This window comes from Lolium rigidum, chromosome 6 (assembly GCF_022539505.1).
Source record: "Lolium rigidum isolate FL_2022 chromosome 6, APGP_CSIRO_Lrig_0.1, whole genome shotgun sequence".
In the NCBI taxonomy this organism is placed as follows: Eukaryota; Viridiplantae; Streptophyta; class Magnoliopsida; order Poales; family Poaceae; genus Lolium; species Lolium rigidum.
In genome coordinates, this window is record NC_061513.1 from 89,918,781 (window position 1) to 89,990,869 (window position 72,089).

General features: G+C 43.5%; 2 protein-coding genes and 1 non-coding gene across 5 annotated transcripts in view; 1 reads left to right on the forward strand and 2 right to left on the reverse strand.

Annotated features, from left to right (window-relative positions):
- Positions 1-21,654: 21,654 nt before the first annotated feature.
- On the reverse strand, positions 21,655-33,944 carry LOC124665245 (probable LRR receptor-like serine/threonine-protein kinase At1g06840). Of its 2 annotated transcripts, none has more exons than XM_047202666.1 (21): positions 33,612-33,944; positions 32,565-32,717; positions 32,092-32,239; positions 31,186-31,257; positions 30,884-30,955; positions 30,170-30,313; positions 30,006-30,077; positions 29,824-29,895; positions 29,381-29,431; positions 26,652-26,720; positions 26,362-26,430; positions 26,224-26,295; positions 25,511-25,597; positions 25,363-25,431; positions 24,659-25,149; positions 23,908-24,060; positions 23,429-23,715; positions 23,155-23,206; positions 22,697-22,947; positions 22,402-22,536; positions 21,655-22,276 (listed from the first exon to the last, which is right to left on the reverse strand). In XM_047202666.1, the coding sequence occupies exons 2-21, from the start codon at positions 32,662-32,664 to the stop codon at positions 21,923-21,925; spliced, it is 2,820 nt and encodes a 939-aa protein (XP_047058622.1). In that variant the 5' UTR covers positions 32,665-32,717; positions 33,612-33,944; the 3' UTR covers positions 21,655-21,922. The 2 variants fall into 2 exon arrangements, with proteins under 2 accessions (XP_047058622.1, XP_047058621.1); XM_047202665.1 differs by having other exon boundaries at positions 29,381-29,455.
- A 5,144-nt stretch (positions 33,945-39,088) lies between these two features.
- Positions 39,089-39,227, reverse strand: LOC124668799. Its single transcript, XR_006991880.1, has one exon. It is a non-coding gene; the product is annotated as a small nucleolar RNA Z247 (small nucleolar RNA).
- A 31,252-nt stretch (positions 39,228-70,479) lies between these two features.
- Positions 70,480-72,089, forward strand: part of LOC124661820 (uncharacterized protein At1g10890-like) — a 3,100-nt gene continuing 1,490 nt past the window's right edge. The window contains exons 1-2 of one of the 2 annotated variants that reach the window (XM_047199702.1): positions 70,480-70,547; positions 71,593-71,778. In XM_047199702.1, coding sequence (XP_047055658.1) covers positions 70,492-70,547; positions 71,593-71,778 — 242 coding nt within the window. In that variant the 5' untranslated portion in view covers positions 70,480-70,491. The remainder of the gene's footprint in view (positions 70,548-71,592; positions 71,779-72,089) is intronic. The other variant, XM_047199703.1, reaches the window with a different exon arrangement.

The following is a 72,089-nucleotide window of genomic DNA, read 5'->3' on the forward strand; positions in this document are numbered from 1 at the left end:
GAACCATGGTTCAGAGACAAACCATAATGGATTCCAGGAAGAATCTGGACAAGGGATATATTCAATTATATCCAGTAAGATCAATACGGAGTTCGAGAAAAGTCGTAGTCTGCACATGACAGATCCACACTCCGAAACGTGAGAGAGATCAAACTTCGAGGGCGAAGTTTAGTTTAAGGGGTAGAGACTGTAATATCCCAGTATTTGGGGTTACAAAAAATAGAGGAAACAGATGTGTGCATTGCATTCATGCATAGAAAATCCAGGAAATTTTCGCGCTTTTATTTAAAACTATCAAAGTGTACTTTGATTACATCAAACGCCACTCGCGTAAATGGGTGGTTATAAAGGTGGGATTAGGTATTCGGAAAGTATGAGTTGAGGCATATGGATCAAGAGTGGGATATTGTCCATCCCGATGACGGATAGATATACTCTGGGCCCTCTCGGTGGAATATCATCTGATTAGCTTGCAAGCATATGAATGCCTCATAAGAGATGACATGCCACGGTACGAGTAAAGAGTACTTGTTGGAGACGAGGTTGAACAAGGTATGGAGATACCGATGATCAAACCTCGGACAAGTAAAATATCGCGTGACAAAGGGAATCGGTATCGTATGTAAATGGTTCAATCGATCACTAAGTTATCATTGAATATGTGGGAGCCATTATGGATCTCCAGATCCCGCTATTGGTTATTGGTCGGAGAGGAGTCTCGACCATGTCTACATAGTTCACGAACCGTAGGGTGACACACTTAAGGTTTGATGTCGTTTTAAGGAGATATGGAATATGGAATGGAGTTTGAATGTTTGTTCAGAGTCTCGGATGGGATCCAGGACATCACGAGGAGGTCCGGAATGGTACGGAGAATAATATTCATATATAGGAAGTCACTTTCCAAGTTTGAAAATGATCCGGTGCATTTATGGAAGGCGCTAGAATGTTCTAGAACTTTACGGAAGAAATCACCATGGAAGGTGGAGTCCCGGTTGGACTCCACCAACCCTAACCAGCCAACCAAGTGGGAGGGTGGAGTCCATGGTGGATTCCACCTCCTTGGCCGGCCAACAAGGGGGGAAGGGGAGAGTCCATGTCTGTAATATCCCAATATTTGGGGTTACAAAAATAGAGGAAACAGATGTGTGCATTGCATTCATGCATAGAAAATCCGGGGAATTTTCGCGCTTTTGTTTAAAAATATCAAAGTGATCGAGATTTCTCTTGCATCAGTGGAATTGAGTTAGTCATCGATGTGAGTGAGACAAATTTCGACATAACCTTTGTGAATTCATGTGTTTTCGGGAGAACAAATTTGAATTCAAATTAAATATGGATACTATGAATTCAAATAAGAATTTGAATTCTAAACAATTATATAACATACAAAGTAACAACAAATATAAATAAGAATCAAATATTACTAATAAGAATTCACATAAGTATTATTACAACACTTATTGAAATATTACAAGTTACATAAGAAATATGAGATTACAAAATGGAACTAAAAGAAATTCTAAATCTAATCTAAATCTTCTCAACATTTCTTATTCTTCTTTTCCTGCAATAAGAAAAATAATAATAGACAAAGAAATGTTGTGTTAAGGTTAAAATGTTTGTCTCCGAATTTTGGGAGACATTTTAGTTTTGGAAACTAGCTAATGGGAGGCAAGAACTAGTCTTGATTCCCAAATGGTGATTAGAGGGAATTCTTTCTTAGGCAACATCATGAATAAATGGATCATGTAAAGGGACAGATGGGTCATTCGGATCATGAGGAAATAAATCAAGTAGGCAACCAGGGACAAAGAGCAACACTGAAGTGATCCATTACTATAGGCAACAAGGCAGCAATGTTTTTCCCTCTAATCTAGCTAGAGTCCATTAAATCCCACAAATTAATTCAAATGAATCATCTTTGACATGGAATGGTCAATATGATTCTAGCTAATTATTTGGAGCCACTTGTTAATTAAGCAAAGACTTAATTAATAAAGCCAGTCTAGATCGGAGATTACGGCTCGCAGGAATAATGCAAAGCTTACATGCCAATAGATCAGTAGGCACAATACAGTTGGCAGCCACAAATAAAATTCAGTCTAAGATAATTACAAGATAGCCGTGCAGTGTACTTGACGGCAAGGAACAGCCAACCCAGGATAAGATCAAACAGTTACGGGTTGCACAAGGAGTAGAAGAAATGCAAATTGTCCTCTTCCACTAAAAAGTAGAGCACACACAAGCAGCACAGTCAACACATGCAGCGGCATGCGTTGTCGGTATTACAGCCAACAGCCCAATGGTATAAAAGCAAAGCAGCAGCCCAGCCGTACCTAATGATACATACACCAGCAACCCAATTCCTGCAGCTCATCTAACACGCAAGCACACTATCCAGCAAAAGCAGCACATCACCCAAATCCCCACAAGAGCCAGGATATCAAGGATATCACATCAGTTCTTAGCAACTCATCTAGCAGCCATTAAGTCATCAGATACTAGCAAGAATATGTACTGATCCATTAGAAAAACACAAGGACAACCACTAAGAACCACAGCTAGATCTTAGGAAATAGATCAAGCAGCGGGGAGGTGGAGGATAACCCCAAGGAGGAGAAGAACACCAGGACCAGCAGCAAAACCAGACCAACATCAGGCAAAGCTACAGGTTGGAGAAGGAGAGAGGTATACCAAAATCAGAGAGCATATTATTTGGATCCATTCCTAAATAGCATCATATCATCCAAATCAAATAGTTTATCAAACATAAATTGTTTGTGATGATTTTAACATCATTTGATCATAGTTATGATCCAAGCCAGATAAATCACTCCACAGAACTGCCAGCAACACCAATCATGCTAAATGTATATTTCTTCTGTGCACACTCCCAGGAGGTACCACAGAGTGGGTTTAAGCAGATGGCACATGGGCAAATTTTGCAAGTAATATAATAGGCATGGACCAAATTATAAATCATCAGTTTAAGTTGTGAGAAGTAATTCTCTCAGCTCTGAATAGAAGTGCTATTCACTATCATCACAGAGAATTTTAAAGACCACAAATACTATCTGTTCATATCATCAATTATGCCTCAGCCTTTGCATCATTGGCTGGATCAAGCATAGCTTTGTTCATATCAAGTAAATTGCCAAGTCATGCATCAAGTAAATGATGCCTCCTTTCAGTAAAAGCAACACCATCAGTGCATATGCCTGGATGAGTCACTCATCCAAACATGGGCATCACTGATAGATAGCAACCAGTAGGGCAACCAGTTACTAATCAATTTAATTCATGAAGTTACTTAGGGTCTAGGAGTTACTGTCCAGTTCTGTAAGCAGTTAGTAATACATAACAAGCTCTAGGAATTTACTTTGGGGTCCAAGAAATTAATCCGAGGCCAACAAAGTAGTACCCTAGTAGCAGCCATGCCATCATGAATCAGAATACAAGCTCACAAGTTAACCTTCCACATAATTCAGTAACACCATCATGGCTCAATTAGTGTATCCAGTTCATCAAATGGATGAACCAGGACAGCTACAAACAAATATCATGCCAGCAGCACAAGTCTCTAATCATGGACAGTAATATAAATATAAAGCACAAATCAACAGAGACATAGTTACACATGTTGTGATGATCCACTCATCCAAGTTAAGGTCTTGGTTCAAGCACAGGGCACTAGATTATCCAACAGTAGTATCATAAACTGCTCACCATTGACATACATCAACTAGTTCAAATAACCGCAAGTTCTTGGCCGACAAATTCATAGCCATAGAGGATACCGAGAGATAGGGAGAGAGGGGAATAGCTTACAGTGGTGTAGACGAATAGAGGAAGAGGCCGACGCCGGGGTTGCATCCACGGCACCGTCCGGCCGGCGTCGAGGAGGAAGTAATCGCAATAGCACCACACGACAGCATCACCAGTACAGCACCAAGGAACCAGCAGCACCATGCCACCACCACCAGCACATCACCACAATAGCAAGGTCACGAGACAGCGGATCGAGACATCGGGATTGCAGCTACGTTACCGTTTCTGCAATCATCGGAGAGGAGGCGGTCGAGCACAAGCTCGTGAAGGGGCGCAATTGATGCAGAGGGCCATAGGGAGGCGTAGCGGCACGCGGCATCATGCGCGACCGAGCCGAAGCTACTGCTAGGGTTAGCAGTTGGCGGTGCCATGAGGAAGCAGAAGGAGCTGAGGTAACGGAGGACTTCGTGGCGGGGTCGCGCCGACATACGACGAAGATGTGAGCAGCCGGCGGCGGTCAAATCGACCGGCCACCGCGAGGGTTCCCAGGGTCGTGGGCGAGCGACCTAGGCCACAAAAATCAGATCGAACCGGAGGGAGTTGTAGAGCTAGTCGAGGCGATCTAGAACCCATAACGCCGGTGCTGGAGAGGGCCGGAGGCGGCAAGGAGAAATCGGCAGCGGCCGGCATCAACTGAAACTGTAGGGGGATAGGGTTTCTTGGTGGAGCGCGTGAGGGCTGAGCGAGCTTCGAGATGGCGGGCAAACAAGTGGGGAGAATGGAGAGGCGGACCAGCACCATGTGGCGGCGGCTCCGGAGACGGCGGCGACCAGCCGGAATCATCCCGGCGGGGGCACAAACAGCAGGTCGCGCGAGCGGGGAACGAAAGGGACTGGGCTGTCCTCGCGTGAGAGTTGGTCTCGTATGCGTGCGTCCTGGCGTGAGAGTTAGCCCTCATACCTGTACCGATGTGCGTATATGACAATACTGTATACGTAGGGTGTGCTAGTGGCCCAATCAATTTAACTAGTTTATTAGTATATCAATTTGAGCTACTAAGCTAATTAGACCAGCCCAAAGAACTAATCTACTAAAGTACTTGTGCGTCTAGTTTTACAAAATTAATATTAGAGCAAGATAATATGTTCCCAAATTACAAACCATTATTTAAATAAGGAAGATAAGTTTTTATTTAAATATCTAAAAAAAATGTTGTAAACCTTAACCAAGTCTCAATTTAATGTTAAATTTTCAAGAAATCAAAGCTTAATTACACACATGCATATTCTACTAAAATTATACAAGCCAAATGCAAATGAAGATGTTCATTTTATGTCTTCATTCTAATAAATCTTAGGTGACCAAGTAGTATCAAAGAATTGTGAACCATAGTTTGTACTTTCATAGTCATCACCTAGATCACCATCCCTTGGTGTAACACAACTAGTGTCAATCATAGTCACAACCATGTGGGGTAATTACAATGTACTTTATTTTGAATGATCATGCTCAAGTTAGGCATATGAAAGTACTTAAAGAACCTCCACTTGTTAGTTTATGTTACCTCTCAAACCTTCCTAGAGATCAATTGAGAATAATAGTAAACCTTAAGGCAATTGTATCTTATTGAAACTAATCCTTATTCATTAAAATGTTTATTCTTTTGAAGTAAATAAAGAGTAGTCATCAACCCTACCTAATAGGATCTATAAACCCTAGCTAGCTAGCACCAGTAAGATATAACCAACCATGGTAGCAACCATTTATAATCAATTGCTTAATATAACCTTGCTTAACTAAAACCATACAAACTCTAGATACTGATGAAGCCAACTTTGTTGTAATCCATCAACTCCTTACTCTAGAAACTCATTAGAACCATAGGAAACCATAGAACCGCACAAACCCAATTGTCATATTTGTTCTTTATTAAAGAATATGTTCTTCAAAAGTTATTCTTTTGAATAATATAACAAGTAACCATTAATCATGTCATATAGTACTAAGACCAACCATTGTTCATTACATGTTAGGATTATACCAAATCTTATCGTTGTGTGCTATTAATATTATTGTTATGATGTATTGCACTACTTGTTTATGATACCAAGTAATCAACCCTTAATAAGAACCTTGTTTGCAAACCATCTCTAAAAGTGAAACACACCTTAAACTAATCATTATAACTCACTAATCCTAATCATCGGGGTTAGGTCACGCTCAGAGCGATTGCATCTCATACTTAGGCATTATTGCATCCTTGCCAATCTTTTAAACATCGTCCTTACCGGACGATGATGCTATTTCAGAATTTGGAGTTATTGCGTATCGAAGACCTTGCCTGCATAATCTTGCGAGTCAAGAAAGGCAAGTTCATCACTTGCTCATGTCATTTGAGTATCTTTATCAAATTACTTGCAAAGTACTATGATTATCACTATTGCATAAAAACCAAAACCACTATTTTCATAACTATGAATATGACTATGTGGTGGGCAATGGAACCATGGATTGTGTTGATATGGTGGAGGTTCCATTGCAAGGGTTTATATCCATCTAGGATTAAACAACAAATATCGTCCAGCGATTCTTGTGCCGTAATACCCGTGTTAACCATAAGATCTGGAGTGGAACGGAATAGTCAATTGTATTTCCACCTCTTGTACATCAACGGATGCGCTTTACCGTAGACCCTTGATCCAAGAGAGGACAAGTGGTACCCTTGATCCAAGAGAGGACAAGTGGTAGGGTGGGGGTCCCGATGAAGTCCCCACGGTTATTGCGGTCTATGATGGGTTGCAGCTGCCGGCGAAGGAGTTCATGGTAGAGACCTGAATTGTTGTCGTGGTCGGGGGCCGTCCTTAATTGGTATAAGAGCACCGGCGAGGACCCAGGGTCGGAGTTTGCAGCAAAGGGTGGGTGTATGAGGTAGCGGAGGAATATGATTGGCTATGACCTTATACCGGGCCTCACACCATAGGAAGTGTGGACGGGGAAATTGCCCGGTTGGCACCAAGGTTAAGATCTCTTATGGGTAAAGCAACACACCTCTGCAGAGTGTAACGAATCGTGACCTGTCACTCCCTGTTCCGGGATATGGAACTCGCGAACGCGGCCGGAAAGGAGCTCCATGAAGTTCTAGTAAACCGGTGAAGGCCGACGGACATAGTTCTTCCGAATAAAAGCAACCTTTTGAAGAAATGGTTATGAAAACCCGCATTGGTATTAGACTTTCTCGGTCTAATGCCGTAGCTAGTGCATTAAACACCTCTTTCCTATAATGAACTTGTTGAGTACGCTCGTACTCATCCCACTCTTAAATCCCCTGCTTAGATATGGAGGCATCGAAGGAGGATCTACAGTGCAACTCGAAGACCAAGGAGTCAACAACTACTTCAAGGGACAGGAACCGTTAGAAGAGTCAAACACCACATCCAATAAGGATAAAACCTAGCTTAGCAATAGAAAGGAACTAGTTTCCTAAACCTAGCTCCTATTTAGCTAGAATCTATTCATAGCCTCTATAGCTAGTTAAATACTCTACAAATAGAGTTCGTGATAGGACTAGACTACGAGACGTTCTTCTGGAGTTTATTTGCAGTTTTACCTCATTGTAAAGTAGGAGGCTGTGATGATCTTATGTAACAGAGTCTGTATGTAATTCTATAGACATGCCTTGGACCCGCATATGTTTCTGTTGTACCACTCTGAGTGATATAATACGAGTGGAACGGTGTTTCATTGGTGTTATATCAGACTTGCATACTACACCATGCAGTGGTATGCCGGGTCACCACAATGTCCCTCTAGGTTTCGTCCATAAGGCAGTTTTTGAATTGGGGTCTTATTCGAAGACTTTGGGCAAACCCTTGGGGTTCCACCTATATAATGAGGAGGAGAGGGAGGGGCTGCCCATGGCTTGGCCGCACCACCTAGGGCACCCCTGGTCGGCGCCCTAGCCACCCCCTCTCTCCAAACCCTAGCACACCTCCCTCCCCCACCTCTCTCCCGTAGTGCTTACGGCGAAGCCCTGCCGGAGATCTCCACCACCACCGACACCACGCCGTCGTGTTGTCGGGATTCTGAGGAGGATCTACTACTTCCGCTGCCCGCTGGAACGGGGAGAAGGACGTCGTCATCAACACCGAACGTGTGACCGAGTACGGAGGTGCTGCTCGACTGTGGCACCGTCAAGATCTTCTACGCGCTTTTGAAAGCGGCAAGTGATCGACTACAGCAACAATGAGATCTAATCTCGTAGGCTTTGGAAATCTTCAAGGGTTAGTCTCATGATCTTCTCGTTGCTACCATCTTCTAGATTGCATCTTGGCTTGTTATTCGTTCTTGCGGTAGGAATTTTTTTGTTTTCTATGCTACGAATCCCATCAGGAACAGGAGAGACAGTTGTATCGGCATCATCATCGTCTCGTCCGCTAAGACTCGATTCCGCCATCGTTATCAGCTCTTCATTAATCCTCCTGCGACGCATGGATTTAACATGTGCATCGTCTTCAGGGACTTCCTCATCCAGAGCATTGCTATCCTCAAAAATGTTCTGATCATCTTCAGTTTCTTCAGAAACATCATCACCTTCTGGAGCTACTCCACTTTCGGGTGTAGGTGGATAGCATTGAGCAACAGTAGAAGCCTGTCGAAAAGATAGGGTAAACAACTTTAGATTCAGAAGCAAAAATAACATCAGATACAAAAACAAACAAAAATTACCTCAGAAGGAAGGTGTTTAAGGTCAAGAGGAGGGCGAGCCGAAGTCATAACAATGTTGTCCTTCTGGCTGAGGCAAGTCAGGCGCCGCACCTCATCTCGAAGATCCTCTTCGGATAGATCTGTTGGGCAGATCCTCGACTTATCCGTCATGCTATTGAACCTGTGACATCACCGGCTGCACCCGACGCTTCAGTAACACTGAGACTACTTCAGTGCCGCACATCATCTGACCTCCTGCGTTTTTTAGGCCAGGACCTTGTCATACAGTTGATTAGCTAGAGCACTTTCTTCGGCAGTCCAAGTGTTTTGCTAGGACTTCTTCGGCACGGCAGCAAGGACATCTTCGAATGGTGGCAGATTGTAGCGTCGTCGTGATGCTGAGATATCCCGGAGATAAAACCACTTCTATCGCCATCCCTGAACAGACTCCTTCACCAGATAGTTGAAGTAGTTGACCTCCTTCCTAACAACGAAGCCGATGCCACCGACGACAGGAGGGCCGTCATTGCCATTGTGGCATTTGACGTAGAAAATCTTCCTCCACAAGCCCCAGTGAGGGTCAATGACGAGGAAGGCCTCACATAAAGTGATGAAGATCGAGAGATGGAGAATGGAATTGGGAGTCAGCTGCCAAAGCTGCATCCTGTAGAAGAAAAGGAGAGAACGGAGAAATTCGTGGGCAGGAAGAGAAAGCCCGCGAAACATGAAAGAAGCAAACATGACAGTAAAGCCTTTTAGAGGACTTGGGCGAGAGGCAGAACCTGGATGAATAAAATCGGATTCGGCAGATGAGATGAGGCCAAGCGTCCTCATCTTGTTCTCCTCGCGCTTGGAGATGGTGGAAGCACACCAGTCAAGACCGACCTTGGCCGCGCTTGCAGTAGCGCTGGAGCCAGTGGTTCCCTTCTTCTTGCCCATGGTCGCTGAACTCGTGAAGGCAGAGGCAATGGCAAGGAGGAGGCAAGGAAGAAGATGAGCAGTATGGAGGCGTAAAAAGTGAATACAGGGAAAAGTCTCCTATTTTATAACAGTGAATGACTGGAGATCATGGCCATTACTTTGACAATCGTGGGAAGATGGGCGAGGATCCAGTCATACATGTGTCCAGAAGGAAAGGTAAAACTGGCGGCCCATTACTCCCACTACGCACGAAAATTGAGGAGGCACCTCGGTCAATGCACAAAGACTAGTCATTTCTCAACTAACCGCGCAGAAGTAGGGTGGGCCCGTTAGGTCACGTCCTGTCAATCAAACCGCCACATTAGTGATGTCATTGATGATGTCACAGAAAGTATCGACTCATTGTGAAGCACCCGAAGAAAATTCAAATGTCGTGTTGCTTGACTTAAGTCTACGCACAGTTGCAAGCATCCGTCCCTAGAGTCGGGGGCTACTTCCATCGGGAGCGCTGGACGCGCACCCGATAAAAGACTAAGGACTCGAAGATTTCAAATCATTTCCAGAATCAAGCCCGGGGACTTGATTCTGAGTAGAGTAACGTTGTTTTGTCATTGGCAGTTAACCAGTATTGATTTATCGAGTAAAACTGGGCACGTTACTCAGAATCCTTTACATACTATCAATAGGCATGGCCTAATTCGAAGATATTGAAGACCCGATATATAAAAGTTATCGATGACCACGACAGTTTACAGAAGATAGCGGCAGCGAAAGAAGCATTCGAGTAGTACAACTTGAGTCTACGTACGGTTGCAAGCACCCGCCCATAGACTCGGGGGATACTCCCATCGGGAGCGCTGGACGCGCACCCAATACAAAAGACGTTTATGTTTCAAAGAATTCAAGATCTTCCGGCAATTGTGAATGTTCGACAGAAGACAATTTTAGTCCCTGCCCGAAGCTTCTTCGGCCAGACACTCGGGGGCTACTGATGTGGGCATCACCCTTCGGGTAACTAGTATTACACTACCTCCTACGGCCCGGCCAGGGGCCCATGAAGATCATCCACCTACCGAGGTGGGCCGGTATGTCGGTTCCAAAGAAGGATTCGTGAAGAACAAGGCAAGAAGACGAAGAAAACAAGGAAAGTTTAGACATAGAACTCTTTGTAACCTAGTCGTACCCGGACATACCTCTCGAGACCCGGGTCACAATATAAGGGCCAGGAGAGGGCCTACCGAGGGACACACAATCAACTTAGCCATAACCACCATAAGCCTAGAGCTAGGTCATACGAAATCTTAGCTTCTCGACGAGATCATAGTCGAAGCCTTCGGCTACCCCATTGTTACCCAATATTCTCGATAATCAAGATCAGACAAGCAGGAAGTAAGGGTTTTACCTCACCGAGGGCCCCGAACCTAGGTAAATCTCTCTCCCCGTTTGTTTGGTATCCGATGTATCGTGTTAGCCTGCAGGATTCCGTCAACCCTAAGCCCCAAAAGGTGGGCATTGTCGAGGAGTACCCTCGATAATTGGCGCCATCTGTGGGGAACCTGTCGGTACAAGGCACGTCATCGGCAGCTAGGGTTCACCCAAAAACCACATTGAAGTCCAACTCAAAAACTTACCAAATTGGGAAACCTAGATCAAGAGGGATTCCTCCCTTTCCTTCTCATGTGGCCGGCCATGATTGTGGAGTCCACCATGGACTCCATCTTCTCACTTGGTGGTTCGGCTAGGGCTGGAGGGACTCCACATTCCATAGTGATTTATTCCGGATGATTCTAGAACTTTCTAGAACCTTCCATAAATTCACCGGACCACTCCCATACTTGGAATGTGACTTCCTATATATGAATCTTATTCTCCGAACCATTCTGTATCTTCTCGTGATGTCCTGGATCCCATCCAAGGCTCCGAACAATATTCGAACTCCATTCCATATTCTATATCTACTTAAAACGACATCGAACCTTAAGTGTGTCACCCTACGGTTCGTGAACTATGCAGACATGATTGAGACACTTCTTCGATAAATAACCAATAACGGGACCTGGAGAACATAATGGCTCCCACATATTCAACGATGACCTCGTGATCGAAAGAACCATTATATTACGATACTGATTCCCTTTGTTGCGCGATATTTTACTTATCCGAAGTTTGATCGTCGGTATCTCTATACCTAGTTCAACCTCCTTACCGATAAGTACTCTTTACTAGTACCGTGATACGACATCCCTTGTGAGCCAGTCACATGCTTGCAAGCTAATTGGATGACATTCCACCGAGAGGGCCCAGAGTATATCTATCCGTCATTTGGATGGACAAACCTTCAACCTATACTTTTCGAACACTTAATGCCACCTTTATAACTACCCATTTACGAAGTAGTGTTTGATGTCATCAAAGCATACATCCGATGTAGGTGATTAACATGGTCCCGTAGTCGAAGAATTAGGTTACTATGTATCTTAAAGCTTGAAGAAAAACAAACTTAATGATTTGATAATATGCTACGCTTACTATGGGTGTATGTCCATCACATCATTTACCTAATGATATGATATTGTTATTAATAACATCGAATGTTCATGATCATGAAACTATGATCATCTACTAATCAACAAACTAGTTTAACAAGAGGCTTGCTAGTTGCTAGGGACTCTTTTATGTTTACAAAACACAAGTATTATTGTTTCCGGTTAATACAATTATAGCATGGGATGCGAACATTTATTATAAACACAAAGATATAATAATAACCATTTTATTATTGCCTCTTGGGCATATCTCCAACACGGTTATATGTCCGGCGCGCCCCAAATAGCTTTGGTGAACACTTTGGGGCCTCCGACTAGAGATGCTCTTATAGCAACTTGAAGAGAACCCTCCAAATAGTGTTCGGAAACCAGGGGCGGACCAAGAGTAGGCCGTGGCATACTCAAGGGACCAACCGTGCATATGACTTGCCTTAGTGCCTCCCGTCGGCGTAAATTCTCGGCAGTGATCGTGACGTCAAACTAAGGACGAGGAAAACTTGCGCTGAAATCATAACCTCATATCTATTTTTTTCGTGAAAATGTAAAAAAGCTTTGAGTTTCGATGCACTGATACGAAAATAGTTCATATATGTACATGCCCAAAGAAGAACAGACACCACACCATACAACTCAACCCAAAGAAACTATCCTAGGGAAACAACCCAGGCCCCCGTGATCTTGCCTCGAGTTTGATTGTGTGAAGCAGGGTTGCCACAAAGGGTTGCGTCGTCGAAGAAGACCGTGTCGCGATGCTTCCAGTTCCACCACGTTGGGAGCTTGACGAAGTTCCCTTGTGCATCGCGGGCGTGGATCAAAACGTCCTTGCCCACCATCCCGTGAAGTCGTTATCGGCACTAGGTGGAGTGGCAGTGGATCGGATCCAACACATCACCTCGTACCATATTGTCCTAGCAAAGGGACAATACATGAGGATGTGTCCCATTGTCTCCATCGACTGATCACAAATCGGGCAGCTCGTAGGGTGGGGTAGCCCGTGGCTTGCAAGCTGCTCTGTCGTCCAACACATGTCCTAACACGCTAGCTAGATGAAGAACTTCACCCCGGGAGCCTACAACTTCCTTCAAGATCTTGACACAAGCGATTCTTTAAAGAGGATGTTGTAGCAAGATTTAGAATAGTATTGGGCACAAGTCCTCAACCTCCAAAGTCCAAACCAACAGATCCAATTCCGCAAAGCTGAATCTTAGGCAGCCGGATCCATACCCTAAACTCGGGTATGGATCTGTCTGCGTGAGGCTTAGCTTGCCCTCTGGCTGTTAAGGTCTAGATCTGGCACTACCGGATACATAAACAATCTGTCCCATTGGAGGGTGACCGGACATAGCTTGTCTGGTGCAATGTAATTTCTCAAACAGATACGGGCATGTATATATATTGTTCTTTTTTTCATTTTCAAATGGACAAGGAAAATTTATAGGAGCAAGTCGATGTCTAGAAACCTATTAGTGGTGTATGTCTTTCGCTCAACCAAAAAAAAAATGAAATTCCTAGTTAGCCCTAGCTGAGTAGAGTGGTGGTACAAAACGAGCTCTCACACATCATAAGAGTTGTTGAGATGCTCTTGGTGGAGTGGAGGACCCTGTCGCAGATGCTGCCACAATGTTTCAAGGAAGACAAGAAGCAAACTTGATCATTATCTCCATGAGTTAAATCTGAATTGTACTCTCATTGAGAATAGTAAAGGAAATAAACCTCTTATTAGCCAAGGCGTTAACAGTAACAATCAAGTGATCAAGTGGAAGGAAAAAGGTAAAGCAATTTGGTCCGCTCTAGGGGAAGGATGGCTTAAAATCAATACGTACTGACGCCGCAGTTGATGTGATGCAAGGTACTTGCTCGATTGCCTGCATTTGCAAAGATAGTTATGGTCGTGTGTTATGGGCTCGCAGTGAATCTATGCTTAAGTGCATGGACGTGTCTGAGGCGGAAGCAAAGCAAGCCTTCAGAGAATAGACGATGTGAGTTTGGCTTCCACTATCTTAGAGTCGGACTGTGCTGTTGCAGTGGAAGGAATCAATAGAAAAAACCAGGGGCAGCCTCACGCCTGGAATTTTTTTGAAGACATTAAGAAGATCCAAGATAGGTGCTTCAGGTTTGAGGCGCGGAGAATAGGAAGAGAGGGTAATGAAGTGGCCCATAGGCTAGCTTCTTTAGCTAGGTTAGCTGGTTATGGCCAATCCTGGATGGGGCATGTCCCTCCAGAGTTGGTCCAGTTGGTTGAGTCAGAGTATATAAAACTGTTATTTCTGATCAATGAAACCAGCTTTCTTCGCAAAAAAAAAGTAGCAAACTTGGTTATTAAGAAAACCCTACGACATGCTCAAAAATGAGTGACTCGTTTTTACAACAGAAACACGAGTGAGAGGGAGCTCCAACTCGGAGACATGGTACCTTAAGGTACACCACTTACAGGCATGCTTCTCTTAGCATTCACAGATGCTTCAGAATTCACTCTTTTAAGCTTCAAAAAAAGAATTCACTCTTTTAAGCTTCAAAAAAAGAATTCACTCTTAAGTACTATGGCCCATTTCAAGTGCATGAGAAAGTTGGTCAAACGACATACAAACTTCTCCTATCTGATGGATACAATCTGGACCCCACGCTTCATGTGAGCAAATTCAGAGAACATGTTGGACCTGTGGCAGCACCAGCGGTCCAGCACCTGCATTCCTTTGATATTATGATATATATGATCATGGAAAACATAGAAATTGACCCTGAAACTGTTTTGAACAGAAAACTGATACCGAGGAAACAAGGAGATGTCGGTGTGCCTACTGTCCGGTGGCTAATCAACTTACTAAATGACTCAACTACTTGGGTCTTGGGAGGACTACAGCTTCATCCAAAAAGTATTCTCTGACTTCCAGCCTTGAGGAAAAGCATATTGTTGACGACGGGGAATTGTAAGGAACTGTCTTACTGTCTACCCGCCGAACTGTCTTATGAAAATTCGGTTAACAAACTTACTGCTTTGCTTGTCATGTCCATCCGTAGCTGTTCATTTGTGATCCAACGCATCACAAAAAAAAAATTAACACTTATAACTGTTAGAGTATATATCTGTATATTGTAGTTTCTCCATATGTTAGGGGGCTTCCTGCATATTTCAGCACTGCATACGTAATATATATCGTGGCTGCTGCACTGTAATACAACAAGTATATTGCCCTAACATGGTACCAGAGCAAAATTAATCCTCTAATCCCGACCCATGTTGCTTGTTCCGTCGCCCGTCTTCGTTTGTTCTCTGCCGGCTCCGCTCGCCCCGCCCGCGCGACAGCGCCACCTGCTCTCCGTCGCCAGTCCACGCCGCCCGATTCCTTCCCCAGGCGTGGCGCCCCGATTTCCCTGGCGCCCTGGCCGATTCTTCTCTGCGCCACAGCGCCGCCTGCCCCGCACCCCGGCCGATTCTTCTCCAGGCGGAGGCCGATTCCTGGCCCGCCCGTGCGAGGCCGCCTCCGCTGATTGCTGCTTCCGCCGCGTCGTGCTCCCTCCTGCGCGCGAGCCGCCCGCCCGCCGATTCCGCCCGCGCGCGTGGAGCTCCCGCTGATTCCTGCGCGAGCCGCACGCTGATTCCCACGCGAGCCGCCCGCCGGCCGATTCCGCACGCGTGGCGTTGAGCTTGCCCAAGGATCTTCCCGCGCGTGGCCTTCTGCTGGATCCGTTCTGGATCTTCTCCGCTCTGGATCTTCTCCATCGAGTCCTGCTCCCGCCGAGTCCTGCTTCCGCTGCATCAATCTTCCTGCTGATCTCCCAGGCTGGTTAGTTGACTTCCGTCTGTAAAAAAAAAAGCAAAAAAAAAAAGCAAAAAAAAAAGAGAAAAAAAAGAGCTATGTCTTCCGCTGATCCCGCCCCTTCTTTGGGCCCACCTTCGGTACTTGGTATTTGTCCGCTGCCTCCGTGCATGACTGCTAGCTATTCTTCGTCGCCGTTTGCGGCCTCTTCACGCGGCTCTGCCCGCGCTTCACCGACTCCGTCTACGTCGGCTCGCCGTTCTTCACCGACTTTCGCGGCCTCTTCCCACGGCTCTGGCCGTGCTTCGCCGATTTTGTCTCCCTCGGCCTGCCGCTCTACATCGACTTTTGCGGCCTCTTCACGCGGCTCTGCCCGCGCTTCGTCGACTTCGTCTATGTCGGCCTGCCGCTCTACATCGACTTTTGCGGCCTCTTCACGCGGCTTTGCCCGCGCTTCGCCGACTTCCTCTATATCGGCCTGCCGCTCTACATCGACTTTCGCGGCCTCTTCCCGCGGTTATGGCCGCGCTTCATCGACTCCGTCTGCGTCGGCATGCCGCTCTACATCGGCGTGTTGCTCTCCGTCACCCCCTTTGGTGGCCTCTGTGCGTGTGGATGATAGCTCCTCGTCGGCACCTGATTGTACTTCGACCTCTCCAGTCGCGCCCCTCTCTGCGCATGAGATAGCGCAGCCTTCACCGCCCGCTTGATGCTTGGGATTCCGGCTTACGTCGGCAGCCTCGCGGTTCGAGTCTCCGCCCTCGTCCTCATTGCACCTACCGTGGCAAGGTTGGCCACACTTCCTCCACTCGCCGGACGCGGGATCCTAGTTTACGTCGGCAGCTCCGGGATCGTCGCCAGGGCCGGCTCTTCAGATCTTCTGCAGTTGCACTCTCTGATCAGGACATTCTCAGGGGTCTTCGTGGTCTGCTCGCTACTCCAGACTCTTCCTCACCGGGCGTTGCTGGTTCTGTGACTGGCTCTTCTGGCACTGCGCGGCCACCACTTTCTACACAGTCAGGTACGTCCCCGTGGTATCTGGATTCTGGAGCTTCCTTTCATATGACCTCTGAGTCTTCTATCCCGTCTCGCTCTTCGGTCTCTTATTTCTCATGTCCGTGTTGTCACGGCCGATGGTACCTCTATTCCCGTTTCTAGTACAGGCACCCTTTCTACTTCCTCTTTCTCTCGTTCCCGATGTTTCTCATGTTCCTCGCCTTCGGATGAACCTTTTCTCCGCTAGCCAGCTCACCGAGTCTCCGGTTGTCGCGTCATTCTTGACGCCGAGTCTTGTGCGGTTCGGGATCATCGCACACGAGGCCCCGGTTGGAGCCGGCCCTCGTAGCCGTCGGCCTCCGGGGCTTTGGGAGTTAGATCGGCTTCGTGTTCCTTCCACCGCCACTTCATCTCGCGTTCTCCTCCGGTTGTTGCCTCTGTCACCGGCTCTTTTCGACAGTGGCATCATCGTCTTGGTCACCTTTGTGACTCTCGCTCGTCGTCTTTGGTTCATCGTGGCCTTCCGGGATCTCGTCTCCGGAGATGGGTCGTTACATTGTCGTGGTTGTAGGTTAGGCAAACAGATTTAGCTTCCATATCCTACTAGTGTGTCCGTCTCTCGGCCGACCGTTCGATTTAGTCCATTCGGATGTTTGGGGTCCGGCTCCCTTCGCTTCGAAAGGGGGCCATCGATACTATATCTTATTCATTGATGATTTTTCACTGGTACACTCGGGTGTTTTTCATGCACTCTCGCAGGTGAGGTACTCTCTATTTATCGGCGTTTTGCGGCCATGGTCCGCACTCGGTATTCCTCACCCATTCGCGTGTTCCGTGCCGATTCTCGTCGGTGAGTATATCTCTCAAGCACCTTCGTGGTGTCCTTGCTCGAGGAGGGCACCCTCGCTCGGTTTTCTTGTCCCGGCGCGCATGCTCAAAATGGCGTCGCCGAGCGTAAGCATCGTCATCTTCTTGAGACCACCCGTGCTATGATGATTGTCTCTTCTCTTCCGCCACATTTCGGGCCGAGGCCGTCGCTACGTAGGCCCACCTTATTAACATTCAGCCTTCCGCCTGCTCTACGTGGTGGCATTCCTCTCGAGCGTCTCTCCGGTGTTTCTCCGTACTACTAGACTCTCCGTTCATTTGGTTGCGTCCGCTATGTCCTTCTCGCCTTCGCGAACGCACCAAACCGACCGCTCGGTCCGTTGAGTGTGTTTTTCTCGGTTACGGTGATGAGCATAAGGGCTATCGCTGTTGGGACCCCGTTGGTCGTCGGATGCGCATCTCTCGTGACGTCACATTTGATGAGACGCGTCCCTTCTATCCTCGCCCCACCTCGGGTACTTCCCCGGTGGATGATATCTCTTTTCTTCTTTTTCCGGATGCACCCCCGCTGTCCCTCCTCCCTCCCTCCTACTTCGATGCGCCCTTCGACGCCATCCTCTCGTTCGTCTAGTCCACCTAGTACTCCTCGTTCTCCGGCTCGGCTCCTTCCGATTATGTCCCTTCTTCCTCTTCTTCCGATGACTTGTCTTCCGCAGATGACCTTCCCCCTTCTCGGCCTGTTCGTCGGCCGTCGTGCTCCGGCTCGTTACTCTCCTAGTCGGCATGGTCTCTATGTCGTTTCCGAGCCGACTTCTTATCGGGATGCCGAGCGTTATCCCGAATGGCAGCTTGCCATGGCCGAGGAGATCGTCGCGCTTGAGCGCACCGACACTTGGGATCTTGTTTCTCCCCCTTCTGGTGTTCGTCCCATCACGTGTAAGTGGGTCTATAAAATTAAGACTCGCTCTGATGGATCTCTTGAGCGCTATAAAGCGCGTCTTGTGGCTCGTGGCTTTCAGCAGGAGCACGGCCGTGACTATGATGAGACTTTTGCCCCTGTAGCTCATATGACTACTGTGCGTACCCTTCTTGCCGTTGCCTTCGTTCGCCGCCGGTCCGTCTCCCAGCCTTGATGTTCGAATGCTTTTCTTAATGGCGAGTTGAGTGAGGAGGTTTACATGCAACCTCCTCCTGGGTATTCTGTTCCCGATGGGATGGTTTGTCGTCTTCGACGTTCTCTCTATGGTCTCAAACAGGCCCCTCGTGCCTAGTTTGAGCGCTTTGCCTCTGTGGTGACTGCTGCTGGTTTCTCTCCTAGTTTTCATGATCCAGCACTTTTCGTTCACACTTCTCCTCGTGGACGCACCCTTCTCCTTCTCTATGTTGATGATATGATCATTACTGGTGATGATCCCGAGTATATTGCCTTTGTAAAGGCTCGTCTTCGTGATCGGTTTCTCATGACTGATTTTGGTCCTCTTCGCTATTTTCTTGGGATTGAGGTTTCCTCCACTTCGATGGCTTTTCTATCTCTCGGGAGAAGTACATTCAGGATCTTCTTGCTCGTGCTGCTCTTGGGGATGAGCGCACGGTTGATACTCCTATGGAGCTTAATGTTAAGCTTCGTCCTAGCGATGGTGATCCTCTTCCCGATCCCACACGTTATCGTCATCTTGTTGGGAGTCTTGTTTATCTTGCTGTCACTCGTCCCGATATTTCTTATCCTGTTCATATTCTCGAGTCGGCTTGTCTCAGCTCCTACCACCTGTTCACTACGGTCATCTCCTCTCGTGTTCTTCGTTACCTTCGTGGCACGATCACTCGTCGCCTTTTCTTTCCTCGTTCTAGCTCTCTCCAGCTCCGAGTGCTACTCGGATGCTACGTGGGCGAGTGATCCTACGGATCGTCGTTCACTTTCCGCTTACTCGTGTGTTTCTTGGTGGTTCGCTTGTTGCTTGGAAGACGAAGAAACAGGTAGCGGTTTCTCGTTCGAGTGTTGAGGCTGAGCTGCGGGCTATGGCCTTGTTGATTCGCCGAGGTGACCTCGGTTACGGTGGTTGCTTGCAGATTTTGGGGTCTCTGTTACGACACCCACTCCACTTTTGTCCGACGATGACAAGTGCTATCCGTATTGCACGTGATCCGGTCAAGCATGAGCTGACCAAGCATATTGGTGTTGATGCTTTTTATACACGTGCTCGGGTGCAGGATGAGGTTGCGGTTCATTATGTGCCTTCGATTTGCGCTTGGCGGATTTCTTTACAAAGGCACAAACTCGAGCGCAACATGACTTTTTACTCTCCAAACTCGGTGTTGTGGATCCACCATGAGTTTACGGGGGTGTTAGAGTATATATCTGTATATTGTAGTTTCCCCATATGTTAGGGGGCTTCCTGCATATTTGCACCTGTACATGTACTATATATTGTGGCCTTTGGCCCCCTGGTAATACAACAAGTATATTGCCCTAACACTAACCAGCTCACTTTATCTTCAGTTTACTTTTTCTTCGTCTGCTCACTTGCTTGTCATCACTCGCCATGGATATCTAGCTCGTAGCCGAGCATGTAAGAGCATCTCCACCGGTAGCTCCCAAATAGGCGTCGGCAGGGACGGCGGCACCTCCGTTTGGGGGACGCCGGTACTGCATCCTCTATTTGGGGGAGTTGTTCCTACACCGGCGCTCCTAAAATGGTGGCCCTGATAGATGTTTTGAATTAAAATCATAAATAAATGCATAAAAAATTAAATAAGAAACATTTTATTCCACAAACTAATACATAATTGGAAACGTTTTTTACATGAAGATATAGTTTGGAACATGGTTTTCCACAAACTAATGCATAGTTTGAACCATGGTCGCTATAAATATAAAATATTGCAAAAAAACTAAATCTAACTAGACCGGTCATTGCAGGTGTCGTGTATTCGCTGCCAAGAAAGAACACTCGAGGGCACACCCAGTCACCCAAAATGGAAAATCCAGCTGGTGAGGGTACCCCTGTTAGTTCTTTCGAGGAGACCATCCGAAAACATGCGTGCCGATATTCGCTGCGAAGAAACAACACTCAGTCGTCGTCCTTCTCGGTGCTGTCGCCGTGGTAGTGGCGGCGGCTACGCGTCTCGTCGAACACCTTGACGCTCATGTCCCTATCGCCAAAGTAGGAGAACACGAGCACAAAGCCGTCCTGGAGGCGGTGGTGGCGCGCGAACTTCTCCCAGCCGATGCAGAGGTATATCTTGCCGCGCGCGTCGTAGATCACGTCCACGATCCACCGGTAGTAGCCGCACGCAGCCTCCAGCAGATGCAGCGTGCCCGGGCGCTCGTCACCGGCGACGAAGTCGGCGAAGGTGTCCGGCAGCCTCTGGATGCCGCGTGGGTCGCCTTGAGGACGAGGATGAACTCGAACAGCACGGCCCCTCCTCGTCCATGTCCGACGATGAAGATGACGGCGTCGCAGGCGACGACGTGCGTGCACCTCTGCGGCCGCGACCTCGGCCTCGACCAGACATTGCGTCGTCCTTTCAGATGCTGGCGGCTAGGGTTGGGGAGAGAGGCGCTAGGATTTGTGTGTGAGAGGGACGATGAGAGGCAGCCCTTTTTATAAGCCGGAGCCAGGGGAGCGGTGGCGCTCATTAACGGCGGCACGAAGAGAAAGGCGTGCGCGACGGGACGGTTCGCTGCGCGTCTGCGGAAACTGCACCGCTGCGGCGCCCCAATAACTCTCGTTGCGAGGTAAGCGACACGCGACAGTTAGGTTAAAATTGAATGAGCCGCTGACGCGTCGGCCCTGCCACTCCCCCCTTGTGTCGACTTTTGGGATGTGTGGCTGACACACGGCTCACACGCCCAAAATTTTCAGCCTCGCGAGGCGCCGGCGCGCCTTATTCGCGCATTTGGCGAAGGGGCTGACACGGGGTTGCTGACGATTCTATTGAGCTCGAAAATTGGCCGGCGCCGTATGAGGTGCGCCGGTGCGAGCCCATTTTTGCTCCCTGCCCCAAATAGCTATCTAGCCACCGTTATTCTGGCTATTGACAAACTCGTCTCTGTAAACCTTGAAACGCCAGCTAAGCTATCATCTGAAAGTAGCTAAATTTCTTGTTTACTCTGAATATTTCTGAACTGTTCCATTTCCTTATGAATTTGTGTTCGGGCTTACCAAAAGCAGAGAATAATCGGTGGAGTTTTCTAGCCAATCTGCCCAGAAAGATTTAGTTAGCGTTCAGTCAGCAGTGTCTAACTGTCTATCAATACTGCATTACATCCTAATGTAGTACTTCACACCCTGATCTTCAAACAAAACAACACCCATTCCATGTGCATAATTGCTGACATGCCTACCATCTACGCCCATTTACAACACACAAAAAAAAAAAAAACACTAGCAAGTGATCCTAACGAGGAGCCACTGTCCCGGAAGGGATGCCGCTGTTGGCATGGCCGCTGTTGGAGGCATGGGATGAGTCGAATATCTCCCCTGTCAGGGACATGGATCCAGAATCTGTCAGTGCGGCCGAAGAGCCTGCCACCATGGAGGTTGAGGAGAAGAGATCCTCCCCTTCAGGCAACACGCTCCGGATGCCGTCCAGCTCCCTGACGATCTCGGCCATGTAAGGCCTCGCATCAGTCTCGTCCCGACAGCATTTCAAGGCCAGTGAGAGGAACCTTGTGGCGCATTCCGGAGGGCATGAGGACATCCGGCTGTCAATGACTCCAGAAATGTCTCCAGATCGGTAAGCCGAGTTTACCTACGTACAGTAATAAACACATTAAATACTAGTAGTTCGGTCATAAAATTCTACTGATATTACAGAAGGTAAAAATAAATCACTATCTCAAGCAGTACATTAGATCAGGGTGGAAACCTCTGTACCTCTCTGACAATGTTTTTGCCAAACTGGATTGGCTTCATCCCGGTCAATAGTTCAAGAAGCACAACACCAAGGCTATAAACGTCACTTTTTTCTGTCAATTTATGAGTCAGGAAGTATTCTGGATCAAGATACCCCTGCCAAAAGTAAACAGGATAGATATGATCAACCGAGCTTTCAAGCTACAAGTTAAATATAAATAGGCTGAACTGTTTCCTGCTGTCTAGCATGGAACAGCAGTAATTAGATCATGGTGAGTACAGCTCTTCCTACATTACTAGGTGTACTGAGACTTACTGGAGTGCCCTTGACAACAGTGGAGATATGAGCTGGCAATGTTCCTGAGATATCTGGGACCGGAGCAAGCCTTGAAAGACCAAAGTCAGCCACCTTCGCTACAAACTTAGAGTCCAATAGAATGTTGGTGGCCTTAACATCACGGTGGAATATAGGAGGATCTGCCTCGGTGTGTAGATAGAGGATTCCCTTTGCAGCGCCCATTGCAATATGCAACCTCTGACTGAAGTTCAGAGGTCTTTTAGAAGTTACTGCAGAAAGTGTCAAATTAGATTAGATGCTTGACATTCGATTTGTTATCAGGTATCAAACAAAAGTACATAATCTAATTTGACATCACTGATAAAAAAACTATATTGTTCGAGGATAAAAAAATACTAGTGTAAAAAGACATGGTTTATATCAGGTGAGAAGAAACTAGAAAATCGTAAACGTGTGAATACTTGCCGCTTACTCACCGGAAAGATGATCACGTAGGGTGCCATTTGGCATGAATTCATACACCAACATCTGCAAAACACAATTCTCTATGAGCAGCCGATCCCGCAGTCTGCAGATTTTTTACAATATAAGCCTAACTCAGCAGATCTGAGGTGACTGGAGAACCCTAAGCATAAGCATGCTTAGCACGACATTACCAATATACGTTTCTGATTCTTACATAACGTGTACGGGATTGTGGAGGAATTACAACAATATATGTGTATTTGATTTGAAAACTAAGACACACACCTGTTCCTCTTCTTCATCACAATAGCCAATCAGGGATACCAAATTACGATGATGCAATCTTGACAGCAGTTCTATTTCCGTGCAAAATTCCTTTGAACCTTGCAGAGAATCTTCATGTGCTCGTTTGATTGCAACGGCTGTTCCATCATCTAGATTACCTCTATAGACTTTTCCATAACCTCCTTGACCAACTTCAGCTGAATCATCGAAATCATTGGTCGCTTTAGCCATTTCTTCAAATGTGAAGCATCTCACACCATCGACCTTGACAGAGAACCTCGACAATACTGCAGAGTAATCTACTTATTCAGATGTTGTGGATTGAATTTAATGTCTACTGCAATACTATAAAAAGAAAGAGGCTCATATATAACACTAGTTGCCAGGTGAAGCAGCATGGCGTTTCTAATTTGTCAGACAGCAATGTTTTTATATGTAGCACATGGAAAGCTATGTTCATTGAACAAATAACGACTTACATGACTTCCTCGAAACTGTTCGATGTTTTGAGCGTTTTCTCATTATAAAAATGGTAAAACCCACAGATACTGCAATAGCAGCAGTAATCGTTCCTACCAAAATCCCTGCTAGTGCACCCTTGTTTAAACCTGACGACATCATAGTTGGAAATTCTGCAAAGAAAAAAGAGGCAAACCAATAAACTAGTGAATCATACAATTGTATGGAGTGTTTTGTACAGCCGAATCAGTATGGACCATGTAGTGGTAAATTTTAAACAAAGATTTTTTTCTTCTTCTAAATTCCTCACTAAACTGGGACGCCTTTCGAAAAGATCTCGGTGTTTTTCATCCTGTGGAGGGGTCCTCCCATCTCGTAGGAGAGTTGGGTTCGCATAAACTCCCTACTTACTTTCCTGCACCCATCGCGAGGGAGCCCTCTTTGAGGTATTATGGGTTTTGAATAAGGGATGATAATTATCTCATAAAAATAACCACGCAAAAAATCATGGCACATAGGCTGGAAGAACGCAAAGGAATAACCAATTTTATCATATAACGTGCAATTATTTTCAAAATTTGAACTCTACAGTGCATACAATCTCATATGGTAGGAAAACCAAATTTAAAAATTCATGGATTTCGAATTCTACTAGCATAAGAAACAGTTGCAAAAACTCTGTTAATATCACATTGCTTGTTTTGGCAGAGCAATTGTTTAATTGGTAGAATTGTGGATGACATCCTTTGGTGCAAAGTAAATTCAACATACCGTCTGCATAGGAACCAAGCGTGAAATTGAGAAGCTCATACGGACCAAAAGTATCTGATAGAGTAATCTCCCATCCAGCAAGTAATTCCCTGAGCCGCATAACCTCCGACATAGTAAATAAACTAGTATTATTTGGGAATAACTTCAGATGCATATTCAGCCTTGGACCAGCCTCCCATATATACTGCTCAATGTATAGCTGGTAAATACTCAGGCTCAATAAAGACGTTGAGTCGATCTCAAAGGCTTCTTTGTATGAGCGGAAGTCTGAGATCCCTGGACTCTTCAGCCGAAATCCAACTCCGAGAGGCACAGCACAGAAACAAGGTATAGGGGACGATGGATTGTATTCATAATTTTTATCCGTCGGACAAGCAAAACAGTCTATACTAACTTGTGGTCCAGATGGTGCTTCGTTTATAGATGTAGGTTGACAAAGTCCAGCTGCTCGAGCGGCATTAGAAGTTTCACAAACAGGGTTTCCAGAAAGCCTGCAGAATATTGATGGTAATGATTATTGTCACACCAGAAAGAGAAATGATTTGGTTTACAAGTTCTTGTGATCAGTATTATATGTGTCTGTATTATTAGATCTGCATTAAACTTATCAATGAAATTTCCATACTCGAAAGCAAACCATACAGCTGAACCTGGGATATGTATATATGTGTGCAGAAAGTACGAACTGATAAGGAAGTACATACAGAAGAACGACAGCTTTTGGAGGCTCAAATGCACGCGGAATAGTGTCAAGGGAGTTGTTTTGAAAGTCCCTGCAGTGTCAAAAATATACATTACACATTCTTATCTCAAATAGATTAGCAGAAAGTACATTTGCGAAGAGTATCATACAGAACAAGGCTTCTGTTTCCCGTAAAAGTGATGTTACTCCAGATTGCCGATGGAACACCACCGTTGAGATTGTTCGCTTCAACTGACCTGCAAAACAGTATCTTCATATAAAACAACAGCAACAGCAAAGCCTTTTATCCCAAGAAATTTGAGGTAGGCTAGATATGAAACCCAACAAAAACCTATGGAAACCAAAGAGTGAAGAGAGAGAGAGAGAGAGAGAGAGAGAGAGAGAGAGAGAGAGAGAGAGTACAAAGTACAAGAAATGTAAATTAAGGTTCTGGCACATGAATTTCTGACTTTTATGCAATTCTATCAAGTGCAAAATCTATACTGTAAACCAACATATTCATATATAGTTCTATCAAGTACTGCTGGCCGACATACTTGTTCTTGTAAAGTTGGATCAGTTTTCTAGAGATCACTCAAAAGCTTTGCTCATCTTTTCAGTTCATTAACTAGAAAAGCAAGTTAATTTGCAAGAAAATCAGGAACGTTTTTGTTTACAAGAAAAAAGAACACAAACCTAGGCAACAAGCACACACTAGGATCAGTTTTCACAATTTTTTATTTTTGATCACTAGTTGTTATGCAAAAGAAAGATATTAAGTTGGCACACATTCATCTTGAATGGCATGATAGTTAGCTAGAACTCCAGAAAAGCACAGTTATCATGGATTGGAGCAATGCTTTGTAAGTTAAACATTACTTACAAGAATTGTAGATTAGGCAGCCCGGAGAAGTTTGCCGGAATAGTTCCATTAAGAAAGTTATGCGATAAATTGCTGCAACAAACTAGAAGTTAGTTTTCTTATTTAAAGAAGCATATAAGGTTACCAAGAGCAACATACATTGTAGTGATATTTGAAGCGAGCCTATTAGTTGGTATAGATCCTGTCAGTTGGTTCCAGCTAAGATCCCTGAAATAGCAAGCCAGAATTAGCAAAGAGACACAGAATAATCTCCTAGGTATTGTAAACTGAATGAGCAATCTTATCGAGATAAAATTATTCAGAAAACATATTCTGGACAAAGCAGTCGTTCCAAAAGTGCTGATACAAACTAACAAAAAAAAGGATAATATCTCATAGTAGGATAAGAATGAAAATAAATTGCTGCATTCATTTTGATCTGGACTTACAGATAGCCAAGTTCAGGTACGCCACTTAGATCAGGAATAACTCCTTGCAAACTGCAATTCCTAAGACTCCTGGTGACATTTAAAAAGGATTATGAAGTTGAACACATATCTTGATTTGAGTTTGTGTATCATAGAGAATAAACGTTAGTGAATTGTCTACACAGACCGAGGGCCTGATTAATTGCACAAGGGGGCTTTTTCCAAATACTTCAGATTTAGTTTGTGTCTGAACTATAAAAAAATCGAGAAAACGCAAAGGAAGCTTTGTGTTTCAATTCATGGAAGAGGTAGAGTTTGTTACACGCCTCCTAAGAGGTTTACATAGTTTATTAGAGATGAGGGAGTTAGTAAACATCCCAGGTTGTTGCCAAGATGTCTCTGAGCCCCCTTCGCCCCTGCCGTGGCCCATGACCTGTGGCGGGTTGATGGCTGTGCTCCCTCGAAGAAGCAGCGTTGCGATGTTTCCAGGCCATCCAGGGCACCAGCGCAGCGTCGCTGTTGCCAAACCTTTATGCTTTGGCTTTGGGGTGCTTTGTCTTGCAGCGTGCCACCAATTAAAGAGGCTGTTTTCGTCGGAGGGTGGCCATACACATCCATGACAGAATCTCATGCCAGATTTTCCTCGAGAATCTCATGTCTGAACTAAATATCAACGAACCCAAAAGAAATACCCTTCCCTTGAGGGAAACAAAATAACTACTATAGAGATTTCTAGATATATGGACTGACTGTATCCTGATCTGGCAGCTAAGTAACATTATAAATAAGATACAAGGAATAATGAATTGTCGTTGAGTACCAACCACTACCTATCAGGCTAACATTCTGTTAGCCTTGTACAGTTCTTTTTGATTCTTTTCCCTTTCTTTTTTTGGAAGGTCTGGCGCAGTGGTGAAGTAGCTTCATGCACTAGCCAACGCAAACAAAAGTCCGAACTGATGGAAAGGGCTAGGCAATCTACTTGTACACTTGTAGAGTTAGAGGCAGGCTCAACAGGCCTATACGAGGACTCCGAGGGGGCAACAACAATTTTAGGATAAATTGCGAAAGCCAGGACTGAAACTCGAGACCTTGGGCTCTGATACAATGTTAAGCTTCATGCACTAGCCAACGCAACCAAAAGTCCGAACTGGTGGAAAGGGCTAGGCAATCTACTTATACACTTCAACACTCCCCACTTGTGCCAAGAGGTCCTGGGTTCGACGCAGCCTCTCTGCATTGCACTTCACAGGGGTAAGGCTTGCCTCTATAATACTTCCCCAGACCCCGCCTAGTGTGGGAACTTCTAGCACTGGGTATGTCCCCTTTCTTGTTTTGTCTTTGCCTTTGTAGCTTTGCTACACGCTTGTACTACCTGTCTTCTGACGGCTTCTTGTAATAATATACAAAGACAGACGCTTTGCTGTGTATTTGAAAAAAATATCAACTTAAGCTTTGGGTGTACCAATGGCTTTGGTGTGTATTTGAAAAAATCTCAATCTTAAGCTTTGGGTATATCAATGTACTAGCAGTTCAATTAGAATGCCTAGTTGGTCATAAAGTAGGACACCTTCAGCTCAAGACACGCTGGCTGGTATAAGGCGACTCCAAAGAAGCAGCTCAAGGATCTGGATTCCATGTTAATTCTAACCCTATGGTTCATGTCGCATGAGAGAAATTGGAGGATCTTCCAGGGGAGAACTGCGATATGCAGGCAATGGCTTCAGACATTATGGTGGAGTGCATTCCACCACCTGTTGCACTAACCGCTGTCAGAGTAGGTTTTACTGTTTGTGTCGTATTCCCTTAGGATGTGTTCGGTTCTGGAATTTGGTGGAATGGAACGGAACGGTTCCGCACCCAGCACCCATCCCTGTGTTCGGTTGGAGGGAAGGAACGGAACCAAGTCATTCCTCAGAAGGGAATATACCCTGTAGATGCGGAACCAAGTCGTTCCACCAATTTGGTGGAATCTGGAGGAACGGCTCGTATCTGTCACCGCGCGGACTGAAAAAGAGGTGAGCTGAACCAAAATCCTGCCATTCCGTTCCGCGTTTCTTCCCGAACCGAACACAGGCACGGAACCATTCCGTTCCTCGCTTTTTCCGAACCGAACACGGGTACGGAACCATTCCGTGACATTGGAATGGAACCATTCCGTTCCATGCATCAGGATTCTCAAACCGAACACATCCTTATATCAGGCCTTGGCATATGTTTGCCACATCATTAACACAGAAGAAATCCACATGCCTCATATTTTCCAATCTTAATTCTATCCACGCCAACAAACGAAAAACTACAAATCCTTCCGCAAATACTAGACACTTTGCAGAACACTTAATTTGGTATTATCCACAGCATGATTTATTTTTTCTTGTCCATGTGTAGATAGGATTTGGAGTTAAAATTTTGTGAGATGGTAGATGCAAGTTGTGTCAATGTTGTTGGTTTTTCTTTTTGGAGTTCTTTCAAAGACTTCAAGAAGTGCTAATTCGGAATCAGGTACACTAGTACACCTAAAGTGTCTACCACACAATATGCTTCTGGGGTTTACTCATATTTGAAGTCTGTACACGTTTCAAACGAGTTTTCTCTTCACTAACTAAGTATATTATGTAGAACACTGACTTTCTCAACTCAAACATCTGATTAACTATCTATGTCTGTCTTTCTTAATAATATGATTGCATATGAAATCAAACTAAATTGAAGGAAATGGCAATATGGAGGAAAGGGGCTGTACTCACAGCTTTAAAAGTGTTCGTATGTTGTTGTATGCAGCAGGGACTGAACTTCCACTGAAATTATTATTATCAGCCTGACTAGAAGTAAAAAAGATACAGATATAAGAAACGAAAGTTGTTAGCTAAGTGCAGTATCAAATTTTTCTAAAGAAGAGAAAAACATTCTGAGAGAAAAATATTTGCTATTGTTCATTAACACAAGCAGCGTAAAACCTATTATATTTCAGTGGCGTTTAATACAGCAGTGAATTTATATCATAGAGTATAGTCCTGAAATATGCAGGCTGCAGCATTACTTAATCTTCTTAGATGAGAAAAACTAAAGTAATCATCACGCAACCAGCATCAGATATACATATTCTCTGAAAGAAACCAGAACACACTCTGATATAGAGTAACTTTTCTATGTCAAAGAATTCTCATATATTTACATAAAATGTACTTACAATATTTTCAAAGTAGGCGTCTTCGCTAAGTCTGGAGGAAGAGGTCCAGATAAATTATTTGTATCCACAAGACTGCAAGTTTACAGTAGTAGATGAGTATAAATACAACCCATGCAACACAATAAATAATAGGGAGAAAAAAGAGAAGCTAAAACTCAGAATAAAAGCAGAGGTCCACTTACAGATGAAGGAGCACAGGCATTCTGGATAACTCAGATGGGATTTGCCCACTTAATGAATTGTTGTTCATGTGACTAAAGATAAACAGAGAGTCAAGATTATGATGAAGCTTAAATAAGAAGCAACATAGGAATGAAAGCGAGAAGATTATGATCTTGAAACTTACAGATGCCTCATGCTCGCTAAATTAGCAAACGATTTAGGTATGGGTCCAGATATTTGGTTTTGGTCGATCTGTAATCTGTTTAACTTCTGAAGATAGCCAATCTCATCTGGTAGGGAACCAGATAGTTGATTACCATTCACAGTTCTGTAAAATATGAGGTAGTAACAGTGAAGATTATTATGGATGTTTAATCGCAGTTAGATAAATTGTACTCATCTGCTATGCAGAACTGAAGAAAAACACTAGACAGTAACACGTATTACTGTTTGGACAAAAGTAACCCACGCAACAAATGTTGACATGAGAGGAGGAAAACTTCAGATATGTGATAAACTAATTCACATGAGATAAAAATCAGATATATACAAAACTGCCTAGGAATCTAGGTGCCTTATGTACATATATATTTGAAAGAAAATAGGCATTTGACAGTTTTTGTACGTCCAAAGCCACACTGTTTAGCCCATTTACTGCATCTTTAGAAAATAATAGAAGGTTGGACCACTGTGCGTCTAACTGTCTAAAATTCAAAAGATGGGACCAATACACAAAGGCTAAGCCCAGACGCTAAACCAAATATATGTGCCGATATAAATGTTGTGCGTCTAACTGTCTAAAATTCAAAAGTTCTGCTTAGCAAGATAAACAGTACGGTGAGTTCAGGTCCACATCGAGAATGGAGTATACAAGTCAGTTAAGATATGAGGAACTTACAAAAGTCTGAGCATTGTGATATTGCCTATCTCTTTCGGGATGTTACCAGTCAAATTGTTCCACATAAAATCTCTTCCAAAACAATAAAAATAAATAGAAGTTAGCTCACATATCTGTTGGGTACCTAATGGTACAACCTGAAAAGCATACATGCAGAACAAAGAACTAGCCATGAGAGGAACAGTTCAAATGGGATAGATCTAGTATTGTTTTTCCATCTGGTTGTTGGAGGTAATGTTTAAGAAACAATTAAATTGCTAAATTCAGTTAGCAACTTTAACTGTTCAGCAAATCATACTTACAATTTTTCCAGCTGAGACAGAAGACCAACCTCTGGTGCCAAAGTTCCAGACAGATTCATCTGAAACAATTCCCTACGTGGGCAAAAAAAAATTATTAAGCAGAACAGGACATGATGTGCATCAGTATAACATGCATTATAAAAAAAAATTGTAGATAATAAATAACAAGCAGATTCCCCCGCAAAAAATAACAAGCAGATTCTAAGACACAACATAGAGTAAAGCAACAAACACATCCGCAAATGACCCTTATTTTCGCCTTATTTTGACCAGGAATTGCAAACTTAGCCTGAAAAAAAGAAGAGGATCTACAGTAGTGGTGTTTGTATCGAACTGATGTGCCGTTCGTGGCTTTATATATAAAGCCGGGCCTTTGGCCCACTGTTTAAAAAGTACTATAATGCTGAAAACAATGTTACTGGGGAAATTTAGTGACTTTGTAAGGTTTTTCTGTAAGGTTTGACTGTAATGGTCTTTGGTCTAAAAAAATATGGGAGAAACTTATACTAAAGCTGTGGATATATGCTTCAAAGAAAAAATGGAGATGTGGAAAATCTCTAGCCAATAAAGCATGTTGTTCTTTCAGTTATTATTTAGTTTGGGAGCTCCTGTTTATGGCTGTTGCTATTATCAGTGAACAGTAGTTTGTCTTCAAAGAAAAAATGGAGATGTGGAAAATCTCTAGCCAATAAAGCATGTTGTTCTTTCAGTTATTATTTAGTTTGGGAGCTCCTGTTTATGGCTGTTGCTATTATCAGTGAACAGTAGTTTGTTGCAACTTGCAAGGTTAATTGCTTCAGCAGAGGGCTCGCTCTACAGGTACACGGAAAGAATACATTGAAGCTAACCTTAATATGTCGGAAAAAGTAAAGTGTGATATAAATAAGGATGGTGTGTTAACCATACAAATGGGTTACATGAAGATATGTGTCAGTGGATATCTTGTTGCAGATGACTCCTGTCCAGTTTGATTTGCATGGATCTCCTCTATTCCAATTCTTGAGGTTATTCATAGGATCAATTAAACTTCCTTTGATAGCATTGAGAGCGTTTGCTGCATGTAAGACAGGCGATATTAATGTACAGCAGGATAATATTGATATATGGTGTGGCGATATTAATGTACAGCAGGATAATATTGATATATGGTGTCAATGAAACCATCATCTAGTTATATCCACTGGGCTACTACTAATAGAATATTATGCGTAGTACTGAGAGATTATATGCATGATTATATCTGCACAAACAAGGGCGTGCACACAAGGGAATGGCATCCAGTGCTTCGATAAGCTAATATTCAGGAGCCAAAAGGGTAGCTAGTTGGCAAACCACCTTGAGTTATTTTCTGCAAAGAGTGACTAAGAACTAGAGGTTACCTTCAGTAGGATGAATGCTCTGTCCCCTTACGACACCCACATGAAAGATGCACAAAAGAAGCAGGGTTGCTGCATAGAGGAACCCTCCAAAGCTGGCCATGTCTGTACAAGAGAATCTGCAGCAACTTGGCGTCCCTTTGTATCCCTAAAAGTCTGATCATAAACAAGGAAAGAAACATGTGCTTAGGACCATTCCAACGGTTGATGCCCCCAGGATGAAGGTGCTTATTCCTGGCATCTAAGGTGTGAAAGCATTTTCATTGACTCTGATCCTTAATTAAGAAATAACAACGTGTATGGCCTAACTCTGCATCTCGGGAGAAGACATGGCCTAGAGCTAGCAAAATGAACTCGCTTTCATTGACTAGAGAAAAATAAGCCAGCTCGCACAGTACTTACACTCCGGAGGTGATTATAGTAAATTCATTAACAGTGACAGCAAGACCATACTAATCAGCAATTGGGACTTTTTTTTTGTTGTTGGTTGACATGAATGAGCAATTGGGACTTGAGCAGACGTGCTAAGGCCAACGGGTATGTGCACAAGGTTAAAGGAGTAAAAGGGTTGATTTTGCACGGCAACAGCATGCACGTTTCCGCAAAGTATTGGCTAGTTGCTAGCGCGAGCATCTCATTCGGTTACTTTTTCGGTTATGAGTTTTCAGACAGATAAAGCTTGGAAACTGGAAGGTGCAAATGGAGAAAGTTACTAGAATCCAAAAGGAACTAAGAGACCAAGAAAGCTACTCCCTCTGTTCCATAATTATTGTTTTTTTTTTGTTATTGTTGTGATTGTGGTTCAAATTTAATGGAGTACATGATGAACAGCAGAAGGGGGAACCGAAAACGTGCAGTGAAATTTTGATCCAAGAGAAAAACTTGAGGTGAACTCGACGCCAGAAATAACAGCGAAGAGAGGATCGAAAACTAACTGAAAAAACCGACATAAATCCTGCTCCTAGCGGACTTCAATCGAACAGCAGCGACAAAGCAAAAGAAATGTTTTGGATAATGAGAAGCAGGCAGAGGAGGAGATGAATCAAGCACCTGGGTGGCCGGAAACGGCCGAAGAGCCCTGTGGCGCCGGCCGGCGGCGAGCAAATGCGGAAGCGGGCGCTTCCTCCCCGACGGCGACTAGTACCGGCAAGGAAGGAAAGGGAGGCCTCCGGCTTTTGTAGCTGCTACTGTTCCAGGTGGCTTTCCACCCGCCCCCACCTCCTCCTTCGGGGTTGCGGCGCGGCCAGCGGCGAGCGTGCGAGTGGGTTGTTGGTCGGAAGAGGAAGGAGAGGAGTAGTAGCAGAGTAGAAGTAGCACTAGTTTATTGGCGCGGCTGGCTGGCTTATTCTATTGTTGCGTCGGGGAGTGGCGAGGCTCGGTCAGGCACCCGCGTCCGCCGCGGTTCAACGGCTCGGCGACCGCCGCGCCACCGCCGTGGAACGGAGCGAAAGAAAGGCCTCGTGCCGACTCTGACGCCTCCTCCTGGATTGCAGGGGGCAAAACGAGCGAATCCGTCGTCTTCAGACGCAGCGAAAAAAGTGGAGGAGTGACATCTTGCTGCTGTCGTTTCTTCTCTTCTTGTCGCCTGTTCATACAGGAGTGACACGACGAGTCGAGAGATGGGTTTTTTGGGTTGGTGGCTACTGGCTCCAGCGCGCGCTTTGGATTTGCTCTTGTGGGTTTTGTGGCTGTGAATTGCGATGCTGACCTCGCTCTGCCTAGAGAGCACCATCGGATTGTTTGTTCCTACGAAGTACGATATGGACCGTTTGATTACGGGATGGCAGCTGCTGAGGTCGATGGTGCAACAAAAGTTGCACTGCAAATTGCGGAGGAATTGTCCACGGTAGAAAAGTTAAATTAAACAAGTGGTCTATGTCGCTCCAGCTTTTATTTGTCAAAATGTGGCCTCATAAAGCGATGCTTTACCCCTAACAAAGATGTTGCTCCATATTGCGGAGTGCTTAGAAAAAGCCAAAGAGGTACGGGAAAGTGTTGGTTATTATTTTTTAGATCCCAAATAAGACTTTGGATATAAAATCGGTGCATAAACTAAACCCTATCTCCTACCACTCCAGTTTTCGTTCCGGGGCAAATGCTGTGTTAGAGGATCACCGCGGCTTTCAACTCTCATATCGACAAACGGTGTCTGCACCCTACAACACTGCTTTTAGTGGAAGCGGTAACTTTCGGCGGCAGGGCATCTCTCACCACATCTTCTATGTGGTGGAAGTCCCAAGGTTGAGCCAGAGTTTCATCGGCATATAAACCCTTCTACACTAAATCTAGAATTTTCGGGTTGATCTTTCCCGAAGGCATCGTCTTTGGAGCTGTGATATTTGTACTCAGGGTTGAGAAACCTCGCCCTAGCATGTCCTTGCTCCAATCATATGGTCGTGAATTTCACTACCAATGTTGGGCACAGTTCGGCCATTTTGACATATGTTAAGCTGAGTTCACCATCGTGTAAGTGTGGAAATTCTGTATAGGATGGTTTGAAGCGTGCCTTGGAACTCGGCCGCATTGCGTGTTAAATAGGCGTCAATGACCAGATAGATTTACAGAGTTGTTACAGATTGGATTGATCAACAAGAAAAGAACTAAAACGATTTATCTACACCGTTAGGATTACAACAACTTATCTCTAGATGTTGTTCTAGAAGCTTCATGTTTAACATCCTCCCTCGATCTCAACGTGTTCATGTTGAGATTGGTCTTGAATGCTTCTTGTTGTCGAACTTGCAGTGGTTTAATAAATCCATCTGCTACTTGATCTCCTGTTGGTATGAACCGAATTTCTAACAATTTCCGAGCCACTCGTTCTCTCACAAAGTGGAAGTCAATTTCAATATGTTTCATCCTTGCATGGAATATAGGATTTGCAGACAAGTATGTTGCTCCAAGGTTGTCACACCATAAGCAAGCAGTTTGTGGATGCTCTACTCCAAGCTCATTAAGAATAGACTCAACCCACATTATTTCAGCAGTAGCATTTGCCAATGACTTGTACTCTGCCTCAGTGCTTGATCTAGAAATTGTGGCTTGCTTCCTGGCACTCCATAACACAACATTAGAGCCAAAGAACACAGCAAATCCAGCAGTTGATCTCCTATCATCAGGACACCCTGCCCAATCAGCATCAGAGAAGGCACTAACAAGTGAGGATGATGACCTACCAATCCTAAGACCAGTAGTAGCACTTCCTCTAAGATATATCAATATCTTTTTAACTGTTGTCCAATGTAAAGTTGTAGGGGCATGTAATAACCGACAAACTTTATTAACTGAAAAAGATATATTCGGCCTTGTCAGAGTTAAGTACTGCAAGGCTCCAACAATGCCCCTGTAGCGTGTTGAATCTTCAGGACTCAACAATTCTCCCTCATGCAAAGATAACTTATATGTTGTGGAGAGTGGTATGCTTGAAATCTTGCACTCTGTCATACCCACACGAGACAATAATTCCATAGCATATTCTCCTTGAGTTAACATAATATCACTACCATCTTTCTTAACTTCAATTCCTAGAAAGTAGTGCAAATCACCCAAGTCTTTAAGAGCAAAATCACTTCTTAGATCATTTAACAATGTTGTAGTTGCTTCTTGAGAGGAACTCACAACAATAATATCATCGACCTAAATGAGCATAAAAATGGTCACCTTTCCCTTCCTATAGAAGAAGAGTGACGTGTCACCTTTTGAAGGGTTGAAACCAAGTTGTTGCAACTTCATGCTTAACCTTGAGTACCATGCTCTTGGTGCTTGTTTCAACCCATATAATGTCTTATCTAGCCGACACACATGTTTTGGTCTAGTTTTGTCTTCATAACCCGGAGGTTGTCGCATGTACACTTCTTCCTCGAGAACGTCATGAAGAAACGCATTATCTACATCCAATTGGCGAAGACACCATCCCCTGGAGACAGCAATAGATAAAACCAATCTGATAATAGCTGCCTTGACTACTGGACTAAAAGTATCCTCGTAGTCTATACGAAAACGTTGTTTAAAACCTTTTGCTACTAATCTAGCTTTGTACCTATATATAGTACCATCAGCTTTTCTCTTTATTTTATACACCCATTTACAATCAATGATATTCCTCCCTTGACTAGATGGAACTAGATGCCAAGTTTTGTTATTCATAAGTGCACTATACTCACTATCCATAGCATTTTTCCAATCATTACTTTGCAATGCTTCTCCTAAATTTTTAGGTTCACCGGTTGAGGCAAAACCCCCATACCTGACCGTACCATCGGTACGCTCAAGCGGCCGAAAAACTCCGCTTTGTGAACGTATGCGTGGCGCCCTCAGATTTGGAGCTGGCACAGCAGAAGCTACACCTGAGGCAGCCACAGAAGATCGGCGGTCAGGCGAGTCAGCAGGAGCAGGCGCAGGTGAATCAGAAGCAGACGCAGGCGAATCTGCTATCCCATCCTCCCTGTCGCCTAACGTGGGTGGGCTGCTGGGACCGGGCGACGTGGCGCGTTCTGGACCGCAGGATGCGTGTGGCGGGCTCGTTGCTCCTCGAGCCGCGGGAGGCGACGCGGTTTCGGCCGGTTCGGTGCGTCGTGTGTCGCACGCTGGTGGGGAGCGCGCGGACTCCAGTGCTGATGGCCCTACAGCAGATCTCTCAGGATCGATGCAGGTAGGAGGATCAGCCTGGGATCCCGTGCCCATCTCCATTGGATGTTCATGCTGCATAAAATGACGCCTTGGAACAAAATTTGCACGGTTAGGATCAGTAAAAATAGGACTATTAGCCTGGCTATCTGAGTGTTCTCTCGCGTGATCTGAAGGATTCAATAATTCGGAGGGAAGCAATAGAATTTCTGATCTCAATCTAGCACCGGCATTAGGATTTAATTTGGAGAAGGGAAATATTGATTCATCAAAGATGATATCTCGGGAGATATAAATTCTGCCAGTAGAAATATCAAGACATTTAAATCCCTTGTGAAGATTACTATAGCCCAAAAAGGCACATTCTTTGGAACGAAATTCCAACTTCCTTGAATTGTATGGCCTAAGATTTGGCCAACATGAACATCCAAAAATTTGGAGGGAGTTATAGTCTGGTTTTTCATGATATAAACGATTCAAAGGAGTATCAAAATTCTGAATTCTACTTGGCGTGCGATTTATAAGATAGGTGGCGACTATGAATGCCTCATCCCAATATTTTAAGGGCATGGAGGCATGAGCAAGTAGAGAGATACCTACTTCTACTATGTGATGATGTTTTCGCTCTGCCGATCCATTTTGCTGATGTGCATAAGGGCATGACACATGATGGGAGATGTCAACTTGGTTAAAGAAGGAATTGAGTTTTTCATACTCTCCTCCCCAATCGGTTTGCATGGCTAGAATTTTCCTATTAAATTGCCTTTCGACAAGGCTTTGAAATTCATGGAATTTTTGGAACACTTCGGATTTGTGTTTAATCAAGTAGATCCAAACAAATTTACTGAAATCATCGATAAAACTGACATAGTATTTCTTTCGTCCAATAGACTCAAGGGCAGGACCCCAAACATCCGAAAAAACTAGCTCTAAGGGAGCACTAGATTCACTAAATGACTTATGATAGGGTAGTTGGTGACTTTTTCCTTTCTAGCAAACATCACACACAAACTCTTCACTTGACTCACTTGAACAAGGAAGATTATTGCTACTGATAACTTTGTTGACTATGATCGATGACGGATGACCTAAACGAGAGTGCCATTTCTCCGAGGACGGTTTGATGGCGCTGAAGACATGCTTTCTTTAGCTGGATGAAGTGGATGAAAGAGGGTAGAGACCTCGTCTACCCGGACCTTGGAGGAGCGTTCTCCTGGTTTCCCGATCCTTTATGAGAAAAGAGTAAGGGTGAATTTCGATAAAAGCATTATTATCAGCAGCAAGGCGACTAGCAGACAGTAAACTCTTGCTAGCTTGAGGAACATGAAGGATGTTTTTGAGATATAGATCACGACCAGAGGTACTAACAACAGAATGGCCAATGTGGCTAATGTCCATACCCGACCTACTTGCAGTGTAGACTTGATCATTGCCGGTGTACTTGTCGCGGATGGTCAGCTTGTGGAGGTCTCCAGTGATGTGGTTTGTCGCGCCAGAGTTGATGTGCCAATTGGACTGCCAATTGGTATCTACCCCGTAAGGGGAAGTGGTTGCAGCTCTGACGCTCTTCTCCTCAACGCCGACGAAGTCTGGGTTGTAGCTCTCCCAGCACTTGTGCACCATGTGGCCAGTTTTGCCACACAACTGACACTAGGGGCGTGGCATGTTGCCACTACCATCGTTGTTGTTGTTGCGGGTGTTCCCGTTGTAGTTGTTGTTGTAGTTGGAGCCGTTGCCGCCGTTGCCATAGTTGCCGCGGCCTCCATTGCCACGACCTTGTGGAGGAGGTGGAGGTGCACCTCGGCCACCACCACCACGTCCAAAACCGCCTCCGTGTCCACCGCGAAAAGTAGTGTTGACAGAGGACTGGTTGCCTCCTCCATGGAGGAGATCGATGCGCGTCTCGTAGCTGAGAAGCTGCGAGTACATCTCCGCGACGGTGACAGGTTCAACGTGGGAGCACATGGCGGAGACGATGGAGTTTTAGTCCGAGTCGAGGCCGGCGAGGACGTAGGAGACAATGTCTTCCTCGTCCAGCTTCTTGCCTGCAGGGCCATCTCATCTGCCAGAGTTCGGATCTTGCCGAAGAACTCGGCGATGGTCATGTTTCCTTTCTGCAGATTGGCGAGGGCGATGCGCGTGTTGACGGTGCGAGCGCGCGTCTGCGACGTGAACATGCCTTGGATCGCTGCCCACAACATTGTCGAGGTAGTGTTGTTGACGACATGTGTGGAGATCTCACGAGACAAGGTGGTCAGAAGAAAACACAGAAGTTGCTGGTCTTTTGCCAGCCACATACCATAGGCAGGGTTTGCCTCTTTCTCCGTCTTGTCGCCATGGGTGACCTCGATCTCCTTGGCAGGCAGGGCCTGCTCGGTGTCGAGGAAGGACTCCATCTGAGCACCCCTGATGGCAGACATGACCTGAGCCTTCCATAGGACATGGTTGCTCTTGGTCAGCTTCTCGGTGATGTTGTGGCCGAAGTCGGTTCCGGCGGTGGAGTTCGTGGATGAGCTCGCCATGGATGTCGAGAGGACAAGCTCTGATACTATGTGGAAATTCTGTATAAGATGGTTTGAAGCGTGTCTTGGAACTCGGCCGCATTGCGTGTTAAATAGGGGTCAATGGCCAGATAGATTTACAGAGTTGTTACAGATTGGATTGATCAACAAGAAAAGAACTAAAACGGTTTATCTACACTATTAGGATTACAACAACTTATCTCTAGATGTTGTTCTAGAAGCTTCATGTTTAACAGTAAGGTGAAGACCGAAGTGATAATCGTTTCATTGTACAAATTTAAAGCAGAGTAAATGAAACAATATACTCCGTTAACATTTTGTACTGTTTTATTGCAGGTATTTCCATGTGTTCCTCCCTTTCTGAGGAATCTCAACGCATTCTTCGGTCGATAGGAAATTGTTGATTCTCTTGATGAAAAACCGTTTAAGGGCGTTGCTATTTCGTATTATGAACAATTTCAACAGCTTGAGATTTGAGCATAATGATTGTGCTAGTTCAATTAGTCTTCATATATGCTCTCGACGCGAGGACACCTTTTAAACTGAAGATTTACAATGTCTACAATGCATTACAAAAGACATTTTTTATTATACTCCCTCACATAAACTGCATGCTTTAAATGAAGTATTCCAATAGCAAGAGCCAGGGTTCATTCGGATGCATGTACATTACAGTATATTTATTTAAGCATCTTGCTTTGTCTACCGGTTAGAGCGTCTCGGTTTTATTCTTGAATTAAAACCGTTCTAGAAATCAAGATTTCCATTTTGTCCCGAGCCATAGTTGACATTTCCTAAACCAGCTAAAAATAGTTGGATGATCATTGATCTGAAGGGGTAGATAGTACGGAGCCCCAAAATAATTGCCTAACAAAGTCAGCGTGAGATGTTGTTGTTTTCAACATAAGTTAATTAAGTGTGAGTGTGTGACCAGAGAACAGAAAAACTATTGGCAACACTGCGGCGTACGACTTACATATTGGCATGAGTTCAGTTATGATGAGATCGCCGATAGAGAAGATCATCTTCAATATTAACTTATTTAAGCTCCACATATGATCTTATGCTAGAGTGTCGATGTTTCAATCTTGAATTCAAACCCTTCCAGAATTCAAGACTACACATTTTGACTGAGCCACATATTTGACCTTTCCTGAACCAGCTAAACATAGCAAAGAAGTAGCTCTGTAGCTGGCTGAATAATCTGAAGGGTTCATCGGTCCTAAGCAACCAGCTAACAAAGTCAGCGAGACAAGCTGTGGTTTTCACCATAACTTCCAAGTGTGAACAGAGAAGAAACAACTGTTTGCCAAAATGTGTTATCCGATTGGCTGATTTCTCTAGGAGGGTCGAGACGTGTGACCTGCACTTTTAGTACGGCGCCGTTGATCAGTCCAAGATAGTGACACTTGGATAGTGCGAGCCATGCACTCACTATTCCGTTCCTTCATTGTGAACTCAGTGATTCAGTGACCTTGACGCTAACACTATTTTTGAGGACCAGAGACAGCAGAAGACATTTCCGTCCGTGTGGAGCCGTGAACAGGGGTGGCCGTACTGTGACGTACCGTTGAGGCGGCGATAGTCTCATCCTGTTCTCCAAAAGAACCGAGTTAGTATGGTATTGCGTAGGAGTCACAGCACGATGCTTCTATTGTGAGACTAACCGCAGGATAACGTAGGTGTTACATTCACGGTAACTTGGCAAATACTCCGATTAGTGCAGCCGTTCAGGAAGATTCATGTGATATGAATACGATGCGTCCTCTTCTTCAGCTTCTGAATGGTCCAGGTTTGGTTAGCTAGCTTGTCTCACCTGCTAATTCATATATAGCTTCTGGGAAGAAACAGAAATAATATCCTGACCTCTTGCAAGAAGCTGGGGATTCCAGTTTCAATTGCAAAGGTTATCTGTACGCACGTGGCACGGCTTGCTTAGCTGATTAGTATACCTGGTAAGTACAACCAACACGTCCTTGACAGTCTTATATATCAGTAAGATAAACACCAAAGGATAGATTAATCTGGATCCTAGCTTTTAGATACGTCAAAGCGAGCACGCGCGTTGACAGCACACAGCAGATGGCAAGCACACCTTCACACTGACGACAAGAAATCACTGATTTGCGCTCTCCAAACCGTAGATCGATTGATGAACCCTAGAGGAAACGGCGCCTCACGGTATAAGAGACACGATGGATCAGTGACATCAGAAAAGGAGATTCAGCGTAGAAATTGACGGCAGGGAACATAGGAAGATTGTTGCCTCACCCCACTCCTCGCTTTCAAGCTACCATGGCATCGCTGGTGGATATCGACGTTGATGTTCTCTGCTGCATCACCATGCGTTATCTGATAGTAAATCAAATGGGATCATGAAAACATGACACCGGTTCACACACATTTGTTTGTTTAGAGGGGAGTCACTGCCTCACCGGGTCACCATCGCCAAGTTGCCATTTGCTAGTAGAAGGTCAGAAACTGTAGCTTTCAGCGAAGAACAAAATACAAGGCTTTTTTTTTTTTTGAGATGAATACAAGGCTTTTTGGTTACTAAGTAAACGGCAAACCAGGTGTTAGTTTACAACAAGTACATGATTCGTACATCTGACCGATTGGTCGATTGTAAATACGCCTGCTAATCAACGAAAGCTCCCTATTTCCCCGTAGAAAAGAAGATCTGAATGTGACAGTTGAGTTTTACGGAAGTCCACCGAATACCTTTTTTTAGCGGATCCACCGAATACCTTGGGATTCATTCAGATTTCAGGCGAGCAGACTTTGGCGACCCACTGAGCATGCAAACCGCCAATTCAGGGGACTGAAAAAAAAAGGGGAGATTCTAACGTACAAGAGGCCCAGATCACGTCAGGGCTTGGTCGGTTCGGCTGGCATCCCAGCCCAATCCAGGGGGGTCTTTCCGGCCCGGGAACAAAAAAGAAGAACAAGAATGAAACGGGCAAATTCATGAGTTAGATCTTGGTTCTCTAATAATAAAGAGAAAGAGTTCGATTTTGGTCTACCCTTTTTTTCTGCAAGGGTATGTTTGCTTTGTGTCATACTATGTCCTACTAGTTGAATGCACGTGCGCTTCTATGGTCGCTTGAGTGTTCTTATTATACATCAAATACAAATCACATGGAAATTCATGTGTACAAAAAGACATAGCCTCATGGTATTTCAATAATATAAGATGATACTTTTCTTAAGTTATATTCCAATAGAAATCGATCAACTAATTATAACTTTTAGTTAAATGTTAATGTATTAAAAAAGTTGTATACCATTCACTGCTAGATCTATGTGCAGTTGTGCACCCATTCTATGTTGCATCTCAAGCTATAGAACAAATTACGAAATCCTTTTTTACAGACTTAAGTTCTATCTCAAAATGATTGACTCATAATTCTCATGTGTAAAATGCACAAATGTTAACATAAGATCTAGCTGTGAATGTTAATTGATGTCTACGCACGCTTCTATTCCTGTAGACAGTGTTGGGCCTCCAAGAGCAGAGGTTTGTAGAACAGCATCAAGTTTCTCTTAAGTGAATCACCCAAGGTTTATCAAACTCAGGGAGGAAGAGGTCAAAGATATCCCTCTCAAGCAACCCTGCAATCACGATACAAGAAGTCTCTTGTGTCCCCAACACACCTAATACACTTGTCAGATGTATAGGTGCACTAGTTCGGCGAAGAGATAGTGAAATACAAGTGATATGGATGAATATGAGTGGTAACAACGGAGCCAGAAAATAGCTGGCTGGCGTGCAGTTCATGGTGCTAATATTGCAGGAAGTAAAGATGCAGTAAAACAGTAAATAAGCGATGTTTGCAGTATTTGGAAACAAGGCCTAGGGATCATACTTTCACTAGTGGACACTCTCAACATTGCAATCATAATGGAATATAAATAAGCACTTCATTATGCTATTCCGAATTACTCTCCGGCAAGATAACGAACACTAATTCATCATGTAGGCAAACCTTAAAGATGTATTCCCAAGTACTAATAAACACCCCACGCTGTCATTGTGAGCATTCATAGGAGGTACTAACACACCACAATTTCATAGAGACATCCAACTCAAATCATAACTTAGTGAATAAGTATTCTGTGAAATATAGCCTAAGAGACCCACACGGTGCACACACTGTCACCTTTACACACGTGGGACAAGGAGTCTCCGGAGATCACATAAGTAAAATCCACTTGAATAGCATAACGACATCTAGATTACAAAGCTCATCATATGGATCTCAATCATGCAAGGCAAATCATGAGATCATTGTATTGAAGTACATGAGAGAGAGATATGAACCACATAGCTACCGGTACAGCCCTTAGCCTCGATGGAGAACTACTCCCTCCTCATCATAGGAGACAGCAGTGTTGATGAAGATGGCGGTGGTGTCGATGGAGATGCCTTCCGGGGGCACTTCCCCGTCCCAGCGGCGTGCCGGAACAGAGACTTCTGTCCCCCAGATCTTGGCTTCGCGATGGCGGTGGCTCTGGAAGGTTTCTCGTACCGTGGCTTATTCGTATCGAAGATTTAGGTCAGGGAGGCTTATATAGGCGAAGAGTCGGAGTCGGAAGGGCCACGGGGCCCCCTCACGGTAGGGGGCGCCCCCCCCCCCCCTTGGTCGCGCCGCCATGTGGGGTGGGGCCCCCCTAGCTCTCCTCTGGTCCCTCTTCGGTGCTTTGGAAGCTTCCTTGAAATATAAGATCGTGGGCGTTGATTTCGTCCAATTCCGAGAATATTTCCTTTGTAGGATTTCTGAAACCAAAAACAGCAGAAAATAGGAACTGGCACTTCGACATCTTGTTAATAGGTTAGTTCCGGAAAATGCATCAAAACGATATAAAGTGTGAACAAAACATGTAGGTATTGTCATAAAACAAGCATGGAACATCAGAAATTATAGATACGTTGGAGACGTATCGACATCCCCAAGCTTAGTTCCTACTCGCCCTCGAGTAGGTAAACGATAACAAAGATATTTTCTGAAGTGACATGCTACTTACATAATCTTGATCATACTATTGTAAAGCATATGAGATGAATGAAGTGATTCAAAGAAATGGTAAAGACAATGACTAAACAACTGAATCATATAGCAAAGACTTTTCATGAATAGTACTTTCAAGACAAGTATCAATAAGTCTTGCATAAGAGTTAACTCATAAAGCAATAAATTTAAAGTAAAGGCATTGAAGCAACACAAAAGAAGATATAAGTTTCAGCGATTGCTTTCAACTTCAACATGCATATCTCATGGATAATTGTCAACACAAAGTAATATGATGAATGCAAATAAGCAAGTATGTAAGAATCAATGCACAGTTGACACAAGTGTTTGCTTCTAAGATGGAAGGAAATAGGTAAACTGACTCAACATAAAAGTAAAAGAATGGCCCTTCGTAGAGGGAAGTATGGATTGCTATATTTGTGCTAGAGCTTTTATTTTGAAAACATAGAAACAATTTTATCAACGGTAGTAATAAAGCATATGTGTTATGTATAATACATCCTATAAGTTGCAAGCCTCATGCATAGATTACCAATAGTGCCCGCACCTTATCCTAATTAGCTTGGATTTACATGGATTATCATTGCATAACATATGTTTTAACCAAGTATCACAGAGGGGTACCTCTATGCCGCCTGTACAAAGGTCTAAGGAGAAAGCTCGCATTGGATTTCTCGCTTTTGATTATTCTCAACTTAGACATCCATACCGGGACAATATAGACAACAGATAATGGACTCCTCTTTAATGCATAAGCATTCAACAACATATAATATTCTCATAAGAGATTGAGGATTGTTGTCCAAACTGAAACTTCCACCATGGATCATGGCTTTAGTTAGCGGCCCAATGTTCTTCTCTAACAATATGCATACTCAAACCATTCAACTCATGATAAATCACCCTTACTTCGGACAAGACGAACATGCATAGCAACTCACATGATATTCAACAAAGGTGAAATAGTTGATGGCGTCCCCAGGAACATGGTTACCGCTCAACAAGCAACTTATAAGAAATAAGATACATAAGTACATATTCAATACCACAATAGTTTTTAAGCTATTTTTCCCATGAGCTATATATTGCAAAGACAAAGGAATGGAATTTTAAAGGTAGCACTCAAGCAATTTACTTTGGAATGGCAGAAAAATACCATGTAGTAGGTAGGTATGGTGGACACAAATGGCATAGTTTTTGGCTCAAGGATTTTGGATGCACGAGAAGTAATCCCTCTCAATACAAGGCTTAGGCTAGCAAGGTTATTTGAAGCAAACACAAGTATGAACCGGTACAGCAAAACTTACATAAGAACATATTGCAAGCATTATAAGACTCTATACTGTCTTCCTTGTTGTTCAAACCCTCACCATAAAATATCTAGACTTTAGAGAGACCAATCATGCAAACCAAATGTCAACAAGCTCTACAGCATTTCTTCATTAATAGGTGCAAAGTACATGATGCAAGAGCTTAAACATGATCTATATGAGCACAACAATTGCCAAGTATCAAATTATTCAAGACATTATACCAATTTACCACATGTAGCATTTTCTCGTTTCCAACCAAATAACAATGAACGAAGCAGTTTCAACCTTCGCCATGAACATTAAAAGTAAAGCTAAGAACACATGTGTTCATATGCAACAGCGGAGCGTGTCTCTCTCCCACACAAGTATGAATTTATTCAGAGAACGAAAATAACAAAAACGAAAATAAAAGCACACAGACGCTCCAAGTAAAGTACATAAGATGTGACGGAATAAAAATATAGTTTCAATAGAAGAAACCTGATAAATTGTTGATGAAGAAGGGGATGCCTTGGGCATCCCCAAGCTTAGACGCTTGAGTCCTCTTGAAATATGCAGGGATGAACCACGGGGGCATCCCCAAGGTTAGACTTTTCACTCTTCTTAATCATATATCATCGTCCTCTCTTGACCCTTGAAAACTTCCTCCACACCAAACTCAAAACAAACTCATTAGAGGGTTAGTGCATAATCAAAATTTCACATGTTCAGAGATGACACAATCATTCTTAACATTTCTGGACATTGCCCAAGGCTACTGAAAGTTAATGGAACAAAGAAATTCATCCAACACAACAAAAGAGGCAATGCGAAATAAAAGGCAGAATCTGTCAAAACAGAACAGTCCGTAAAGACGAATTTTTCTGGGGCACTTAACTTACTCAGATGAAAATGCTCAAATTGAATGAAAGTTGCGTACATATCTGAGGATCAGTCACGTAAATTGGCAGATTTTTCTGAGTTACCTACAGAGAACCCTGCCCAAACTCGTGACAGCAAGAAATCTGTTTCTGCGCAGTAATCCAAATCTAGTATCATCTTTACTATCAAAGACTTTACTTGGCACAAAAATGTAATAAAATAAAGATAAGAAGAGGTTGCTATAGTAGTAAAAAATTCCAAGACACAACAAATCAGTAGCAAAATAAAGACATGGGTTATCTCCCAAGAAGTGCTTTCTTTATAGCCATTAAGATGAGCTCAGCAATTTTAATGATGCACTCGCAAGAAATAAGAGTTGAAGCAAAAGAGAGCATCAAAAAGCAAATTCAAAACACATTTAAGTCTAACCCACTTCCTATGAAAAGGAATCTTGTAAATAAACAAGTTATGTAAGCATAAGGCAACAAGCACAGGAAAACAAGGCAACCGCAACTTCAAGATTTTCAGCAAAAAGAGAGGTGTTTTAGTAACATGAAAATCCCTACAACCATATTGTCCTCTCTCATAAAGATTTTCAGTAGCATCATGAACAAACTCAACAATATAACTATCACGTAAAGCATTCTTATTCACATGCATAAAGGTATCGTTACTCTCCACACAAGCATAATCAGTTTTATTAGTAATAGTGGGAGCAAATTCAACAAAGTAGCTATCATTATTATTCTCATCACCATAATCATCATATATAGGAGGCATATTGTAATCATAATTAATTTTCTCCTCAATAGTAGGTGGATGATAGTCATCATTGTAATCATCATATATAGGAGGTAAAGTGTCATCAAAGTAAATTTTCTCCTCCATGCTTGGGGGACTAAAAATATCATGCTCATCAAAACCAGCTTCCCCAAGCTTAGAATTTTCCATAGCATTAGCAAAAATGGTGTTCGAAGCGTTCATACTAATATCATTGCTACTAGCATGCAAATAAGGTTCCATAGGTTTTTAAATTTTCGCATCAAACAATCCATGCCTTAACTCAGGAAATAGATTAAAAAGCTCACAGTTGTTTTCCATTATGGCTAACTAGTGAAAAATAAAAACAAGAAACAAAAAGATGCAATTGCAGGATCTAAAGGAAATAGCTTCGAGCACTCACACACCGGCAACAATGCTAGGAAATAGCTTAGTAGTTGGAGGATGTGAATACCTTTTACCTTACCTCCCCGGCAACGGCGCCAGAAAATAACTTAGTTACCTAGGACCGGAGTGTGAATGCCTTTTACCTTTCCTCCCCGGCAACGGCGCCAGAAAATAGCTTGATGTCTACGCACGCTTCTATTCCTGTAGACAGTGTTGGGCCTCCAAGAGCACAGGTTTGTAGAACAGCAGCAAGTTTCCCTTAAGTGAATCACCCAAGATTTATCGAACTCAGGGAGGAAGAGGTCAAAGATATCCCTCTCAAGCAACCCTGCAATCACGATACAAGAAGTCTCTTGTGTCCCCAACACACCTAATACACTTGTCAGATGTATAGGTGCACTAGTTCGGCGAAGAGATAGTGACATACAAGTGATATGGATGAATATGAGTGGTAACAACGGCGCCAGAAAATAGCTTGCTGGCGTGCAGTTTATGGTGGTAATATTGTAGGAAGTAAAGATGCAGTAAAACAGTAAATAAGCGATGTTTGCAGTATTTGGAAACAAGGCCTAGGGATCATACTTTCACTAGTGGACACTCTCAACATTGCAATCATAATGGAATATAAATAAGCACTTCACTATGCTATTCTGAATTACTCTCTGGCAAGATAACGAACACTAATTCATCATGTAGGCAAACCTTAAAGATGTATTCCCAAGTACTAATAAACACCCCACGCCGTCACTCGTGAGCATTCATAGGAGGTACTAAGACACCACAATTTCATAGAGACATCCAACTCAAATCATAACTTAGTGAATAAGTATTCCGTGAAATATAGCCTAAGAGACCCACACGGTGCACACACTTGTCACCTTTACACACTGGGACAAGGAGTCTCCGGAGATCACATAAGTAAAATCCACTTGAATAGCATAACGACATCTAGATTACAAAGCTCATCATATGGATCTCAATCATGCAAGGCAAATCATGAGATCATTGTATTGAAGTACATGAGAGAGAGATATGAACCACATAACTACCGGTACAGCCCTTAGCCTCGATGGAGAACTACTCCCTCCTCATCATAGGAGACAACAGCGTTGATGAAGATGGCGGTGGTGTCGATGGAGATGCCTTCCGGGGGCACTTCCCCGTCCCGACGGCGTGCCGGAACAGAGACTTCTGTCCCCCAGATCTTGGCTTCGCAATGGCGGCGGCTCTGGAAGGTTTCTCGTACCGTGGCTTATTTGTATCGAAGATTTAGGTCAGGGAGGCTTATATAGGCGAAGAGTCGGAGTCGGAAGGGCCACGGGGCCCCCTCACAGTAGGGGGCGCCCCTCCTTGGCCGCGCCGCCATGTGGGGTGGGGCAAACCTGGCTCTCCTCTGGCCCCTCTTCGGTGCTCTGGAAGCTTCCTTGAAATATAAGATCGTGGGCGTTGATTTCGTCCAATTCCGAGAATATTTCCTTTGTAGGATTTCTGAAACCAAAAACAGACAGAAACGGAACTGGCACTTCGGCATCTTGTTAATAGGTTAGTTCCGAAAAATGCATCAAAACGATATAAAGTGTGAACAAAACATGTAGGTATTGTCATAAAACAAGCATGGAACATCAGAAATTATAGATACGTTGGAGACGTATCAGTAATCTTTCCTCTTCCGTGTTGTGTGTGGTTTTTTCTTCTGACTTCCCCATATCAATGGCTTCTTTATATTTCTTTCTGTTCATTCAGCAAGATTATTCCAACCTTCGCTGGCCACACCACCGAATTTCCCAAAGCTTCTTGACTCCAGATTCACGAGTGAAAGATCGAGATGTCGCCTAGAGGGGGGGTGAATAGGCAATTAAAAACTCTTGCCGATTTGTCTTGTAATAATGCGGAATTAAACTATCATTTAGTTTACAAGCACAAACCCTAAATATGCTAAGCTCAACTAAGTGTAACAATATCAACTAGAGCTAAGCAAGATAGTCACAAGATATATGTAGCACAAGTGATAGCAAGATATATGTACTTCAAGCACGATGGCTATCACAAGGAAAGAGAGCTCGGGTATAGAAATAACCGAGGCACGCGAAGACGAGGATGTATTCCCGTGTTCCCTTCCTTTGCAAGAAGGTACGTCACGTTTGGAGGAGTGGAGGTCCCACGAAGGATTCCCCGCGCCACGAAGGCTCACCCTATTCTCTCGAACCACACCCACGAAGGATAATGGCCCTTTCCTTATGGTTAGCTTTTCCTCCGCTCCGGAGATGGCAAGCTCCACAACCACTTCACAAGCTCCACGAAGGAGAAGCCCGGGCCTCTTCACAATCTTCTTGAAGAGATCACCGGAGCATGATAGCGTGTATACACAGGTCCGTTGGGAACCCCAAGAGGAAGGTGTGATGCGTACAGCAGCAAGTTTTCCCTCAGTAAGAAACCAAGGTTTATCGAACCAGTAGGAGCCAAGAAGCACGTTGAAGGTTGATGGCGGCGAGATGTAGTGCGGCGCAACACCGGGGATTCCGGCGCCAACGTGGAACCTCGCACAACACAACCAAAGTACTTTGCCCCAACGAAACAGTGAGGTTGTCAATCTCACCGGCTTGCTGTAACAAAGGATTAGATGTATAGTGTGGATGATGATTGTTTGCAGAAAACAGTAGAACAAGTATTGCAGTAGATTGTATTCGATTAAAACAATGGACCGGGGTCCACAGTTCACTAGAGGTGTCTCTCCCATAAGATAAATAGCATGTTGGGTGAACAAATTACAGTTGGGCAATTGACAAATAGAGAGGGCATGACAATGCACATACATGACATGATGAGTATTGTGAGATTCAATTGGGGATTACGACAAAGTACATAGACCGCTATCTAGCATGCATCTATGCCTAAAAAGTCCACTTTCAGGTTATCATCCGAACCCCTTCCGGTATTAAGTTGCAAGCAACAGACAATTGCATTAAGTATGGTGCGTAATGTAATCAATAACTATATCCTCGGACATAGCATCAATGTTTTATCCCTAGTGGCAACAGCACATCCACAACCTTAGAACTTTCTGTCACTGTCCCAGATTTAATGGAGGCATGAACCCACTATCGAGCATAAATACTCCCTCTTGGAGTTACTAGCAAAAACTTGGCCAGAGTCTCTACTAACAACGAAGACCATGCAAGATCATAAACAACACATAGGTAATAGATTGATAATCAACATAACATAGTATTCTCTATCCATCGGATCCCAACAAACACAACATATAGCATTACAGATAGATGATCTTGATCATGTTAGGCAGCTCACAAGATCCGACAATGAAGCACATGAGGAGAAGACAACCATCTAGCTACTGCTATGGACCCATAGTCCAGGGGTGAACTACTCACTCATCAATCCGAGAGGCGACCATGGCGGTGTAGAGTCCTCCGGGAGATGATTCCCCTCTCCGGCGGGGTGCCGGAGGCGATCTCCTGAATCCCCGAGATGGGATTGGCGGCGGTGGCGCCTCGGTAAGGTTTTCCGTATCGTGGCTCTCGGTGCGGGGGTTTCGCGACGGAGGCTTTAAGTAGGCGGAAGGGCAACGCGGGGGCCACACGAGGGCCCCACACGCCGGGCCGCGCGGCCGGGGGCCGGGCCGCGCCGCCCTATTGTGGCGGCGCCTCGTGGCCCCACTTCCTTTCCCCTCGGTCTTCTTGAAGCTTCGTGCAAAAATAGGACCACGGGCGTTGATTTCGTCCAATTCGAGAATATTTCCTTACTAGGATTTCGAAACCAAAACAGCGAGAAAACGAAGCGGCTCTTCGGCATCTCGTTAATAGGTTAGTGCCGGAAAATGCATAAATATGACATATAATGTGTATAAAACATGTGAGTATCATCATAAAAGTAGCATGGAACATAAGAAATTATAGATACGTTTGAGACGTATCACCCACCGTTCTATGACGTCGCCCTGCCCTTTCGCCGCCCGTAACGTCGTCGCCGTGCTCAACTGCCCCGCTCCACCACGGCCACCACGCGCCGCTATAAAAGGAGGCCAATCCTGCCCTCAAACTCCACACCACCTCGCTCCATTTATAGCGGCGCGTGGTGGTGTGGAGTTTGAGGGCAGGATTGGCCTCCTTTTATAGCGGCGCGTGGTGGCCGTGGTGGAGCGGGGCAGTTGAGCACGGCGACGACGTTACGGCGGCGAAGAGCGGGCGACGTCATAGAACGGTGGGTGATACGTCTCAAACGTATCTATAATTTCTTATGTTCCATGCTACTTTTATGATGATACTCACATGTTTTATACACATTATATGTCATTATTATGCATTTTCCGGCACTAACCTATTAACGAGATGCCGAAGAGCCGCTTGTCATGTCACGTTTTTGGTTTCGTAAATCCTAGTAAGGAAATATTCTCGGAATCGGACGAAATCAATGCCCAGAACCCTATTTTTCCCGGAAGCTTCCAGAGCACCGAAGGAGGGTCAGAGGGGGGCCAGGGGGGCCCCACCCCACAAGGCGGCGCGGCCAGGGGGTGGGCGCGCTGATGTCTACGCCCCCTCCTTTTCCTGTAGACAGTGTTGGGCCTCCAAGAGCAGAGGTTTGTAGAACAGCAGCAAGTTTTCCCTTAAGTGGATCACCCAAGGTTTATCGAACTCAGGGAGGAAGAGGTCAAAGATATCCCTCTCATGCAACCCCTGCAACCACAAAGCAAGAAGTCTCTTGTGTCCCCAACACACCTAATAGGTGCACTAGTTCGGCGAAGAGATAGTGAAATACGAGTGGTATGAATATATATAAGCAGTAGCAACGGCACCGGAAAAGTGCTTTGCCCAGGACGAGTAAACAAGCAGTAGTAACGCAGCGAGTAGTAACGCGAGTAAAACAAGTAAACAAGCAGCGATAGCGATATTTAGGAACAAGGCCTAGGGATTACACTTTCACTAGTGGACACTCTCAACATTGATCACATAACGAGAATAGATAAATGCATACTCTACACTCTCTTGTTGGATGATGAACACATTGCGTAGGATTACACGAACCCTCAATGCCGGAGTTAACAAGCTCCACAATTCAATGTTCATATTTAAATAACCTTAGAGTGTAAGATAGATCAATAAGACTAAACCAAGTACTAACGTAGCATGCACACTGTCACCTTCATGCTAAGAAAGGAGGCATAGAACACATCGATACCATCATAGCAATAGTTAACTTCATAATCTACAAGAGATCATAATCATAGCCTACGCCAAGTACTAACACGGATGCACACACTCGTCACCATTACACCGTGCGGGAGGAATAAAACTACTTTAATAACATCACTAGAGTAGCACATAGATGAATAGTGATACAAAACTCATATGAATCTCAATCATGTAAAGCAGCTCATGAGATTATTGTATTGAGGTACATGGGAGAGAGATGAACCACATAGCTACAGCGGAGCCCTCAGCCTCGGGGGTGGATTACTCCCTCCTCATCATGGAGGCAGCGATGGCGGTGAAGATGGCGGTGAAGACGGCGTTGGAGATGGCTCCGGGGGCAATTCCCCATCCCGGCAGGGTGCCGGAATAGCGACTTCTGTCCCCCGAATTGGACTTTCGCGATGGCGGCGGCTCTGGATGGTTTTCTCTGTTTCCATCGAACTAGTCGATGTTTTTAGGTCAGGGACAAATATATAGGCGGAGAGGCGGCGCAAGGAGGCGGCTGGGGCCCCCACACCATAGGCTGGCGCGGCCAGGGGGCCACCCGCGCCGCCTTATGGTGTGGGCCCCCGCTGCCCGCCTCCGACTCTCCTTCGGTGTTCCGGAAGCTTCCGGGAATTCTAAGACTTTCGGTGTTGATTTCGTCCGATTCAGAAAATATTTCCTTACTAGGATTTCGAAACCAAAAACAGCGAGAAAACGAGCAACCGGCCTTTCGGCATCTCGTCAATAGGTTAGTTCCGGAAAATGCACGAATATGACATAAAGTGTGCATAAAACATGTAGATAACATCAATAATGTGGCATGGAACACAAGAAATTATCGATACGTCGGAGACGTATCAGCATCCCCAAGCTTAGTTACGCTCGTCCCGAGCGAGGTAAAACGATAACAAAGATAATTTACGGAGTGACATGCCATCATAACCTTGATCATACTATTTGTAAAGCATATGTAGTGAATGCAGCGATCAAAACAATGTATATGACATGAGTAAACAAGTGAATCATATAGCAAAGACTTTTCATGAATAGTACTTCAAGACAAGCATCAATAAGTCTTGCATAAGAGTTAACTCATAAAGCAATAAATCAAAGTAAAGGTATTGAAGCAACACAAAGGAAGATTAAGTTTCAGCGGTTGCTTTCAACTTGTAACATGTATATCTCATGGATATTGTCAACATAGAGTAATATAATAAGTGCAATATGCAAGTATGTAGGAATCAATGCACAGTTCACACAAGTGTTTGCTTCTTGGGGTGGAGAGAAATAGGTGAACTGACTCAACAATAAAAGTAAAAGAATGGTCCTCCATAGAGGAAAAGCATCGATTGCTATATTTGTGCTAGAGCTTTGATTTTGAAAACATGAAACAATTTTGTCAACGGTAGTAATAAAGTATATGTATCATGTAAATTATATCTTACAAGTTGCAAGCCTCATGCATAGTATACTAATAGTGCCCGCACCTTGTCCTAATTAGCTTGGACTACCGGATCATCGCAATGCACATGTTTTAACCAAGTGTCACAAAGGGGTACCTCTATGCCGCTCTGTACAAAGGTCTAAGGAGAAAGCTCGCATTGGATTTCTCGCTATTGATTATTCTCAACTTAGACATCCATACCGGGACAACATAGACAACGAGATAATGGACTCCTCTTTTATGCATAAGCATGTAGCAACAATTATTTTTCTCATATGAGATTGAGGATATTGTCCAAAGCTGAAACTTCCACCATGAATCATGGCTTTAGTTAGCGGCCCAATGTTCTTCTCTAACAATATGCATGCTTAACCATAAGGTGGTAGATCTCTCTTACTTCAGACAAGACGGACATGCATAGCAACTCACATGATATTCAACAAAGAATAGTTGATGGCGTCCCCAGAAACATGGTTATCGCACAACAAGCAACTTAATAAGAGATAAAGTGCATAAGTACATATTCAATACCACAATAGTTTTTAAGCTATTTGTCCCATGAGCTATATATTGTAAAGGTGGAGAATGGAAATTTAAAGGTAGCACTCAAGCAATTTACTTTGGAATGGCGGAGAAATACCATGTAGTAGGTAGGTATGGTGGACACAAATGGCATAGTGGTTGGCTCAAGTATTTTGGATGCATGAGAAGTATTCCCTCTCGATACAAGGTTTAGGCTAGCAAGGCTATTTGAAACAAACACAAGGATGAACGGCGCAGCAAAACTCACATAAAAGACATATTGTAAACATTATAAGACTCTACACCGTCTTCCTTGTTGTTCAAACTCAATACTAGAAATTATCTAGACCTTAGAGAGACCAAATATGCAAACCAAATTTTAGCATGCTTTATGTATTTCTTCATTAATGGGTGCAAAGTATATGATGCAAGAGCTTAAATATGAGCACAACAATTGCCAAGTATCACATTATCCAAGACATTATAGCAATTTACTACATGTATCATTTTCCAATTCCAACCATATAACAATTTAACGAAGAAAAACTTCGCCATGAATACTATGAGTAGAGCCTAAGGACATACTTGTCCATATGCTACAGCGGAGCGTGTCTCTCTCCCACAAAGTGAATGCTAGGATCCATTTTATTCAAACAAAACAAAAACAAAAACAAACCGACGCTCCAAGCAAAGCACATAAGATGTGACGGAATAAAAATATAGTTTCAAGAGAAGGAACCTGATAATTTGTCGATGAAGAAGGGGATGCCTTGGGCATCCCCAAGCTTAGACACTTGAGTCTTCTTGATATATGCAGGGGTGAACCACCGGGGCATCCCCAAGCTTAGAGCTTTCACTCTTCTTGATCATAGTATATCATCCTCCTCTCTTGACCCTTGAAAACTTCCTTCACACCAAACTTCTCATAAACTTCATTAGAGGGGTTAGTACATAATCAAAAACTCACATGATCAGAGGTGACACAATCATTCTTAATACTTCTGGACATTGCTCAAAGCTACTGGAAGGTAATGGAACAAAGAAATCCACCCAACACAGCGAAAGAAGCAATGCGAAATAAAAGGCAGAATCTGTCAAAACAGAACAGTCCGTAAAGACGAATTTTTAATAAATACTTCCGTTGCTCAGATCAGAAAACTCAAAACTAATGAAAGTTGCGTACATATCTGTGGAATACGCACGTAAATTGGCATATTTTTCTGAGTTACCTACAGAGAAAACAGCCCAGATTCGTGACAGATAGAAATCTGTTTCTGCGCAGAAATCCAAATCTAGTATCAACCTTCGATTAGAGGCTTCACTTGGCACAACAAAACACAAAACTAAGATAAGGAGAGGTTGCTACAGTAGTAAACAACTTCCAAGACACAAATATAAAACAAATTACTGTAGCAAAATAACACATGGGTTATCTCCCAAGAAGTTCTTTCTTTATAGCCATTAAGATGGGCTCAGCAGTTTTAATGATGCACTCGCAAGAAATAGTAGTTGAAGCAAAAGAGAGCTTCAAGAGGCAAATTCAAAACAAATTTAAGTCTAACATGCTTCCTATGAAGAGGAATCTTGTACACAAATGAATTCATGAAGAACAAAGTGACAAGCGTAAGAGGATAAAACACGAGTAACTTCAAGATTCTCGACATAAAGAGGGGAAAATTAATATTATTAAGATGCATATAACCATATTTCCCTCTCTCATAATAACTTTCAGTAGCATCATTGATGAAATCCACAATATACCCATCACTTAAAACATTCTTATCATGGTTCATATGCATAGAAGTATCATTAAATTTGGCATAAGAAAAGTTATTCTCATTAATAGTAATTGGAGCAAGATTATTATCAAGAATTTGAACATGGTAAACAAGTTGCATATTAAGGGAATTGTTTTTGGTAATCCAATCATGACTATGACAAGTTTCATAAGGATAGTTATAACCTATATCATAGCATTCTTTATAATAATCATCAAAGATCGGAGGCACAGTGTCATCATAAGAAATAGAATAGTTGTCTTTCACAGTCGGTTTATCTATGACCATACCATCATTGTTATTAGAAGGAGATGTATCAAGAACATAATGACCAGTAGCAAAAGGATTTTCAAACACCTCTTCCCCAATCTTAGAGCTTTCTATATCATTATGGGAGGAAGCATGGATAGCATCGACACTATGGCAATTATTATCATCATCATTTTCAGAATTAGTTTCCCAGAGATTTGCAATATCAAAAGTAGTGTGCTCATTCAAATCACGATCACTAATGTATGTAGAGAGCATAGGAAGATCATCGTATTCAGATTCATTATCACAATAATTATTAGGAGCAACATACTTACGGTTACCTAGCGTTATCTCATTCACGCGGGGATATGCCGTTACCTCTTTCTTTTTATTCTCCTTGTTCTTCTTCTTCTTCTTCGTTCCCTTCTTCTTCTTCTTCTTCTTCTTCTCTTCCTTCTCCTCGTTCCCTTCTTTAGGAGGAAGAGGCTTGAAGGGTGGCTTGTCCGCATAACCAGATTTTCTTTTAGAAACAATAGAAGAAACTTGGGAGGATTCCTCCTTTCCATTAATTAGTTCAAAACACATAGCGGTTGATGTCTACACCCCCCTCCTTTTCCTGTAGACAGTGTTGGGCCTCCAAGAGCAGAGGTTTGTAGGACAGCAGCAAGTTTTCCCTTAAGTGGATCACCCAAGGTTTATCGAACTCAGGGAGGAAGAGGTCAAAGATATCCCTCTCATGCAACCCTGCAACCACAAAGCAAGAAGTCTCTTGTGTCCCCAACACACCTAATAGGTGCACTAGTTCGGCGAAGAGATAGTGAAATACGAGGTGGTATGAATATATAGTAGCAGTAGCAATGGCACCGAGAAAAGTGCTTTGCCCAGGACGAGTAAACAAGCAGTAGTAACGCAGCGAGTAGTAACGCAGTAAAAACAAGTAAACAAGCAACGATAGCGATATTTAGGAACAAGGCCTAGGGATTACACTTTCACTAGTGGACACTTTCAACATTGATCACATAACAGAATAGATAAATGCATACTCTACACTCTTGTTGGATGATGAACGCATTGCGTAGGATTACACGAACCCTCAATGCCGGAGTTAACAAGCTCCACAATTCAATGTTCATATTTAAATAACCTTAGAGTGTAAGAAAGATCAACTCGACTAAACCAAGTACTAACGTAGCATGCACACTGTCACCTTCATGCTAAGAAAGGAGGCATAGATTACGTCAATACAATCATAGCAATAGTTAACTTCATAATCTACAAGAGATCATAATCATAGCCTACGCCAAGTACTAACACGGATGCACACACTGTCACCATTACACCGTGCAGGAGGAATAAAACTACTTTAATAACATCACTAGAGTAGCACATAGATAAATTGTGATACAAAACACATTGCAATCATAAAGAGATATAAATAAGCACTTCACTATGCCATTCATAACAGTGAATAAGTATTCTATGAAATATAGCCTAAGAGACCCACACGGTGCACACACCTGTCACCTTTACACACGTGGGACAAGGAGTCTCCGGAGATCACATAAGTAAAATTCACTTGACTAGCATAATGACATCTAGATTACAAGCATCATCATATGAATCTCAATCATGTAAGGCAGCTCATGAGATTATTGTATTGAAGTACATAGGTGAGAGATGAACCACATAGCTACCGGTACAGCCCCGAGCCTCGATGGAGAACTACTCCCTCCTCATGGGAGCAGCAGTGGTGATGAAGATGGCGGTGGAGATGGCAGCGGTGTCGATGGAGGAGCCTTCCGGGGGCACTTCCCGTTCCGGCGGCGTGCCGGAAAGAGACTCCTGTCCCCCAGATCTTGGCTTCGCGATGGCGGCGGCTCTGGAAGGTTTCTCGTACCGTGGCTTTTCCGTATCGAGGTTTTAGGTCGAGGAGGCTTAAATAGGCGAAGAGGCGGCGTCAGAAGGTCGAAGGGGCGCCGACACTATAGGGCGGCGCAGCCAGGGCCTGGGCCGCGCCGGCCTATGGTCTGGGGGCCCAGTGCCCCCTCTCTGGCGGTTCTCGTGTGTTCGGATGCTTCCGGGCAAAATAGGAACCCGGGCGTTGATTTCGTCCGATTCCGAGAATATTTCGTTACTAGGATTTCGAAACCAAAAACAGCAGAAAACAAGAATCGGCACTTCGGCATCTTGTTAATAGGTTAGTTCCGGAAAATGCACGAATATGACATAAAGTGTGCATAAAACATGTAGATATCATCAATAATGTGGCATGGAACATAAGAAATTATCGATACGTCTGAGACGTATCAGTGGTCCTATCATATTTTGGCAAGGTGTCATCTTCTAAAATATTTTGTATGTAAGTATTTGTATGGCTATTATCAATGCAATAAGAAAAACACCCATGCAGGACATCATCAATATCAAGATCACTCATATGTAACAAAGAGATTTTTCTCGACAATTCTTCACACCCCAAAAATAAAGTAAGTTCATCATGCTGATTAGGAGTAATTTCATCATCACAATACAAATTTGCAGCACTCATTGGGTTCAAATTATCATTGGAGGAGCATTGAAAATTAAAATGACCCACTTCATGGCAAACTTCACAAATAAAAGGATAGAGGGCACAAACTTTTTTACCAAGATCATCTAAAGCCCTAAACCACTTTCTAGTTTTTTCATTAGCATGATGGATACAATATCCATCTTCGATTTGATTAATTCCACAAGGTATATGTATTCCACAAAAATTAACATGCTTATAAGAAATAGCATTCTTAGGAGTTTGAGCATGCTTATTGCAATAATTAACAACAATTTCATTCTTCATGCAAGCCTCTTTAAAAGGTTCATGATACTTATCAAAATTCTTTTTAGGCAATTCAAAATGAGAAGCAAAGGCTTTATAAAGATTTGCAGCAACTTGAGAGTCAAGACCATAAGTAGCACTCATATTTCGAAATTTATCGGTATCCATAAAAGCTTCAATGCATTCATAATCATAATTTATACCCGACTCTTTACCTTTGTCGTTCTCCCATCCTTCAGCGTTGTCCTCAATCCGATCAAGAAGATCCCACCTAGCTTCAACCTCCTCGCTTGTGAAAGATCCCCCCGAACACGCGTCCAGATAGTCCTTGTGTTGTCCTGAAAGCCTCGCATAAAAGTTGTTAACAATAACATTACGGGGAGCTCATGAATGGGACATTTGAGCATTAGTGACTTCAGTCTCCCCCACGCTTGAGAAATACTCTCTCCATCACGAGGATAAAAGTTATAAATATAATTCCTATCAATATGCACTTCATGAGGAGGATAAAATTTAGAATAAAAGAGAGATGCAATTTCCTCCCAACCAAGAGAATGTCTATTCTCCAACAATTTATACCAATGCGCCGCTTTACCGGACAAATGAAACGGAGAATAGCTTCTTCCTCACTTCATCCATAGAGATACCTGCACACTTGAATAACCCGCATAATTCGTGCAAAAACAAGTAAATGATCTCTAGGATGGACAGTTCCATCCCCTTTATAGTGGTTATCCATAACACGTTCAATAATTTTCATAGGTATTTTATACGGAATACTTTCAGCAGGTGGATTTAAAATATCGAAGCATCATTAGAGTTATCGCATATGGGAGATAAAGCATTATCGAGCAAAATATTTCTTCCACAGATCGAGGAGCAAAAAAATTATTTTTATATAAACTAGCTTCCCCAAGCTTAGACTTATCCATAGTATTAGCGAGAATTGCATTCATACTAATAACATCGCTACTAGCATGCAAATAAGGTTTCATAGGTTTTTTAATTTTCGCATCAAACAATTCTAAATCAGGAAAAAGATTAAAAAGTTCACCAATTTTTTTGTTGTTTTCCATTATGCCTAACTAGTGAAAATAAAAACAAGAAACAAAAAGATGCAATTGCAGAATCTAAAGGAAATAGCTTCGAGTACTTACAACGGCGCTGGAAAATAGCTTAGTAGCCGAGATCCGGAGTGTGAGTACCTTTTCCTTTCCTCCCGACAACGGCGCCGTAAAATAGCTTGATGTCTACGCCCCTCCTTTTCTCGTAGACAGTGTTGGGCCTCCAAGAGCAGAGGTTTGTAGAACAGCGAGCAAGTTTTCCCTTAAGTGGATCACCCAAGGTTTATCGAACTCGGGGAGGAAGAGGTCAAAGATATCCCTCTCATGCAACCCTGCAACCACAAAGCAAGAAGTCTCTTGTGTCCCCAACACACCTAATAGGTGCACTAGTTCGGCGAAGAGATAGTGAAATACAGGTGGTATGAATATATATAAGCAAGTAGCAACGGCACTCGAAAAGTGCTTTGCCCGAGACGAGTAAACAAGCAGTAGTAACGCAACAAGTAGTAACGCAGTAAAACAAGTAAACAAGCAGCGATAGCAGTATTTAGGAACAAGGCCTAGGGATTACACTTTCACTAGTGGACACTCTCAACATTGATCACATAACGAATAGATAAATGCATACTCTACACTCTCTTGTTGGATGATGAACACATTGCGTAGGATTACACGAACCCTCAATGCCGGAGTTAACAAGCTCCACAATTCAATGTTCATATTTAAATAACCTTAGAGTGTAAGATAGATCAATAAGACTAAACCAAGTACTAACGTAGCATGCACACTGTCACCTTCATGCTAAGAAAGGAGGCATAGAACACATCGATACCATCATAGCAATAGTTAACTTCATAATCTACAAGAGATCATAATCATAGCCTACGCCAAGTACTAACACGGATGCACACACTGTCACCATTACACCGTGCAGGAGGAATAAAACTACTTTAATAACATCACTAGAGTAGCACATAGATGAATAGTGATACAAAACTCATATGAATCTCAATCATGTAAAGCAGCTCATGAGATTATTGTATTGAGGTACATGGGAGAGAGATGAACCACATAGCTACAGCGGAGCCCTCAGCCTCGGGGGTGGATTACTCCCTCCTCATCATGGAGGCAGCGATGGCGGTGAAGATGGCGGTGAAGACGGCGTTGGAGATGGCTCCGGGGGCAATTCCCCATCCCGGCAGGGTGCCGGAACAGCAACTTCTGTCCCCCGAATTGGACTTTCGCGATGGCGGCGGCTCTGGATGGTTTTCTCTGTTTCCGTCGAACTAGTCGATGTTTTTAGGTCAGGGACAAATATATAGGCGGAGAGGCGGCGCAAGGAGGCGGCTGGGGCCCCCACACCATAGGCCGGCGCGGCCGGGGGCCACCCGCGCCGCCTTATGGTGTGGGCCCCCGCTGCCCGCCTCCGACTCTCCTTCGGTGTTCGGAAGCTTCCGGAATTCTAAGACTTTCGGTGTTGATTTCGTCCGATTCGAAAATATTTCCTTACTAGGATTTCGAAACCAAAAACAGCAGAAAACGAAGAACTGGCCTTTCGGCATCTCGTCAATAGGTTAGTTCCAGAAAATGCACGAATATGACATAAAGTGTGCATAAAACATGTAGATAACATCAATAATGTGGCATGGAACACAAGAAATTATCGATACGTCGGAGACGTATCACGCGCCACCCTATGGTGTGGCCCCACCAGACCCCCTCTGACGCCGCCTTTCCGCCTACTTAAAGCCTCCGTCGCGAAAACCCTATGACGATCGACGAAACCCGCAAAAACCTTCCAGAGCCGCCGCCATCGCGAAGCCAAGATCTGGGGGACAGGAGTCTCTGTTCCGGCATGCTGCCGGGACGGGGAAGTGCCCCCGGAAGGCTTCTCCATCATCACCACCGCCATCTTCATCAACGCTGCTGTCTCCCATGAGGAGGGAGTAGTTCTCCATCGAGGTTCGGGGCTGTACCGGTAGCTATGTGGTTCATCTCTTTCTCTATGTACTTCAATACAATGATCTCATGAGCTGCCTTACATGATTGAGATCCATATGATGATGATTGTAATCTAGATGTCGTTATGCTAGTCAAGTGGATTTTACTTATGTGATCTCCGGAGACTCCTTGTCCCACGTGTGTAAAGGTGACAGTGTGTGCACCGTGTGGGTCTCTTAGGCTATATTTCACAGAATACTTATTCACTGTTATGAATGGCATAGTGAAGTGCTTATTTATATCCCTTTATGATTGCAATGTGTTTTGTATCACTATTTATCTATGTGCTACTCTAGTGAAGTTATTAAAGTACTCTATTCCTCCTTCATGATGTAATGGTGATAGTGTGTGCATCATGTAGTACTTGGCGTAGTTTATGATTATGATCTCTTGTAGATTATGAAGTTAACTATTACTATGATGGTATTAATGTGATCTATTCCTCCTCTCATAGTATGAAGGTGACGAGTGTGCATGCTATGTTAGTACTTGGTATAGTTGTGTTGATCTATCATGCACTCTAAGGTTATTTAAACATGAATATCGAATATTGTGGAGCTTGTTAACTCCGGCATTGAGGTGCTCTTGTAGCCCTACGCAATTGGTGTTCATCATCCAACAATAGAGTGTAGAGTGGTTTTATTATGTGATCAATGTTGAGAGTGTCCACTAGTGAAAGTACGATCCCTAGGCCTTGTTCCCAAATACTGCAATCTCCGCTTGTTTACTGTTTTACTGCATGTTTACTTACTACACGCCAGCAAGCACTTTTCTGGCACTGTTACTACTGCTCATATATATTCATACCACCTGTATTTCACTATCTCTTCGCCGAACTAGTGCACCTATTAGGTGTGTTGGGGACACAAGAGACTTCTTGCTTTGTGGTTGCAGGGTTGCATGAGAGGAATATCTTTGACCTCTTCCTCCCCGAGTTCGATAAACCTTGGGTGATCCACTTAAGGGAAACTTGCTCGCTGTTCTACAAACCTCTCGCTCTTGGAGGCCCAACACTGTCTACAAGAATAGAAGCTCCCGTAGACATCAAGCACTTTTCCGGCGCCGTTGCTCGGGGAGGAAAGGTAAAAGGCACTCATACTCCGGTTCTAGGTAACGGATTCTTTCTCGGCGCCATTGTGTTTGTGCTCGAAGCTATTTCCTTTAGATCCTGCAATTACATCTTTTTGTTTCTTGTTTACACTAGTTTGGCATAATGGACAACAATGAGCTTCTTATTCTATTTCCTGATTTAAAACATGGATGGCTTGATCCGAAAATTAAAAAACCCATGGAACATGTTAGCATGAATACTTTGAACACCATTGTTGCTAATGATATGGAAAATTCTAAGCTTGGGGAAGCTGGTTTTGATGAGCATGATCTTTTTAGTCCCCCAAGCATTGAGGAGAAAATTTACTTTGATGATACTTTGCCTCCTATTTATGATGATTATAATGATAGTGGTCTTTTGGTTCCACCTGTTATGGAGGATAAATTTGATTATGATTACAATATGCCTCCTATATTTGATGATGAGAATAATAATGATAGCTACTTTGTTGAATTTGCTCCCACTACAACTAATAAAATTAAATATGCTTATGTTGGGAGTAGCAATAATTTTATGCATGGGACTCATGATAAGAATGCTTTATGTGATAGTTATATTGTTGAGTTTGCTCATGATGCTACTGGACATTATTATGAGAGAGGAAAATATGGTTGTAGAAATTTTCATGTTACTAAAACACCTCTCTATATGCTGAAATTTTTGAAGTTACACTTGTTTTATCTTCCTATGCTTGTTACTTTGCTCTTCATGAACTTGTTTATTTACAAGATTCCTATGCATATGAAGCATGTTAGACTTAAATGTGCTTTGAATTTGCCCTCTGGATGCTCTCTTTTGCTTCAAATACTATTTCTTGCGAGTGCATCATTAAAACTGCTGAGCCCATCTTAATGGCTATAAAGAAAGAACTTCTTGGGAGATAACCCATGTGTTTATTTTGCTACAGTACTTTGTTTTATATTTGTGTCTTGGAAGTTGTTTACTACTGTAGCAACCTCTCCTTATCTTAGTTTTGTGTTTTGTTGTGCCAAGTAAAGTCGTTGATGGTAAGGTTCATACTAGATTTGGATTACTGCGCAGAAACATATTTCTTTGCTGTCACAAATCTGGGCAAAATTCTCTGTAGGTAACTCAGAAAATTATGCCAATTTACGTGAGTGATCCTCAGATATATACGCAACTTTCATTCAATTTGAGCATTTTCATTTGAGCAAGTCTGGTGCCTCAATAAAATTCGTCTTTACGGACTGTTCTGTTTTGACAGATTCTGCCTTTTATTTCGCATTGCTTCTTTTGCTATGTTGGATGGATTTCTTTGTTCCATTAACTTTAAGTAGCTTTGTGCAATGTCCAGAAGTGTTAAGAATGATTGTGTCACCTCTGAACATGTGAGTTTTTGATTATGCACTAACCCTCTAATGAGTTGTTTCGAGTTTGGTGTGAAGGAAGTTTTCAAGGGTCAAGAGAGGAGGATGATATACTATGATCAAGAAGAGTGAAAAGTCTAAGCTTGGGGATGCCCCGGTGGTTCACCCCTGCACATATCAAGAAGACTCAAGCATCTAAGCTTGGGGATGCCCAAGGCATCCCCTTCTTTATCGACAAATTATCAGGTTCCTTCTCTTGAAACTATATTTTTATTCGGTCACATCTTATGTACTTTACTCGGAGCGTCTGTTTGTATGTTTCTTGTTTTTGTTTTTGTTTGAATAAATGCTTGTATGGGGGAGAGACACGCTCCGCTGGTTCATAGGAACACATGTGTTCTTAGCCTTTAATTTTCATGGCGAAGGTTGAAACTGCTTCGTTAATTGTTATATGGTTGGAAACGGAAAATGCTACATATAGTAATTGGTATGATGTATTGAATAACTTGATACTTGGCAATTGTTGTGCTCATGTTTAAGCTCTTGCATCATATACTTTGCACCTATTAATGAAGAAATACATAGAGCTTGCTAAAATTTGGTTTGCATAATTGGTCTCTCTAAGGTCTAGATAATTTCTAGTATTGAGTTTGAACAACAAGGAAGACGGTGTAGAGTCTTATAATGTTTACAATATGTCTTTTATGTGAGTTTTGCTGCACCGCTTCATCCTTGTGTTTGTTTCAAATAACCTTGCTAGCCTAAGCCTTGTATCGAGAGGGAATACTTCTCATGCATCCAAAATCCTTGAGCCAACCACTATGCCATTTATGTCCACCATACCTAGCTACTACATGGTATTTCTCCGCCATTCCAAAGTAAATTGCTTGAGTGCTACCTTTAAAATTTCCATTCTTCACCTTTACAATATATAGCTCATGGGACAAATAGCTTAAAAACTATTGTGGTATTGAATATGTACTTATGCACTTTATCTCTTATTAAGTTGCTTGTTGTGCGATAACCATGTTCCTGGGGACGCCATCAACTACTCTTTGTTGAATATCATGTGAGTTGCTATGCATGTTCGTCTTGTACGAAGTAAGGGCGATTTACCACTCATTTAATGGTTAGAGCATGCATATTGTTAGAGAAGAACATTGGGCCGCTAACTAAAGCCATGAATCATGGTGGAAGTTTCAGTTTTGGACATATATCCTCAATCTCATATGAGAAAAATTAATTGTTGCTACATGCTTATGCATAAAAGAGGAGTCCATTATCTGTTGTCTATGTTATCCCGGTATGGATGTCTAAGTTGAGAATAATCAATAGCGAGAAATCCGATGCGAGCTTTCTCCTTAGACCTTTGTACAGGCGGCATAGAGGTACCCCTTTGTGACACTTGGTTAAAACATGTGCATTGCGATGATAATCCAGGTAATCCGAGCTAATTTGGACAAGGTGCGGGCACTATTAGTATACTATGCATGAGGCTTGCAACTTGTAAGATATAATTTACATAACACATATGCTTTATTACTACCGTTGACAAAATTGTTTCTTGTTTTCAAAACCAAAGCTCTAGCACAAATATAGCAATCGATGCTTTCCTCTTTGAAGGACCTTTCTTTTACTTTTATGTTGAGTCAGTTCACCTATTTCTCTCCACCTCAAGAAGCAAACACTTGTGTGAACTGTGCATTGATTCCTACATACTTGCATATTGCACTTGTTATATTACTTTACATTGACAATATCCATGAGATATACATGTTACAAGTTGAAAGCAACCGCTGAAACTTTATCTTCCTTTGTGTTGCTTCAATACCTTTACTTTGAATTATTGCTTTATGAGTTAACTCTTATGCAAGACTTATTGATGCTTGCCTTTAAGTACTATTCATGAAAAGTCTTTGCTTTATGATTCAATTGTTTACTCATGTCATTTACCATTGTTTCAAATCGCTGCATTCATTACATGTGCTTACAATAGTATTGATCAAGATTATGTTGGTAGCATTGTCACTAAGAAATTATCTTTGTTATCGTTTACCTACTCGGGACGAGTAGGAACTAAGCTTGGGGATGCTTGATACGTCTCAAACGTATCTATAATTTCTTATGTTCCATGCTACTTTTATGATGATACTCACATGTTTTATACACATTATATGTCATTATTATGCATTTTCCGGCACTAACCTATTAACGAGATGCCGAAGAGCCAGTTGCTGTTTTCTGCTGTTTTTGGTTTCAGAAATCCTAGTAAGGAAATATTCTCGGAATCGGACGAAATCAATGCCCAGAACCCTATTTTTCCCGGAAGCTTCCAGAGCACCGAAGGAGGGTCAGAGGGGGGCCAGGGGGGCCCCACCCCACAAGGCGGCGCGCCCAGAACCAAAGATTAATTGAAGGAGTCCAACATAAACTCATGCTCAAGCTCCTGGAGTTTGATTATTCCATTGAATACAAAAAGGGAGCTGAAAACACAGCAGCTGATGCTCTATCTCGACAGTTTCAAGAAACTGAAGACGACTCCTGCTCTCTGATTTCTCAAGCTATACCAGCATGGACTGAAGAAATAGCAAAATCTTATGAGCATGATGAAACCTGTACCCAGCTACTCCAAGAATTAGCCATCACCAATGAAAGCAAACCAAACTACTCTCTGCAGAATGGAGTTCTCCGATACAAAGGCAGGCTATACATTGGAGCAAACACAAACCTCAGGCAACGCTTGTTTGAGGCTTTTCATTCATCTCCTATTGGAGGCCACTCAGGAAACAGAGTCACTCATCACAAACTGAAAAGGTTATTCTATTGGCCACACCTTAAAAAATTCATTGCACAGCAAGTCTCAGAGTGTCCAGTATGCCAAATATCAAAAATTGAGAAGGTACAGTACCCAGGACTTCTAAACCCTCTGAATATTCCAAAGATGAAGTGGTCTGAGATAAGCATTGATTTCGTCGAAGGGTTGCCTAAGTCCAGAGGAAAAAATGTGATTCTTGTCGTGGTCGACCGTCTCACCAAATATGCTCACTTCCTACCTCTCAGTCACCCTTACACTGCCCACAAGGTAGCATCCCTGTTCATTGACAACATCTTTAAACTGCATGGTCCACCTTCAGTAATTGTCAGTGATAGAGATACTGTGTTCACTAGCATAATCTGGAAAGAAATCTTTTCCACTCTGCAAGTATCTCTCAAATTCTCTACTGCACACCATCCATAGACGGATGGACATACCGAAAGGGTCAACCAATGCTTGGAACAGTATTTGAGATGCATGGCGTTCAAAGAACCAACCAAGTGGTGTGATTGGCTTCCAACAGCTGAACTTTGGTACAACTGTGCTTACCACACATCAATCAAAATGTCGCCGTTCGAAGCTCTCTATGAATATGCACCCCCTCACATCCAAACACTTTCTATCCCTTGTGATGTGGCACAAGATGTCCAAATCACCATCGCTGAGAAAGATCATATGTTGAAAACTCTGCAGCAAAACCTGATGCAAGCCCAAAACAGGATGAAGAAGTTTCGGATCAGAATCGAACAGAACGCTCCTTTCAAGTCGGTGATATGGTGTATTTAAAGAATGCAACCTTACAGGGAAACAGCATTGGGACTACGTAATGCTCTGAAGCTCACTTCTAAATGGTATGGTCCTTACCGTGTAATGCAGAAGATCGGGCAAGTGTCATACAAACTGCAACTACCAACCGGTACTCTCCTTCATGATGTATTTCATGTGAGTCAACTGAAGAAGCACCTAGGCAAATCAGCGGTTCCCAACACAACTCTTCCGCTGGTGACTCCTGATGGCAAGGTAAAAACGGCTCCCTTCGCTATCCTTGACCGTCACCAAGTACCTCGTAGTGCTGGAGATTATGATATTGCTGTTGCACAATGGTTGATTCATTGGGAGAGCTTATCACCGGAGGAAGCTACCTGGGAAGATGCCAAGTTCATCCAGGCAACATTTCCGAATTTCAAGTCATGATGTCTTGACTCCAGGGGGGAGCCCTGTCAGGACCCTTGCCTAGTGCCAGGTACCAGTTCACCACTCAGACAAGAAGCAAAAGCAACGGCAATCCAAACCAGTGAGTTGTCAGTTTTACCCCTTCTTTATGCCTTGCTATCTGAACCATGACAAGGTTAAAATTGTATTTCCGCTTGAGCTCGATCCAGATTATAAGGACGAGTGGGGAGGTCGGGAGGATCAAGCAAAATAAAAAAAATTTATTTCCTGTCTTTAATTTTCAGCAATTTTATCTTCCTGTTCAATCTGGAGCCAAGCGGAGCTCCTTCTTCCTTCTTCCTTGTGCAGGATCGCTGGGTCCTGACAGGAGCTCAGATCTGGTGATGACACGATGGATTCAGGTTGCCCGCGGCGGATTCAACAGACGCGGAGACGGAGAAGCGCGGTGGAGTGAGGGTTTCGGCCCTCATTGGCCCCTCCGGACGAAATAAATACCGACCGAAGCTAGCAATAAATGGGACCCAGTAAAATATTTATGTGCCTCCCCGCGTATACAGGATTTGTTCTGGCCCAAAAAAAAAGTGAAAATCCTAAAACCAGCCTGCAAATGCGATCCATGTTAAGGTTTGAGGTTTTGCTAGAGATGCTCTAACACATAGGTCCTTCAAGATTTTGCTCAAATAGGTTCTTCAAGATTTATCTAAATCACCTGCGTTAACAATAAGGTCCTCGCCTGCCTCGCTAAACAATCCTGCTACCGCGGTCCGTCTCGGCTTTCTACCGTTCGCTCCCCTCCGCTCGCCGCGCCGCCTGCATCCCAGCTACCCGGCCCTGCGCGGAGGCTCCACGGAGAGGCATGCCGCGCGTGGTGTCTCGTTCGCCGCCACCCCGCCGGCGGCGGCGCTCCCCGTCGCCGATGTACGGCAACCGGCGGATCCGACGAGATCGCAGCCGCTCCCCTGGCCCCTCCCGGTACGCGCGCCCCGAACCCCTCTCTCTCTCCGCCCCCCTCCTACCGCAAAGTTGGTTTGGTTTCTGGTAGATTATCAGCATAGCTCAAGGTTGTCCGGCTTACTGCTTCCATATCTTAGCCTGTCCGTGTTGATACCAAACTTTTTTTTTCGAAAAGGGGGAACGAAGCCCCGTGCTCTGCATCGATTTGATGCATACATCCTTTATTACTATGTTGCAACCAAATTAGTTGCGTTGGTATGGAGGCGTGCTTGTCGAAGTGACAGTTAGCACCAGAGTTATAATAGAGCTTCAAGATTTTGAAATCATGTATCTGTGACTATCCTTACCGTGTTTCATGCTGTCTTCGGTCCGCCATCAGCTACTGTCTGCATTCATTTATCCCGGGTTACATATTGGCTGGGATTGGAATGGATCTATGTGTTGCGTGCAAGACTGATGAGATGTGGAGATTGTTTGTTTTGGGGGATGTTGTTGATGGGGATAATTAATTAGTTAATTAATTTAGCAAAGAATGGACATCAAGTGTGATTGTAAGTAAGTCAACTGAAATAAAAGATTCATTTCAAGAGAATACGATACCTGATTATAATGTCATATCATCTCATATATTCACGGACGTATGTTGCTCTTTTATACACGTAAGATTGAATAAATTTGATTAATCTTTTATACACTGTGGTGAGTTGCAGCTATTGTTTCATATACAACTTTTGCTGTCACCCCTGTTTTAGAATGGAATTATGATGGGGTGTTTTGCACAAGTATGTCTCATGTCCAATGATTTTCTTAAGTGAACTCCATACAAGAAACCTTAGCTCCATTTTCTAGGACTTCTGTCAATCGTGGGTAAGTCAGCCAAAAAAAAACTGATAATGTTGAATTGGTGTATTTGAATGTGCTTATATTTTTTTGGTATGAATATTGACATGATGACATGTCATCTGTCTTTCTTCCCCGTTCATGGTTAGTATGCTGATGGGCTGAACATCTTTTTTGTTGTATTTTGCTATTCATATTCTTAAGCTTGGTATCCTCCTGCTAGATTGGACAGGAGCCAGTCCCCAATTCATAGGAGGCGTAGGACCTCTCCATCACCGAGGAGACATAGACGACGGAGAAGTCGGAGCAACTCAAGTTCCCTTGTAAATAACTCCTGTAGCCCAAGTCGTGGATCAGAACAGAACAGTTTAATTGAAAAACAAAAGAAGGAAGAAGAAGAGAAGAAAAGGTAAAATTCTTTTCATTCTTGCTAAGTGAACACGTTGCCATTTTTTACATTGCTACGGGTCCCTCTTATTTTTTTCTCACAGAATTTTAAACTAATATAGACATTCTTGTGAAACTGTAGCATTCTTCCAATCTTCTCTATGTTGTTTGCTCTGCATTAAGTCCACTCTGTCTAGTCACGTATTGGAGCTCTCCATCATCAACAAAATGCATCATGTTGAGAAGTGTCCAATTGTCTATATGTTAATCCAAACCATCAACTAAGCACAAATGGCAAATTCTTATTGCTGTTCCTTCTATTTTAAGCTGGCA

Excerpts from the sequence above, each read along its gene's own strand:
- LOC124665245 (XM_047202665.1), bottom strand. The coding sequence starts at position 32,664 with ATGGCCAGCTTTGGAGGGTTCCTCTATGCAGCAACCCTGCTTCTTTTG. Across the intron at positions 24,061-24,658 it reads GCTTGGTTCCTATGCAGACG|AATTTCCAACTATGATGTCG; the intron begins GTATGTTGAATT and ends TTTTCTTTGCAG. Across the intron at positions 23,716-23,907 it reads AACAGTTTCGAGGAAGTCAT|TATTGTCGAGGTTCTCTGTC; the intron begins GTAAGTCGTTAT and ends ATTACTCTGCAG.